The sequence below is a fragment of the Hemiscyllium ocellatum genome, chromosome 19 (genome assembly GCF_020745735.1).
Source record: "Hemiscyllium ocellatum isolate sHemOce1 chromosome 19, sHemOce1.pat.X.cur, whole genome shotgun sequence".
Classification (NCBI taxonomy): Eukaryota; Metazoa; Chordata; class Chondrichthyes; order Orectolobiformes; family Hemiscylliidae; genus Hemiscyllium; species Hemiscyllium ocellatum.
The window spans coordinates 28,547,526-28,609,524 of record NC_083419.1 but is presented as its reverse complement, the minus strand read 5'-3'; the positions used below and the strand labels follow the sequence as shown (position 1 = coordinate 28,609,524).

Genomic DNA, 61,999 nt, shown 5'->3' with positions numbered 1-61,999 from the left:
CTCATTCTAGAAGAAAATATCCCATGGTAGGATGGAGAAAGCCAAAAGACAGGGTGTAAAGTACCTGAAATTTATTTACTCACCCTCTATGAGGAGAGCATCCTTGCCCGAATGAGAGAGGACCATGACCATTCATTTGGTGACGCTGAGACTTCCATGTCCCAGCAACCAAGTAATATTCATTGTCAAGTGCTGTGCTGGTTTCCCATTACTGCCACTGTGATTAAATTCTTAATTTGCCCAAACTTCTATACTATTTTGCAATTCATTCTCCTGTCTCCTGAAGGCACCAGTGGCATCTACATGGAAGAAGATTAGATTAGCTTACTTAGTGTGGAAACAGGCCTTTCGGCCCAACAAGTCCACACTGACCCTCCGAAGAGCAACCCACCCAGCCACTGATCGCTTGGAGGAAATACCAGCAAAATGTGCCGCCCATCAGCTCAGATACTGAAACCTTGGTGAGTACTTAGATTAGAGTTGGAAAGACATTCTAGTGAGCACATCCCTGACACATCTTTGCAACTGACCTAGCAAGAAACACCCAAGGTCATTGGCTCTCAGAGGACTGCCAGAGGCCAGCCATCTGCTCAGCCCAACAGGAGAGGACCCTGTGGTGTTAGCCATTAATAACTTCATTCAAAAGCACAAGCAGGCACAGGAACAATAGGTGAGGGGAAATAGACTTTAAAGTTGGAGGAGTCCACCAACAACACCTTTACCTCCATCAACCTCCATCATGCGGCCATCTGGCTGCCTCCATGGACAAGTTAGTTTTCATGAAGACCCAGGATCAGCATATCTGTCAGTCAGATCTATGCACAGACCTGCACACCACCACTCCAGTCATCAGAACCAACCTCAAGCTGAACGGGAGATGAGGAACTTTAATCAAGAGAGGAGGGTGAACATGCATCTAGCCAGGACACTCTCGATACATCTGCCCACTCGACCCACAAAAGCCCTTGGGGTATCCTACCCAAAACTTCAAGGGCAAAATTGTCATCACAGGGTAGACTCCTTCCAGCCCAGCCACAGATCCTGACTGCACAACCTTTAAAAGGTAGGTTGATGAGCACTTGAAATGTCATAATGTTGGGACAACTGCTGGAAAATAGGATTCATGGAGATGGGTTGATATAGATTTGACGGGGTAAAGGGCTGCTTCTGTACTGTACAGCTCATAATAGGAAGGAAAGGAGAAAGAAACTTTATGAAGGCACATAAGTGCTATGGGGAGACTTCATTGTAAATTTTCATATTTGTAAATATAGTTATTCCTCTATATCAGCAAGGGTTCTGTTCCTGAGAATTCCCGTGAATGATGAAATTTATGTGTAAAGTTCGTTTAAAAGTAGACTAAAATTAAGTTAAAAATCAGATACACGAGTTTTGCATCTGGATACTGAATTTCGTTGTTAGTTACTTTTTAGTGTGGATGGGCAAATTTGTGATTCATGATTTCACGAAGCCAGAGGAGTTACTGTACAGACGAACCTTGATTTTCTGAATGAGATGAGCAGGCACTATTTCGTTTGGATAACTGATTATTCGGTTAAGTGGTTGAATGCCTCTCCTCTGGGATAACCCTGGGCAGCCAGACTGGACTCCAACAGTAAGACTGCTGCTGTCCTTGGGGGGTGAGTCTTCAAATAGCACACCCCTGTCTAGAACTCCAGGGAAAGTATTGCGGGGGAGAGAGAGAGAGAGAGAGAGAGAGAGAGAAGGTTATTTGGAGATGGTGCCTAGGCTCCCATCGATGTCCAGGACTGTCCTTGGTAGCATTTCAGTAAGACAAGTTTGTTTTTAATCATCGTAAATAAAAGGTGCGATCAGTGTTGGAAACATCTCTTTGAAGTAATGTTTCTAACAGGACCTCGAGCTCACTTTTGAATAATCCGATATTTGGATAATCAAGATTCCTCTGTATATGTTTACTTTTCACCATCAGCTGTGTGAGTGACCCTTATTTTAGCTGCAAATATACACTGCAGATAGAGAGGCTTACTATCATTAGTGTCACATGATGTTCTAATCCTGTCTGAATGAAATCTACTCTTTCTGTAGCACCCATACTAGCATGGAAAATTATTGAGGAAACATCAGGTATTGTGAAAGCTTCTACTAATTTGTAACATGCATTTTTTATTAAACTAGAGAAAAAATCATTGAAAGATAAAACTAGTAAGCTGCACTTGCAGTTGGGATTACACAGTGGATGCTGGCCATTGCACCATCAATGAAAGATAACTTCATGCTGTCCTGCCTGCTTGCTTTGGCTGATGCAGCTGTGCTGTATGATGTGAAAGAACTTGTTCTTTCAGATGAAATATCTCTTTTTCCTACTTGGTGCAATGCTGCAGCTCTCCTTGATGTCCAGAGAAAAAATCCAAGGATTAAGCTCTGTTTGCATGGTCACTGCGATGAACCTCAGACATGATCTGCATGGAACTCTGATGTGTAGGAGACATCTTATGGTCCCAGCGGAAAGTGTTCACTGTAAATGTGCTGGATATCATGACCTGGTAATCTCACTACCTTCTCTCAGCAGAGTATGGCATCTGTAAGGCATTACGTCAAAGCCAAGTAACTGCAGCTTTCCTACATCTTTGTTTCATTGTGAGGGTATCCATGGCTGGAAACTCCACATCAAGAGGCTGTCTCCCTATCAACATTATACATTATTGATCTGATTCAGATGTATGTTCTGCAAACCTTTTGGCACACATACAGTTGGAGATTGTTCATGTGGTAGTAATAATGGGAACTCCTCCCTCCAACCCCAACTCCCAATGTTGCCAAGAAAGGCAACATTGCAAACAGCATAACAGTGTGTGGACATTTTATAGCTCAAATTGTTAAGTGAGTAGCTTATGCAGATAGCACATTGGGAGGTGATTGTGGCTTTTGCATCTAAAGTGAGCCTTCGCAGTTAGCCTGACTTTACTTGTGCCTCACAGCTATTATCAGGATTAATTTTAATATTGAATGATACGGTCAAGATTTCTGTGGCCAAGATTTTTAGTCAACACAGTTGGTCAATGAATGAGGTTCAGATCCAAAATGTTTTGAAATAAAAGATATCTTTACCCTGTTATTGTGAGTGTCTGTTCATCCTTTCAAGGATCTTACAATGCAAAAAAGACCACCCTCAGAGAAAAACAAGTTACTCCACTTATTGCAGTATAGTCTTAGCCAATTTTCATTTCAATTGCGTACTTTGGATTGAGATGAGGTTAGAAGGCCACACAGATAGCATTTCATGGAGTGAGTCACAAACTCAGCTGCTTAATCTTAGTGATCCCGCCTTAAAGTGCTCATGTTCCTTTCTGCCTTTCCCTCCCTTTCATGATGGGCTGAAGGACCTCTTTCTTACCATAAAACTCTCTTGCTCTTTGACTCTAACCTATGGGTTTTGATCCACAATCCACCCAACTCTTTTACTGAACTGCCGATCTCCCCACTTTACTCACTTGACCTTCAGGCATACAGCTTAGTCATATATTGTCACACTCATCGAAGCCAGGGTGGTGGTGACCATTGATGAACCTTCTGGAATACTCTTTGCCCTCTCACCATATCATCTCCTTCCCTTATGTAGGCAAAAGTGAGGACTGCAGATGCTGGAAACCAGAGTCTAGATTAGAGTGGTGCTGGAAAAGCAGGAAAATCGATGTTTTGGGCAAAAGCCCTTCATCAGGAATAGATGAAGGACTTTTGCCCGAAACATCGATTTTCGTGCTCCTCGGCTCCTTCCCTTATGTGTTGAGTTGTCCCCTGAACAACTGTTAATCCTTCTGCATTCCAGCATGCTGCCTTCAATTCAGCAATTTATTTTCTCGGGTTTCCCATCATAGCACTGGCCTCTGGTAACTGCTGAACTTTCAGTGAACAGATCCCCTGGACTGATCCTGACCCATTGCCTTAACTGACTTGGAAAGACAATCCTAACAGATGAGTGACTAGACCCCTGACTGACTCACAATTATGTGCAGACCAGTTGAATGGATCTGCATGACTGACCGAGCAGTACTCCACTGTAGTGATCCAGACTGTTTGACTCCGATTGGCCTCAAAAACCAAAGCTTCCTGTCCAAGTCCTTGAACTGATATCTGATGATGTCCTGTGCTCATAAATCCTGAATAATGACAGACCCCTTGACTTGTCTAAGCACCATACGTGACATCACTTCTGCCTCCCTCACATCAGTGCTGACATCGCACACTCAGCGATTTCCGCCCCCACTGCCATGTTCGCCACTACTTCCGCCCCACCAACGCCACTCACCTGCATTCTGATGACATGCCCCCCACAGATCCCACTGTTACCATCCCCGCTCCCCAGAAACCTGAGGGGAACATCACCCCTGCTCATGACGCCACCCCCATTCCCCCTACCACCACACCCACTCCAGTTACAGGTTCTGCCCCCACTCCCAGCTCCACACCCACACTAGGTCCTAGCTCCCAGTCCTGCTGAGGTTTCACCATCCCCCAGACCTCCCCCTCACTGAGGATGAACAATCAGTCCTCAGCAAAGTCCTTACCTTTATCCCCGTCCGTCCACGCATCAATGAATTTAATACGCACTGTGACGTCGAACACTTTTTCTGCCTCCTCCGAGCTTACATTTACAATCAAGACTCCCGCTCACCTTCCGGGGACCCCTTCACTCACTTCCAACACACTCCATCCTCCTGGACACTCCGCGCTGGCCTATTACCCACCCCTGAGCTCTTCATTTCCCACTGCTTCCGATACATTAAATGCCTCAACCTGTCTACCCCCCTCCCCTACTCCAACCTCTCACCCTCAACGCACAGCCCTCCACTCCCTCTGCTCCAATCCCAATTTCACCATCAAACCAGCGGATAAAGGGGGTGCAGTGGTAGTTTGGCGCACTGACCTCTTCACCACTGAAACCAGACACCAACTCGAAGACACGTCCTCCTACCACCTCCTCAACCATAACCTCACCCCCCCACCCCCGATCACCAAACCATCATCTCCCAGACCATACACAATCTCATCGCCTCAGGAAATCTCTCACTCATAGCTTCCAACCTCATAGTCCAGGAACCCTGCACCGCCCGATTATACCTCCTTCCCAAGATCCACAGGCCTGACCACCCTCGCCGACCCATTGTCTCAGCATGCTCCTGCCCCACCAAACTCATCTCCATCTACCTAAAAACTGTCTTATTCCCCCCCCCCCGGTCCAGGAACACCCCACGTAATTTCGAGACTCCGCCCATGCCCACCACTTCCTCCAAGACTTCCGTTTCCCTGGCCCCCAACGACTCATCTTCACCATGGGCATCCAATCCCACTACACCTCCATCCGCCATGACCAGGGCCTCCAAGTCCTCCTTTTCTTCCCTTCCCGACATCCCCAACAGTACCCTTCCACTGACACTCTCATTCGTTTGGCTGAACTGGTCCTTACCTTCAACAATTTCTCCTTCGAATCCTCCCACTTCCTCCAGACCAAAGGGGTAGCGATGGGCACTCACATGGGCCCCAGCTATGCCTGTCTCTTTGTCGGCTACATAGAACAGTCCATCCTCTGTAGTTACACTAGCACCACTCTCCACCTCTTCCTCCGCTACATTGATGACTGGATCGGCGTCACCTTGTGCTCCCGCAAGGAGGTTGAGCAGTTCATCAACTTCACCAACACATTCCACCTGGACCATCTCTGACACGTCCGTCCCCTTCCTGGACCTCTCCATCTCCATTAATTATGACCGACTTGACATTGACATTTTTTACAAACCCACCAACTCCCACAGCTACCTGGATTACACCTCTTCCCACCCTACCACCTGCGAAAATGCCATCCCGTATTCCCAAGTCCTCCACCTCCACCGTATCTGCTCCCAGGAGGACCAGTTCCACCAAAGAACACACCAGATGGCCTCCTTCTTTAGAGACCGCAATTTCCCTTCCCACGTGGTTGAAGATGCTCTCCGATGCATCTCATCCACATCCTGCACCTCTGCCCTCAAACCCCACCCCTCCAACACTTCAACCCCAGGGCATCAATGTAGACTTCACCAGTTTTCTCATTTCCTCTCCCCCCACCTTACGCCAGTTCCTAATTTCCAGCTCAGCACTGTCCTCATGACCTGTCCTACCTGCCAATCTCCCTTCCCACCTATCCGCTCCACTCTCCCCTCTGACCTGTCACCTCCATCCCCCATTCATCCTATTGTACTCTTTGCTACCTTCTCCCCAGCCCCACCGACCCCCATTTATCTCTCCACCCTGGAGGCTCCCTGTCTCCATTCCTGGTGAAGGGCGTTTGCCCAAAATGTCGATTTTCCTGGTCCTCAGATGCTGCCTGACCTGCTGTGCTTTTCCAGCACCACTCTAATCTAGATTCTGGTTTCCAGTATCTGCAGTCATCACTTTTGCCTTGTCTAAGGACTACTGTATTTTGACTTTGAGACATGACCATGAGGCTGAAGCACATGCATTGTGTTTGCCATGTGAGTTGTTGGCACATTGGTATAGCACAGTGCCATACAGAATATGTCCATGCCCTTGACTGGTGATTGCTGACAACCATGAGGAGCTGCCTGGCGTTGTGTCAATGACAAGGCAGAAGTACCATGAACCTTAAAAGTTCTGGTTGAGGGGGCAATGTATAAAAAGGCAAGGAAAAGAAAGGCAGCAATACTTGAGCATTAAAGTAGGTTCAAAATCAAAGTACAATAAGAGGGCAAGCTAGGGGTCATGAGGTGCACATTGCTCTGATGCACAGGATGGGTGTCTGATCCTCTGTGCAAGGGGACTTGTTAGCAGCATTACAACCCAAGGTCTTAGTGCCCTCCAAGACGCAGTACTGAAGTGGTAACCTTTATTCTAAGTGAACTGGAAATATACCACAATGTGATGAAGCTGGTACATGTCCGATGCCAAGTTCCATGAATGAACGATGGTGATGATCACCACCTACGGAGTGTACTCTGACATATTGTTGACTGCTAGCCAAAATGGAGGCCTGGGGGAGAAAATGGAGCTGCCAATTACCCGCTCTGACTTTTATGTTGCCACCCACTTTCTTTCTGCCCTCTGAGAGAATAGCGAATGATTATAAATAAGGAAAGAAATGGTAATAATCGAACGTTAATGCCTGCATAGATAACATATGGATGCAAACAGACTGCTTGGTTACTTATTTGTGAGATTCAAGCCTTCGGTGAAAAATTAGTCTTTTTCTCCTCAACATTAAAAATGTTATTTCTCTGATCTTGCCATATTTTCCTAATCAACTTGCCATTTTGCCCATGCCGTTCAGGGGCTTGAAGAATTCTGCTAATAGAAACTGTAATGCAGGTACACAATGTTAAGCAACACAACTTGTTGAGAAAAGCTAGGGTACATTTCATGTATATAAGATAAATTTTCAATACTATTTCACCCAACATTACACAGTTTCAAATCAAATCATGTATTGTGCAATTCTTAACGCTGAATGCTGCATTAGGCCAGTTGTTTGTTGTCCAAGTCCTTAATCTGATTAGAATATTAGCTTAGTTACAGCAGAATGAGGCAGCTATTAGTTTCTATGCAGAAGAAAGGAGGAAAACAAACTCATTTAAAATGCATTGAATCATGAAATTAACACAGCTGATTTACCTTTTTGAAGTGCTCTTTGTATATAGATGCATTTCCATTTTGTGCAAAGCAAGCACAAGTGTTGCCATTAGTGATCATCAATAGCATTGGAATTACCATAGTCTTGTTCTTTACTGAATATTACAGAGGTTTTTCTTTCATATCACTGTCAAACATTGGGATGCAAGCCAGTGATGGGGAGTGGAATATGCTGTTTGAGGAATATAGCATAGTGCATAACGACTTCTTGATGGAGTTTCTTTTATTGCTTTAGAGATTTGGGATAGGACAGTCACAAACTGGAGTAATGTTGAACATACACATATCAGCAATTAGGTTGTAATTTCAATATTTTATAGAACCTTAGGTGCTGAGCCAGAAGGCCCAGATTCATAGATGTGTAATAACCTCTCTGACAGACTAATTAGAAATATCTACAACTTTGGCTCTTTGCTTTTGTAAATGTGTCTTGGCGAAAGAATACACAACAAAACATTTACCAGAATGATTCCAGTGATGAAAGGATTTAACTATGAAGGGAAATTTGTATAGAATGTTCAAAATTATTATATGTTTTGGATAATACAATTAGGAAGGAATCATTTCCATTTATCACTTGACTAGATACTTGAGATCATTACCAAAAGCATATGGGGAGAAGTTAAAAGGAATATCTTACCTGTACCAGAATTTAAGTCAATATTAGCTTTAAAATGGGAAATGGATAAGTATTTGGGCTAGAAGTTTAGAATTTATACTAGAATCTGTTTCAAATGCAATTGGCCATGGTCGGTGTTACTTCTTGATTCAATCTGAATTCCAAATGATCTTGTCAGAGGCAGGGCTCTGATCAGCATCAGCTATGTGTCAGGTTTTTAATTACACTCAATAAATGCCCACTTGCTGTCAAACTGGTGATGTGCCAGGCTCTTCCTAATAACAGATAAGCATCTAACTGAAGCTGAAGCCTGGTTGTTGTCATGTGAGAGATTCAGTTATGCCTGCTTCAAATGCCCTGTGATCTTGTTGTTGTAAATGTCGGGCATCTTTCACACTGATGGTCCAGCAGTAGGAGGGCTACCATTTTTTTTTATATTTTAATAATTCTGCAATGATTGCCTCAGAATTGAGGGATCCCTGTGTCTTCTGATATGCATCAGCCACACCCACCTCTTTGGGTAGAACTGCCAGCAATACTGGACTGTGGCCCCACTTTTTGGCCTGTGCTTCCCTAGTTTGCTGACCATCCTTAATTGACCAATTCTAGAAAGATCACAACAGTCTTCCTGCCACTACCACTTCCAAATTCCAGGCGCAGAATTGTGCTCAACACTATGGCCCTGATAATCTCGGCTAAGTTATACCAATACTTGCACTTCAATTAATATTTCAAAACCTTTTTTGGTATAGGAAAGGAAATCTTAACCAGGAGTGGAGAAAAGGAGACCAATAAAGGGAATAAATTATCTTAGTGAAAGAGTGTGGTTTGTGAAATTTCCAGACCAGGAAGTGTTTGGTTAGAACTCTACAGACTACTGGAAGACTGAGAAAGTCTAAGCTGTCAGCTTAGATATGTGAATTATCAATAAATAAGGCTCCATAACTCACAAGATAAAAACTGTGAAGACACATTTAAATCAAATATACAATTCTGATGGAGAAGGAAGACTCCTTTGGATTTTGATTACCTGTAAAGTGACAATGTCGGAGAGTAAATGGATTTTATTTTGTCATATGTTTAGCATTCATTCAAACTGTATTAGTCTTAGAAAACCTGGTTTATTTTTATTTATTTTGTGTAATAAAACTTTGTTTAATTGTTGAAACCAAATCTGGAGCTTTGTGTGTTTACATTTCAGTGAAAGGCTGAACATTAAATTAAAAAAAACATAATATGGTCTATCAAGCCAGATTTCATATGGGCATCTCACTTGTCCAATAGTAATGTTAGCTGGAATCACAACATAGCCAGAGAAGTATTACGAGTTAAAAATTCTTAGCTCTAAATTAGATTTGATTACTCACAGAGTGGAAACAGGCCCTTCAGCCCAACAAGTCCACACCGACCCGCCAAAGCGCTCTCACCCAGACCCATTCCCCTACATATACCCCTGCACCTAACACTATGGGCAATTTATCATGGCCAATTCACCTAACCTGCACATCTTTGGACTGTGGGAGGAAACCAGAGCACCTGGAGGAAACCCACGCAGACACAGGGAGAATGTGCAAACTCCACACAGTCAGTCACCTGAGGCGGGAATTGAACCCAGGTCTCTGGCGCTGTGAGGCAGCAGTGCTAACCTCTGTGCCACCGTGCCACCTAGTTTTTTCAAAAGATACAAATTAAATAATAAAAGAGGAGAAGTTATATTATAAAGGACGAATATTGTCTAAGATACTATTCAGACACGTGTTTCAGAAATGAGTTCTGTAATTAGCTGCTGAAAATATGGTTGGGTGAGATTCCATACTCAAGCTGCTAACCTCCTGAAATGTCATGGGATTAATTCACTTTAATGTTTCTGCAAAGGACAAATGCATGAGTGAGAAGTGCCTAGTAAATATGTCAGGAAATGGGTGGGGGAACAAAAGGATTCTTTTTTTGATTCAACAAAAATCAGCAGTTAAAGCAGAATCTGCATGCAGCATGGCTCTAGCTTGATAAAAGGAAAAGCTAAACTTTGTAGAAAATGTTATTAATATTTATCATACTGAAATTAGACACGAGAGGGCAATCCATCAGTTGGAGTGGTAGCTAAAGACCTGTAAGCATTCTGGCTGCCGTTAATGGATATTAATGTTTATTAATGTATATTAGGAGGGGAATTCTGGCACAAAATAAGCAGAACAACTGGGCAGACAGCCAAAGATATTGATCTGAGATCTGATCAAAATTAAGCAGGAGCCTCATTTGCATTAAACAGACAAGCTGTGGGTGCAAACTGTGCCTTGATACAGCTTATCAATTAGGACCTGACCAATTTCAGCTAAAAATTACAGGTAAATAATTATGCTGGGGGTAAAAATACAAACTCAATGTAGTCAAGTTTCAGTATACATAGTCTAAGTAAATTAATGTAAACAATTACTGAATATCACACCACATATAATGTTTTTGGGGATTTTCACAAATATTGACAACTGTACCCAGGAAGTATCACAGCCAAGATATATACAGAATTGAATTTCTCATTATCTTTCATTAGGACAAGTTAGCATTTTCTTAGCTTGTGAAAGCATCCTTAACATTCTAAAAGAATGTGGCATAATATTAACCACGGAACATTAAATCATAACTATTATTTTCACATGGAAATAGTTTTTCTTAATTATCTGCAAATCTCAGGGTATTTGCCCCTTTTGTTTGTAAGAATTTAAGTTGGATTTGGATTTTTTGGAATATTAAATGCCAACTAATGTGTCTCCTAGTCTCTAAGAGTAATATTTTCTTTGAAAACAATAAGAGGGCCTTTTAATATTTTGATTGTGGCTGTGATATGCTCATAGTATGATTTAGTTTCAAATTTGAGACATTCTGTTACCATCCAAGGTCATAATATCACCAGACTAGTAATCTTGGTCTAATGCTCTAGGAAACGTTGATTAGAATCTCACTATGTGGTTAATTCAATTTGAATTCATTTAATAGATCTAGAATATGAAACTCATCTCAATATTAGTGAACATGACAATTACCACTGATTGCTGTAAAATTCCACTAGTTCACTTTAGAGATGGAACTCTGCTATCCTAATCAGGTCTTGCCTACGCGTGAATCCAAAACTGAACAGCCCTCTGAAATGGCCTACCATGCCACCAGGCTGAAGGGAAAATAGAAATTTGTAACAAATGCTGGCCTTGCTAATAATGTTTACATCCCACAAAGGAATCAAGTTAATATACAACAAAGTTGCAAATTGTGCATTTTTAAAAATAAATATACTGATCCTTTGACTACAATTTAAAATTCATAAAATTCATTACAATTATATCCTTCATGTATGCAGTTTTAATCCGTAACAGATTAAAATTTGCCAGTGTGCTTTTTAGGTGGTAATTGGACCCAAACAAAGGTTGGGACTGAAATTATGAGGTGGCTGAAAAAGATTTCTGGAGGCTTCACAGAGGAGAAAAATTAATTGAATATGTTGAAATTAATTAAACAGAGAAAAAGAAATCATTGGGATATGAATCATGGGAATATACCATAACCGGTACAACAAATTAGCGTAGGTCAACACAAGTGACACTTTACATATTTTACATATGTGTAGTAATCTTGGTAAATTAATACAGCAACTATAAAATGTTGAATCATACAAACAGATATTAGGCCAGCAAAACAGAAGCTTGGTAAAAAGGTAGGCTTTAAAAATTGAATTAAAAGATGAAAGAGTAAAGATGCAGGGAATTGCAGTGCTTGGGGCCTAGGCAATAGAAGGCATGGTGTCCAATGTGGAGCAGTTACATGTGGGAATGTACAACAGGTCAGAATTAGAGGAATATCTCGAGGATTGTCAGTCTTGATATCAAAGATAGGGAAGTACAAGGTCATTGAAAGACTTGAAAGTAAGGATGAGAATTTTAAAGTCAAATTGTAGCTTGATTTGGAGGGAAGAAAATGGGACATCAGCAAGCAGTGTGTTTGAATAGTCATGTTTAGAGATCACAAAGGTATGAATGAGAATTTCAGTAGAAGATGAGCTATGATGGCTGAAGTTGAGATGTTATGAAGGTGTTAGTGATCAAATCACCAATCAATAATTTTCACATAGTCCACCACTGGACATTTCGAGTGGAAGTATAAAAACATTAAAATGGAAAAATACAGTTCACCAGGAAGGAAACAGATCCCCGGAATCCTACATACCTGGAATCCTGGAATCCTAATTTTTTTCAGAAAATTTTAAGAAGATAAAATAATAGGAATGTTAGATAATTAAGCCCTCTGGTTTAAATGAGTTTCTTCATTTTGCTGGTTGTAGGGACCTATATGAGAATTCAGTTTCATTAGCCCCAGTTTATAGATTTCACGAACTTCCACTAATTCAGCACTGAGCCAACTTCCTTTATGAAGTGGTTGGAAAGTGTAAATTACAAAGGGACCTAAATATCCTTGTCAATAAGTCATTGACAGCAAAAAGGCAGATGCAACAAACTATTAGGAAAGATAATGGAATTTTATCCTTTATCTCAAGATAATATGAGTACTGGATTAATGAAGTCTTGTTTCAATCGTACAGAAGTTTGCTTAGACTGCACCTGGATCATTGTGCGCAGGTTTGGTTTTTTATACCTCAGGATGTATATTATGGCCATAGAAGGCGAGCAATGACGATTCACCAGATTCGTTTCTGGGATGGCAAGACTGTCCTATGAAGAGAGATTAGGAAAACTGAGCTTGTATTCCCTACATTTTCAAAGAATGAGATGTGTTCTCATTGAAACCAACAAAATACTTGAAGGGATAGACACAGCTAAGATATTTCCCCTGGTTATGGAGACTAGAACCAGGAGACACATTTCAAAAATAAAGAGGATGCCACTTAGGACTGATGAGGAGATTTTACTTTTACTCGGAGAGTTTGTGAATCTTTGGAATTCTCTATGCTAGAGGGCTGCAGAATCTCAGTATCTGAGTATATTTAAAACAGATATTGATAGATTTCTGATTACCATTGACATAAAAAATGTTATGAGGATATTATGGAAAAATACATTAAAGTATTCAACTAACCTTTTAAATGATAGAGCAGGCTTGACAGGCGTCATGTTCCCATGTAAATATGCATGTTGTGGAAACTGGGAGACTATTACACTGCTGCAGCAAAGGACCAATTTCCAGTCTGGGCTGAGGAGATGGAACTTTCTGATGCAGGTGTAGCTGTCTTGATACTGTGAACAATCTGTGCATAAAGGGATTGCATGTAAATTAAAAAAATACTTTTAACCATTATACATTTTTGTTTTTCTCACACTTCTAATACTTATTGGAATTGAAAACAACAGTGTTTTACCATTATTTAAAAAATGCATGTTCTTACTGTACAATTCAACATAGCCTCAGATTTCAGTAGTTCAGGGATTGCTATTCTCTTGAGCCTATTAAGTCTGTCACAACATAAATGGGGTCAGGTTACAACTGGGTATGAGTTCACTGTTGTAGTGTCCTCAATTGTTGAGCCTACATTAAAGCTGATTGTCCTGGAGCAGTGCCAGGTGAGCTCCTGATATTATTCATTTTAATTAAAGCTGCTTTTAAAAATAAATATAGTTCCACTCAGAACTGCAGTGTAAACCGCTAATGCTAAAAGTTCCAAAATTTGATACTCATGATCATTACAAACCAACTAAATTCAATGACGCTGCAACAGGATGAGGTTCAGCTGAGCAAAAATGTAATTAGAAGAGAGAAGTACTATTAATACTGAGTGTTTGGTCTTTCAATCCAGCTTTTAATCATTGCTTGCACACAGTAATTATAATTACAAATGCAGAAAATCTGTTTTGAACTCCATATCTAGTGTAGTTCTGTTAAGGAGCCTCACTATTACCTAAATGGCTATAAATGTATGTTGTGAGCAGCCACCTGAATAAAACATCCATATTATTAAGTATCTTAAAATTAATTTTGATGTTATTTCAATACCAGTATCTTTTCAATAGCTTTGGACATTATTAAATGCAAGAATTCTCAGGAAGTGAGAACCATTAGGTTCAATCGCTGTGTTACATTTCAGGTTGCTTGGCCTATGCATGTTACCACTGAAACACAGTTAGAATGCAAATGAGACCATCTACTATAAATTAATTTACATTTAGTAACTATGATTCTATGAACTGACAGGAAAAATAACAGTGAGAAGTAAACTCATCAATTGGATTTAAATATAATAGTTTCTGAGCAGAATATTCATATTTTTAGCTTCTGTACATAATAGACCAAAATTATATAACTCTTATTAAAAATAGAGGAAATTAAATTATGTAATTGAAAAATAAACAAACTAAATTATACTGAGTCCCAGAAGTATAGCTACTAAATATTTTAATAGTTGTACAAACAAAACTATAAAATAATGCTCCCGACTGCAAAGAAAACTGTGCTATATGTATATGGCCCTTAATTTGATCTTGCCCAGAAGTAGAAGCATTTTCTCTATGTTTGCCTTATCAAAGCCTCTCATAAGCTGAAAGACTTCCATTAGATCACTTTTCCATCTTCTCCTTTCTAGAGATAATATTGATTTGTAAATAACCACAATGCTGAATATTTAAAATACATTCACACCATTTATGATAGCCTGATACTTATTTTCAAATGGATTTAATCTTAAATGTAGAATTATTCTAAAGGAAATAGCTGATTTTAGATTCTTAATTTAAACCTGAGTTAACAGTCTACTTCTGTCTATATGTTCGGCTGTCCTAATAGTATCTAACCTTAAAGCTGACTTCTAGGCATTTTGAGGGTTATTTTGGTAAAAAGGTGAAAATACATGCTGAATGGAATCTCTGTTATGAAGAGATACCTGTCTGAAGATTTGACTTTAATATAGAATTTTGGTAGTAATCATTGATTACCATTGTTGAAGTTGCCTGAGGGTGCAAAAATATAGATGTCTGCAGTATACGTTGGGCTCCATCCATCCAATTTTACTGAAGATGTTTTACCTGCTGCAGCTGCAACTGGAATCTTGAACCAAGAGAAGAAGAGTATTAACTGTAGCTGTTCTGGTCTCATGGTCCTTAACTTTTACATTACAGGGATATTTCACACAATGGCTCAGTGGTTAGCACTGCTGCCTTACAGTATCCGGGACCCAGATTTAATTCCAAACTTGGGTGACTGTGTGGAGTTTTCATGTTCTTCCCAACTCTACAATGGTTTCCTTTGGGTGCTCTGGTTTCCTCCCACGGTCCGAAGGTTTGTAGGCTAGATAGATTAGCCATGGTAAATGTGGGGTTATGGGGATAAAGTAGGGGGCTGGATGTGGTTGGGCTATTCTTTGGAGGATTGCTGCACATGATGGACCTCTTTCTGCATTATAGGGATTCCATGAGTACCTTCTATGATTTCAGACTGCAGCAGGTGACATCGACAATTTCCTGTCAGTTGTACATCGCTATATCCTAGTTTACTATGTACCAACTAATCAGTGAAGTCTCAGAGGGTCTCTATGCCAGAAGGAAAAGCCGCATTACTTTCCTAATAAACAGAATATGAAACAAGACCAGAGAGCAATGGACTTCATCCAGTCAAGTACACAGTATGTCATGACCACCAGTATTCTGGTATTATTGAAGAGAAAGAAAATCCACACTCTGAACATCCAATCTGCTTTCCAACTTAACCAGCTTATCATGCATCTCTATGGCTGGTGTTCATATCATGCTCTGGTTAATGCTATCGTCTTCATTTCAACCAGCCTGCCATGTTCCCGGCTGGCTACTAGGTGACCAGAACTACCATCTTCTGACATGGCTCATAACTCATTGTTGGGGCCATGGCACAGCTGTGATAGAATGAGAAGCCCGTTACCAACAGAAAATTTATTGAGCATTTCTTTACCACAGTTATGACTGTGTTTCCAGGGTTATGTTGTGTACTGCAAAATTTGGTGATAATGAAAGACAGGCTAAACTGTCAGCACATTCAGGAATATAGGAGGAGTAAGAACAGCAGAAATAAAAGGAAGAATTTCCACTGTGAGATGCTATGAAAGTTCCAAAAGATATCAGCATAAGTCCCATCTCTGAGGGCACCTTAATTATGTTCAAGCAGCTGGCACTTGCTTCATATTAAACAAAATGGTCTTCAGACTTTTCTCATTGTAGTTAGGTTTACCATAATAACATAATATGTCCCATAAGGTAAATATTGTAGTTCTAATCTGCTCAAAGAGAGGTCCTTGGCTCATTGTCTGCTGATGCTTCATCCAGGGCCATTTTTCTTCGCAGTTTTGTTTTCAGTAGTGATTTGACAAGCTGTAATGCATTTTGCAAATAATGGAAGAAAAATATATTTGTGGTTATAACCATTACTTCTTAATGACAAAACACAAACATCAAATAGTTTTAGACTATTTTCTATTGCTATAATATTATTTTCCAAAGAGGTATCCTCATCCTGAAAAATTGTGGAAAATATTTTCATCCCCCAATGGTCAGCAGAATACAAAAGTTTCATTTTACAAAGTCTCACTGTAAATGTGAAAGGTGTCAACATGGTCCTGCTGAATAATTCAACTTATTTATATCCACAGGTGAGTGTAACAAATTAGAAAAACCATATCAGGAAATCTTGCACTGCAATAGATATGCAAACATGTCAGTGACCAGTATTGAGATTTTAATTATAGGCTTTGATATTTGCAGTTTTGGAAAGCGTATTTGTATGAGAATTACCTAACATAAGGACACCACATCTTTCACATATCAACCAAATCAAACTAGTAATAGAATTAATTCAAGGATACTAATTTTATGATAAAATTGAACACATACAATTAAACAAACAAAAACACTTTTTGAATTACTTGTGGATTGTTCTAAAAATGTGTAACTTATTGACAATCTTGAAGACTTATTACAGAATGATGCACAGCACGGTCTTTGCAACTAACATGATCTGTTTTACTTCATTTAGATCCTTTGTATGCATTTACTTTGCATACTTCTTTGATAACATTCACCATTGCCTGTAGGAATGATTCTGATTGAATAAATGTTCGAATTAATTCTAGTAATAAAGCTTTATGTGATAAGAGAAAATATCAAAGGTAAGTAACCCAACTTTCACATTAGTAATACAGTTTTCTTGCAGTTCACAAACATTATGAATATTGTGTTGTAGACATTTTTTTATCAACCTGTTGGGTGGGACTTTCCTGGCCACTGTGCCACAAAAGCTCCTAGAACCTTAACCTGGTGTTTGGGATTACCAATCCAGTGACATTATCAATATGCTATCAACTCTCTTTTTATTTTTAACCAACCTGCCCCATGTCAAGGGCAGCTGGGAATTGAAGCTAGATTTTATGGAACCTGCCAGAAGGAAACACACTACCATTGTACCACAAAAGTTCCCAATACGTTATTTTAATCTATCTGTTCGGATATGTCTCTGAGGCAGATGGAACTTGAACCCAGATGTCCTGGCCCAGAGGGAGGGACCATATCACTGTACCCCTCAATATCTTAGTCTAAACAGATCTTGATCATTAAATATCTAGAAACACACTCATAGTTGAATTGGAGGAAAGAAGATAGTTTTGTTAATTTGTTTATACATCTAACAACATTTTATTAATTTCCAATATTGAATAGTAAATTTGTCCTGTTGCTGAAAATAGGCTTAGCACAGTAACCCGAGGAAACAAAAAACTTTTTCCATCAAATAAAATTGTCATAAAATTCTAATTAAGAAATCTACATCAAACATCAGATATTAATGACCAATTTCAAAGCTCTATTACTTCATTAACCATGTGACATAGCAGCATAGTAACCTGACATATGGTTTATTAATTTCATAGGACAGAACCTTATGGGTTTTGCAGAGATAGAGCTGGAAGTTGGACCAAGAGGAAAATCTGAGAGCCACCACAAACATGATGAGCCAAATGGCCACCTTCTTAGCAGTAGTCATTCTATGACTCTACACAAGAGTCTTTCATAGGATGGAGGCTCATGGAAGTATATGCCTTAGAAGCAGAAGTGGACCATTCAGTCCGTCAAACATGCTTTACCATTCAGTGAGATCATGGCTGGTCTGATTGTGTCCTCTTCCCTTAATACCTGCCTAATCTAACAACCTTTCAGTTCCTTGATAGTCAAGAATCTGTCTACATTCACCTTAAATATATTACATGATCTTGCTTCCAATGATCCAATGACAACTCTCTGGGAAACAGAATTCTAAAGATCCATGAGACTTACAAAGAATTCTGAGAGAAAGGTTTTCTCATCATCTGTCTTTCATGGAAGATTACTAACTCCTTAATTTGAATTCAGAACTAACATCATGGATTGTGGACTGTTTTAATGAGACAGAAAAGAGAGTGGCAACATATGGCTAATTTCTGGTATTTAGGATGCTCATCTGATCCACTACAGAAGTGCATCTGTAATTAATGTTCAATTGAAATGCAAAGCCCACCCAATCCCCATTATTGCTTCACTACGTTTATGGTCAAATGCAATTGCTAGAAGGAGGCCCATAGTACAGTGAGTAGTGCCCCGGCCTCTGAAGCAGAAGTTCAGCTATTGCGTTCCACTCCAGGACTCGATGCCAAAGGAAGTTACATAAATTACATGACAAAAAGGCTGAGAATCAACCTGCATATCCTTCCAACATGTACATCCATGACAGGGAAATAAGAACAAGTCCTTAGCAGGCCACGCTATTGAAAGGAAGCTGGAGCCTCTACCGTCAGTACAGATATCCCCAGACCACAGCACGCATGTAAAATTGCGATCTGTCACAGCACAGTTCTCCCCGAGTCGACTGTGAGTCATGACCACGGCCACAAGGAGCGCTGCTGAGACGGGCCGGTGGGCCCTTTAAGAGAGAGGCTCTGCTTTCTGATTGGTTCAAAATTAGGTTCGCGTGTCCAGTGCGCCTGCGCGTGGCGAAGGACGCGGTATTCGCCAAGGAAACGGAGAAAGCAACAGAGTCAGGAGACGGACAGCGGGGGGTTACCGGGGACAGTGAGGGAGATATCGGGGACAGTGAGGGGGGGCGGGGGAGGGAGATATCGGGGACAGTGAGGGGGGGGGCGGGGGAGGGAGATATCGGGGACAGTGAGGGGGGGGCGGGGGAGGGAGATATCGGGGACAGTGAGGGGGGGGGCGGGGGAGGGAGATATCGGGGACAGTGAGGGGGGGGGCGGGGGAGGGAGATACCGGGGACAGTGAGGGGGAGAGAGAGGTACCGGGGACAGTGAGGGAGAGAGAGGTACCGGGGACAGTGAGGGGGGAGAGAGAGGTACCGGGGACAGTGAGGGGGGGGCGGGGGAGGGAGAGGTACCGGGGACAGTGAGGGGGGGGCGGGGGAGGGAGATACCGGGGACAGTGAGGGGGAGAGAGAGGTACCGGGGACAGTGAGGGGGAGAGAGAGGTACCGGGGACAGTGAGGGGGGGCGGGGGAGGGAGATACCGGGGACAGTGAGGGGGAGGGAGAGGTACAGGGGACAGTGAGGGGGGGCGGGGGAGGGAGATACCGGGGACAGTGAGGGGGAGAGAGAGGTACCGGGGACAGTGAGGGGGAGAGAGAGGTACCGGGGACAGTGAGGGGGGGCGGGGGAGGGAGATACCGGGGACAGTGAGGGGGAGGGAGAGGTACAGGGGACAGTGAGGGGGGGGGGCGGGGGGGGGAGAGGTACAGGGGACAGTGAGGGGGGGGGCGGGGGAGGGAGAGGTACAGGGGACAGTGAGGGGGGGGGGCGGGGGAGGGAGAGGTACAGGGGACAGTGAGGGGGGGCGGGGGAGGGAGAGGTACAGGGGACAGTGAGGGGGGGGGCGGGGGAGAGAGATACCGGGGACAGTGAGGGGGAGAGAGAGGTACCGGGGACAGTGAGGGGGAGAGAGAGGTACCGGGGACAGTGAGGGGGGGGCGGGGGAGGGAGATACCGGGGACAGTGAGGGGGAGAGAGAGGTACCGGGGACAGTGAGGGGGGGGGGGCGGGGGAGGGAGAGGTACCGGGGACAGTGAGGGGGGGGGGGCGGGGGAGGGAGAGGTACCGGGGACAGTGAGGGGGGGGCGGGGGAGAGAGAGGTACCGGGGACAGTGAGGGGGGGGCGGCGGGGGAGGGAGAGGTACCGGGGACAGTGAGGGGGGGGCGGGGGAGAGAGAGGTACCGGGGACAGTGAGGGGGGGGCGGGGGAGGGAGATACCGGGGACAGTGAGGGAGAGCGGGGGAGGGAGATACCGGGGACAGTGAGGGGGGGCGGGGGAGGGAGATACCGGGGACAGTGAGGGGGGGGCGGGGGAGAGAGAGGTACCGGGGACAGTGAGGGGGGGGGCGGGGGAGAGAGAGGTACAGGGGACAGTGAGGGGGGGGCGGGGGAGAGAGAGGTACCGGGGACAGTGAGGGGGGGGCGGGGGAGAGAGAGGTACCGGGGACAGTGAGGGGGGGGCGGGGGAGAGAGAGGTACAGGGGACAGTGAGGGGGGGGCGGGGGAGAGAGAGGTACAGGGGACAGTGAGGGGGGGGCGGGGGAGGGAGATACCGGGGACAGTGAGGGGGAGAGAGAGGTACAGGGGACAGTGAGGGGGGGGGGGGGAGGGAGAGGTACAGGGGACAGTGAGGGGGGGGCGGGGGAGGGAGAGGTACAGGGGACAGTGAGGGGGGGGCGGGGGAGGGAGAGGTACAGGGGACAGTGAGGGGGGGGCGGGGGAGGGAGAGGTACAGGGGACAGTGAGGGGGGGGCGGGGGAGGGAGAGGTACAGGGGACAGTGAGGGGGGGGGCGGGGGAGGGAGAGGTACAGGGGACAGTGAGGGGGGGGCGGGGGAGGGAGAGGTACAGGGGACAGTGAGGGGGGCGGGGGAGGGAGAGGTACCGGCGATATTGGGGACAAGGCACCAAGCATCTCAGTCTCGGGGGGTGGGGTGTGGAACAGAGGGGTTAGTGGACTGGGTGGGGGCCTGGTGGTATTGAGCATCTCAGGCAGGAGGGATACGGGGGGGGGGGGGGTGGCGGCATGGGGATCTCAGTAAGGGGGAGGTGCCACTAGGTTCTGAGAAACTCTTGGGGGGTCAAGAGGCCGGATTGCCGGGAACATGCCCTTGCACTTCAAGGTGAGTTCTCTCACTGATCTTTAATGTAAAACAGTCGAATTTTAATAACATGCAGTCTGCCAAAATTGTTGCCTGTGGCTTCCTCACCTCCCCTCTTCCTCACTCACCCCTTTTCCCCTCTTCCTCACTCACCCCTTTTCCCCTCTTTCTTTCCCTGTCACTCTCCCCTTCCACTATCTCCTTCCCAGCTACCTTCACCCCACCGCACCCTCCTATTTATGTCTCAGCTCCCCACCCACCCCAACATTCCTGATGAACTGCTTATGCCCAAAATATTAACTCTTCTGTTCCTCGGATGCTGCCTGACCTGCTGTGCTTTTCCAGTGCCACGCTTTGATCTCCAGCATCTGCAGTCCTCACTTTCTCCATTTCCTCCGTTATGCGGTTTCCTCTCACTCACAGCCCTCCCGCCATAAACCTCAATATCCCTCATCTCCTTCGTTCAACCCCTGCCTGCCCTCACCCCATTACTTAACCTCTGACTCACTCACTCCCCTTCGTACCCCATCTTTCACCCTACTCATTCCATCTTTGAAATATTTTCTTCCCGTCCAGGCTCAGTTATTTAACAGGTATTAAGGAAAATTCAACCTTTTGTAAAAATGATTACAAAATCAGCTAAAAGATGTGACCAAATAAAAATACAGTTCCAGTTCCCCTTTAAAACAAATTAAAATCAGTTCCTATAATCTGGCAATAACCACCCCTCAGGAGATGAATGTGATTAAAACCACTCGGATTAGGTAAGGATTCAAAGCTACATGCATTATTGCTGCAGCACAGTACCTATAAATAAACACACCATCTGGCTGTGATTGCGCACTATTTGATGTTGGGTTGGATTAATTTTTCAAAGGCAATTGATAAAAGGTTACATCTGAATATTTTGCCTATAATTTTGTTTAATTTCTATTCCACCAAATGAAGTAGTTGAGTCAGTTATATGGACAGAAAGTGAAAGTATCCTCCACAATTTATTCTTATTACTGCCTAAACTGGAACCAGGAATATGAATGGATCAGGTGTATTTAAATAGAAATTGTAATTTAAAAAAAAATAGCATTGTGATGAGTATGATTTATAATTTGTTGGTAGAGCTTGAATCAGTAGGATGGCTGGCCAAACTTAAGGATTTAAATAAATCATTACACACTCCAGTATAGTTCTGAAAGAGGTTGTATTGTCTGATTTCTTGCCATTTGCACGTCAAGCTGTGGCCCTCCCACCTCTACCTACTCTGTGCATGTATGAGTTTCCCCGGCACAATATAAAGAGTAGTAGTGTTCTCCCTACAATTTTCTGGGCGTCTTCAGGAATAGAATTCTTTGCCTGAGCATCCTTGGAATGCAAGCAGCCTTGGGGAAAAAGTAGGATTGATAAACAGCACTAATGTATCATTTGAGAGAAGACTGAGTTTTGATGAGCATTGTGCAGTGGACAGTATTTGGTAGCACTACTTTAGTACATGTGTGAACCAGTAAACTGAGTGAATATGACAGTTATCAAGCAAAATAATAACAACTGTAAGGAAGTGGCCTTATTTTCATCTCTTGGGATCAGAGAGCACAGTCCTCGGATGATAGAAAGACTGCGGTTTATACTTTGTGAAGACATCATAGTGCATCTTTTGCAGATATAGAGAACACTTTTTATGGTGCCATTGGGGGGGAAAGTAAAATCCTGTTTTTTCTCCCTAATTTTGGTACTGCAGTTAGTTACTGAAAAAGGAGTAAACGTGCTCCTTTCGGGAACCAAACTTTTATTTAAAAAATGCAATAATGTTTGAAAATCCTAAATCTTTGATAAAAGTTTTGTGATCACTCCTTCAGGAATGCGAAGAGTATTGGTAACCATAGATATTCTATCCAGACCAGCTTACACAGCTTAAACGCCACCATCAAATAGAATCTAATCAATAATTTCTTACAGTGAGCAAGTTGATTGTGATGTTAACTTACATTACAATATTGACTACATTTCAAAAGTAATTATTTAAGTGTGATTGTAGTTTGAGATATGCTGATGTGAAAGAAACAAAATTTTTTTTTCCTTGCATCTCTTATAATTATTTTTCAGTCAACCAAGAAGATGTATCCTTTTAAAGTTTGTTTTTGACATATATTATGTATTGAATAGTTTTATGTTTCTTGAAAGAAAATGTTTGACTTTTCAGTAATTGACATTGAATTCAAATTATTTTGTCTACCTTACTACTTAGGGTTTAAGTGAATACAAACGAAATTTCAAATGGAACGACTCTCAGAGATCAAATTCTTCTAGTCCCCTTTCTAAGCAAAAAGTACCTTGGGCAGGTTTGCCCTCAGACCAGCTGGGTAAGCCTATTATACGCAAGTGATAATTTTCAATAAACATTTAACTGTAGGCGCTGCTTTTGTAACCAAAATAAATTCACAATTGTCCAACTGAGAGTGTTAGATAGTAAAAACAAAGTGCTAACAATACTGATTGAACCAAGTAGTATCTATGATGAGAGAAAAAGAGTTAACACTTCATTAATAAGGTATTAAGTAATTAAGTGATTCTTCCCTCTTTTTATCCCATGCTCCCTATAAATTTGATATTGATTTGGGATGAATTATATTGATGTTTGCTAATACCAAATAAAGGAGTACAACAAATTATCAGATAAAAGTGCAGGAGTTCAGAGACAGGTTGCCAGATCATTGCAGGCAAACATGAGCCTATAGTTTTTGTAGGGAATCAGCAGTGAGAAAAGTGGAAACTGAAACAGCAATAAATTAGAGAAAGAGAAATATCAAAGGGTACCAGGATGCATTGATTTTAGAGGTGGGAATTTAAATTGAAAGACCATATGAAAGCTACAGATGGTTATAGATTGAAGTGTTCAGTACAGTGGCAAACAAATGATACTCGCTGCAGAGTGATTGTTTTGATGAAATTGAAATGTTGCATGCAATTATGGGCATCCAACTAGAGGCAGGATATGATGCTGTAAAGATTAATCAGAATAAAAGATTTTTTTTTAAGAAAAGGTTGAGTGTTATTTCTTCCTTGTATCACACTCCAACCATATCGATGCTGGAACAGAGGAAGTTACAATGGATCTAATGCAGGATTTTGAACATGTGCAGAAAAGTACATTTCAAAAGATAAAAAGCTAAATTGGAAAACAACAAAATATTATTTTAATCTTATTTCATGTAGGTATCCCAAGGCACATTGCTGAAGTATCTCCAAAAATAAATTGTGTACTGGGGAATGTGAGGCTTGTTGGAAATATCATGTAAAGCTTTAAAACTAAATTTTGTCATGAATATTTCATTTCAAAAAGGAGTTGATATTTTAAATTTTCTATTCAACCTGTTTAGAGTTACTATTACGCACCTCTCAAACAAGTAGGACTCAAATCTGAGTCTTCTGGTCTAGAGGTCAGGACAGTACCATTCCGCCACAAGAGACCTAAAACAGATTGACATGCAGGAATCAGTTCTAACAGAACATGAACCTGCAGTGTCACAAATAGTCCTTGAAACATAACAATCAGCTGGTGGAACACAGTTGGCAGCACAATCACTTTTGAATTACATTCGGGAACAAAAATCAAAGGTGATACTTCAGTTCAATACCACGGAGCCCTACACGTTTGGAGATGCCATTTTCCATATGAGACAATATTTGTCACTCAATTAACATTAGAAAAGCTGATACCTGGTCGTTATCATTTTGCTATTTATGGGAGTTTGCTGAGATTGCACAAGCTGTCATATTTTTTACATTAGAAGGATGATTCTCTAGCTTGTTCAAATATATTTAGCCATGACTGTAAGACAACTTGAGTCCAGTGGATATGGAATCTGCCATATAAATGCAGTTTGTTTACTGGGGAAAAATCTGAAATCTGATTTTACAATTTAATTGATTATGATAAGGATTTTAAAAAATATCTTTTTGTATTATAGGGAATACAAAGGAGCCAAATTTTATCTCTAAGAAACGTGTGCCATACTACAGACCTCAAGCTTCAAAATCTTTTCAGTGGGACTGGAGTAGTGATTCAAATAGTAGATCTCATGAACCAGAACCCAAAATGTCTGAACTAACTAAACCACAATCTTCTGTTTTAAATGAAAGAGGAACTGAGAAGGATCAAGATAACCAGGAAGAATCCAAAACTCCCAATGCTCCTCGAGAGCCTAAAGTTGCCAGATCACGGTCTGTGGACTGTCATTTGCATTCAGAATTAGAACCATCACTGGCTAGAGACAGGCAATTGGCTGCAGTTGTTCAGAAAGGAAAAGAAGCCAACATGTCTTCTGGAAAAAAGAGTGGGGATAAGGCAGTTCATAATGGTGTAAGTAGGAATGACAATTAAAATTTTATGCCACTTGTTTTTTAGTCTTCTGTAGACTATATTAAATAACTGCCAAAATTAAATGTTTATATTTACAACTATCTTCTGAAAATATCAAAATGTTTAATTATTTTGTATTAATCCTTCGATTTTGTTTTTAAGATCTATGAGAATGTCTATGTGGGACCTTGTTACATTTAACACCTTATTAAGAAGTCGAAGTCTTTTAAGCAATTGCACATCTTTTATAGAGGAATCATAGTACTAGTAGTTAGTGGATTACAACAGTCATTTAGAACATATTATATTTTATTCCCTGCTGTTATCATACTTTTGAATGGTTCTCTTAATGTTAATGTTTATTTCTCTCTCAGCATCTTCTCCTCTACTGCAATACTGGATTCTGCACTCTATTCTGCTCCCTGATGCACTTTGTATGATACAATCTACCTGCATAGCAGATAAAACAACAGTTTTCACTGTATCTATGTCCATGTAACAACAATAAATCAAAAGTCAAAAAAATCTTAACCTGACCTATTTCTCTGGAAGATATTTAGCCCTGGATGCAAACATATGCTTGTGCAGAAAAAGACGATATTGTGCAGAATGATTTTACTATTCTCAGAAATATATAGCTATAGAACAGTCATTTCTGGAATATGTAAAGAGAACAATTGATGCGAACAGAGCAACAAAGTTGCTAGCATGGTAGTTTATGATCGGTTAGTAACTGTGAACTGAGAATTATATTTTAAATCTTCAGTAACAATTGTTTTGTTTCCTTATGTGACAAAGTGCAATATGAATTATTTAAAAATACATCATCATACTGTTAGCAAGCAGCTCTAAAGCGACTGAAAGTTAAATGTCTTCTCTAATATTCACCCACTCTCAAACTAATTTTAAGGGGCTATGGGTATTGGTATTGCAAAATACTTTTTACAATTGCAAAACAATAAAACTGTGTTTTGAAATTAATATAGACAGCACAGTTAGCACCTGTTACATTTATCCTGAATGATCCTAGCAGTCAGGTTAATTGCTGATTGTTATTGTTGTTTTGCTCTTATTATGCAATTAATGATTTAATGAGTCTTTAGAAAAACCAAAATAATATTTCGTAATTTATTTCTGTTCTGATAACCGTGAATAAATTACCTTGGGAATTAGAATATTTGTGGCAATACCTCAGATACTGAGGTTGAACTTTTCAGCCCACCGCATGTGCGTTTGGTGCTAGGCAGTCCATTTAATCAGGTAAATTCCTTTAAATAATAGGATGCATATAACTGTATGAAATATCTTGATTTGATCTGGTCAATCTCCCCTCAAGATCACCATTGCTTCTTTGTTACGTTGAATGTTGCTTTCCATTTACTAGCTGCCTTTACACATTCTTTCTCTCACCACATTTTCCACTCAACTAGCTCTCAAGTAATGGCATGTTATGACTGCTCCAATTTCATTTTGCTGTTGTACCTTCTTATTGCATAATATTTCCCAGCGAAGGAATTTCCTCAGCATTGCATAGGGCTTTGTCAAGACAGTTATAGTTCATGCGTTAACAACAATTAATTTGCTAAATATACTCCTTTTGCCCATACTCTAGCTGAAAATCATAGCTTAATCATTTCTTGGTGACTGCTGTTTATTTTTGGCTTGCTGCTAGAAATGATCAAATATAGGATCCCTTTTGGTTGTGACTGCATTAACTCCCAGCCATGCTTCTTGTTTTCCCTGTTAGCTGTTGAAACACTTTCCAGTTCAACGGAAGGAAAACTGTCATGTACACCCTGCATAGATGCAAGTCCTCTGTGACTGGTCTTCTAAAATGGGTGGAAATAGGGAGTAATGTTCGCTTAAGATTGATGTTGAAGTTGTGTAAAAGTATACTTAAAAATTATGAAAGAAAATTCAGTGTTGGAAGAGGAGTATTGTTAATGTTTGAGATCAGAAATAAAAAGAAAATTTAATTCCATCATAACATAACAAAAAATAACTTTTATCTTCCGTACTGGTAGGTTCCGTGAGTGGCTTGAATTCCCCATTTTTATAAATTAACTTTCATATAGTATGCTTTAAAATGAGAAAAGTCAGCACTAGGATTAAAGATGTTCTGCTTGTTATTGGTAGATGAGCTATGCATTTAAGGAAACAGCACCATTGAAAATTATACCACAGAAGAGTTTAAAAAAAAACTCCGAGTACCAGAGACAATTTGCTTGGAAAAGCCGGATGGACAATTCCCCATTGCTGACTGCAGAGCAGGTATAGTTTATCATTCTGTTTTCTGCTTCACAGAAAATTCTTGTTAGTAAGTACCCAAGTATGGAAGTAATAAGTGAAAGTGCAAACGTTGCTGAGGAAACTAAATTGTTCTCATAATATAATCTCCATTAGAAACATGTGTAATTTATCAAATGTTAAATAACTGCAAATGTGTACATTACAACAAGTAATTATTTAAGCGTGGGGAGAATAAAATCTGAGAACTGAATGTGGGCAGCTGCAGGATTGTGTGGGGGAGAATGGGTTTTGATTCATTAGGCACCGACATCAATACCGAGAGGAGCAAAGGAAGCTGTACCATTGGCATAGTCTTCATCTGAACCACACTATGATCAGTGTTCTGGCAAATCATTAAATTGGGACTGTGGCGAGGACTTTAAGTAAAAAAAGTATGGGAAGGGGGTGGAGAAGGGAAATGGTTCACATCAGGAGAGGTTTGGAAACTTAAATGAGGTTGAGCACAATATGTAAATATGAATAAGAGTAAATAGGATGTGGCAGGAAGGGACTTAACACACTCTTATGTTTATATGCTAGTACATATTGTTTAAATTGACAGGTGAGGAAGAGGGTTTAATCAAAGACAGATTTGGAAAACCAAAGACAAACAAAAGTAAAAGTTGAGGTAGTAGAAAAGTATATTGATGTAGGACAGAGTGTTTACAGTGTTGGGCTGTGCAGATTACATTTAGTGTCTCTCCTTGTCCTTGAGAAAATGCCAATGAGCTGCCACTTTAAACTGCTGCAGTACACTTGAAGGAAGTGTTCCCATGGTGTTTGACAGTGAGTTTCAAAATGTTAACCTAGTGACAGCGAGGAAGTGGAATTGTAGTTGGTGTGTGGCTGTGAAGGAAATTTACAGGTCCCATCTCCTTATCCTCTAGATGGTAGAATGTATGCAAAGCTGCTACAGTGCATCAGTGGTGGAGTGAATGGATGTTTAAGCTGGAGCATTAATCAAGTTAGTTGTTGTGTGATGAATGGTATTGAGCTTCATGAGTATTGTTGGAGCTGTCCTCATCCAGGCATGTGGATTGTATTCATAATCACAACCCTGATTTGTGGACTTAATGGTAGACAGGTTTTGGGGAGTTGACAGATGAATGACTCTCTCTGACTTGTTGTTATAGTCACAGTATTTATGTAGCTGTCTAGATCAGTTTCTGGTCAATAGTAACTTCCAGGATATTGATAGTGGGATATTCAGCAATGGTAATGCCGTTTAATGTCATGAAGATAAGGTAATATTCTCTCTCATTGGAGATGGTCATTGTCTGACACTTGTACGGTGTGAATATTACTTGCCACTTATCAGCTCGAGCTTGGATTTTGTCTGGTCACAAGTCACATGACACCAAGTTGTAGTTCAGCGAGCTTATTTGAAATCACAAGCTTTTGGAGCACTTCAGGTGAAGTGACAAAGAAGCAGCATTCTGAAATCTTGTGATTTCAGATAAATCTGGACTAAAACCTGGTGTTGTGTGACTTCTGACTTTGTCCACCCCATTCCAACACCAGCACCTCCACATCATGGATTTTGTCCAGATCTTGCTGCATGCGAATACGGCAACACACATTGAGAAAAGTGGTTTAGAGATGCTCATCCTATAAACCATGATGATTAAAGATGGAAAATAAATCTTCTAAATATACAATATTTAGAGAAGGCAGGAAAAATGGAAAAGAGGCAGCCCTGAAAGTAAAATTATGCATTTGGAGAAAAGGATTTTAACTCAGAAAATCAAGAAACAGAATCAGTATGGGTGGAAATTAGCAATAACAATGGTTGCAAAACACTAGTGGGAGTGTTTTCTGGACCCAGTAATAATAGGTATACTACTGAACATGACATTAAGCAAGAAAATATTGGAGCTTGTCACAAAAATTGTGGCAAGTTTAATTTTTGTATATTGAACAAAGATATTTTTAGTCTACTTGGTAGAAGACATGCATTATATACCTGAAACAGAGAATAATTCAGGGAATAAGAAGAGTAATGAAATCAAATAATTTAAAATCAGCAGAGAGGTAGTAAGAGAATTCAAGGGACTAAAATCTGACAAATCACCAGGACCTGATGGCATGCATTCCAGAGTTTTAAAAGAAATTGCTGCAAAGGTGGCTACATCTTCCAATGTTTCCTAGATTCTGGAATGGTCCTAACCAACTAGAAGCCAGTAAATGTACCACTGCTATCACAAGGAAGGAGTGAGGGAAAATGAGGATCTCGAGGTCAGTTAGCTTTCCATCAGTCACATAATAGGTGCTGGAACCTAACATTAAAGAAATCTTAACAATTCTCTTAGAAAAGCTTCATTTGATTAGAATACGTCAACTTGGTTTTAAAAATGGTAATCCTTTACGACAAAATTCTGAGACATTTTTAAAAAATATAATTAGTATATATCAATTATGTTTGTCTTTTCCAAAAATAATCATAAAGTGCTACACCAAACCTTGCTCACAAATAAGGGTTCACTGTGGACGATGCCATCTGTTAGCATGGATAAAGGATTGGTTAATGGACAGGGAGTAAATGTGTCATCCCGTTCCAGTATCAATCGGAGCAAATACTCAGATATACAGTCTGTACCTTCTGGCTCAGACACAGTATAGCTCTACCTTCCTCACCTTTCATTCCGAGCCCGAGAGAGAGTGCAATCGCCCATGTACACAAGGACGAGAGTTCTCTGCCTTCTCTCAAACAGCAGATTCTTAAGAAATGATATAATCACTTACAGGGAGCAGCATACAAATAAAACAACATTTACATTGATTGGGTGACTGATTCTCCTGCTCCTTGGATTGAAACAATGTTTTGGGCATGAGCCCTTCTTCAGGAATGAGGAAAGTGTGCCAAGCAGGCTAAGATAAAAGGTAGGGAGGAGGGACTTGGGGAAGGGACATTGGAAATGCGATAGGTGGAAGGAGATTAAAGTGAGGGTGATAGGCCGGAGTGGGGGTGGGGGTGGGGGCAGAGAGGTCAGGAAGAAGATTGCAGGATAGGGAGGTGGTGCTGAGTTCGAGGGTTGGGACTGAGACAAGGTGGGGGGAGGGGAAATGAGGAAACTGGAGAAGTCTGAGTTCATCCCTTGTGGTTGGAGGGTTCCTCAGGGAAGATGAGGCGCTCTTCCACCAGCCGTCGTGTTGCTATGGTCTGGCGATGGAGGAGTCCATGGACCTGCATGTCCTCGCTGGAGTGGGAGGGGAGTTGAAGTGTTGAGCCATGGGGTGGTTGTGTTGTATGGTCCGGGTGTCCCAGAGGTGTTCTCTGAAACATTCCACAAGTAGGTGGCCTGTCTCCCCAATGTAGACGAGGCCACATCGGGTGCAGCGGAGGCAGTAAATGATGTGTGTGAAGGTGCAGGTGAACTTGTGGCGGATATGGAAGGATCCCTTAGGGCCTTGGAGGGAAGTAAGGGGGGAGGTGTGGGCGCAAGGTTTGCATTTCTTGCGGTTGCAGGGGAAGGTGCCGGGAGTGGAGGTTGGGTTGGTGGGGGGTGTGGACCTGACGAGGGAGTCACGGAGGGAGTGGTCTTTTTGGAATGCTGATAGGGGAGGGGAGGGAAATATATCCCTGGTGGTGGGGTCTGTTTGGAGGTGGCGGAAATGACGGCGGATGATACGATGTATATGGAGGTTGGTGGGGTGGTAGGCGAGGACCAGTGGGGTTCTGTCCTGGTAACGATTGAGGTGCAGGGCTCAAGGGTGGAGGAGCGGGAAGTGGCGGAGATGCGGTGAAGGAATTGGAAATATGGGATGGCGTTTTTACAGGGGGCAGGGTGGGAGGAGGTGTAGTCTAGGTAGCTGTGGGAGTCGGTCGGTTTATAGTAAATGTACGTGTTGATTCGGTCGCCCATGATAGAAATGGAGAGGTCTAGGAAGGGAAGGGAGGAATCTGAGATGGTCCAGGTAAATTTGAGGTCGGGGTGGAAGGCGTTAGTAAAGTGGGTGAACTGTTCAACCTCCTCGTGGGAGCACGAGGTAGTGCCGATACAGTCATTGATGTAGTGGAGGAAAAGGTGAGGGGTGGTGCTAATGTAGCTGTGGAAGATGGACGGTTCCATATATCCTATGAAGAGGCAGGCATAGCTGTGGTCCATGCGGGTACCCAAGGCTACTCTTTTGGTTTGGAGGAAGTAGGAGGATTGGAAAGAGAAGTTGTTCAGAGTGAGGACCAGTTCAGTCAATCGAAGGAGGGTGTCCGTGGAAGGGTACTGGTTTGTACGGCGGGAAAGGAAAAAGCGGAGGGCTTTAAGTCCTTCGTGATGGGGGATGGAGGTGTACAGGGACTGGATGTCCATGGTGAAGATAAGGAGTTGGGGACCGGGGAAGCGAAAATCATGGAGGAGGTGGAGGTGGTGTCCCGAACGTAGGTGGGGAGTTCTTGGACTAAGGGGGATAGGACCTGTTGAGGTATGCAGAGATGAGTTCGGTGGGGCAGGAGCAGGCTGAGACAATGGGTCGGCTGGGGCAGTCAGGTTTGTGGATTTTGGGCAGGAGGTAGAAATGGGCGGTGCAGGGTTGTGGGACTATGAGGTTGGAGGCGGCCGATGGGAGATCCCTTGAGGAGATGAGGTTATGGATGGTCTGGGAGATGATGTTTGGTGGTGGAAGGTGGGGTCATGGTCAAGGGGGCAGTATGAGGAGGTGTCCGTGAGCTGGCATTTAGGCTCAGCGGTGTAAAGATTGGTGCCCCAAACTACCACCGCGCCTCCCTTGTCTGCCAGTTTGATAGTGAGGTTGGGATGGAGGGAGTGGAGGGCTGCATGTTCCAAGGGTGAGAGGTTGGAGTGGGTGAGATGGGTGGAGAAGTTGAGGTGCCCACACCTCCTCCCTTACTTCCCCTCAAGGGATCCTTCCATATCCGTCACAAATTCACCTGCACCTCCACACACATCATTTACTGCATCAGCTGCACCCGATGTGGCCTCCTCGATATTGGGGAGACAGGCCGCCTACTTGCAGAACGTTTCAGACAACACCTCTGGGACACCCAGACCAACCAACTCAACCAGCCCATGGCTTGACACTTCAACTCCCCCCTCCACTCCACCAAGGACATGCAGGTCCTTGGACTCCTCCATCGCCAGACCATAGCAACACGACGGCTGGTGGAAGAGCGCCTCATCTTCCGCCTAGGAACCCTCCAACCACAAGGGATGAACTCAAACTTCTCCAGTTTCCTCATTTTCCCCCCCCCCCCCCAACCTCGTCTCAGTCCCAACCCTCGAACTCAGCACCACCTTCCTAACCTGCAATCTTCTTCTTGACCTCTCCGCTCCCACCCCCACTCCGGCCTATCACCCTCACCTTAACCTCCTTCCACCTATCGCATTTCCAATGCCCCTCCCCCAAGTCCCTCCTCCCCGCCTTTTATCTTAGCCTGCTTGGCACACTCTCCTCATTCCTGAAGAAGCTCATGCCTGAAACTTCGATTCTCGTGCTCCTTGGATGCTGCCTGACCTGCTGTGCATTTTCAGCTCTGATCTCTAGCATCTGCAGTCCTCACTTTCTCCTGACTGTTTCAATCAGCAAGCATCAACAATAAAGATTAAGCCACCCAGCATTACACAATAGATGTTCTTCACCTCGTTTAAACCACTACCCTTGCTTTCAGCACCTCACTGTTTACTGCAAATTCTTATCTAGTCAAAGTCATGCTAGCTGAGCCTTTGTCAAGCAATCCTAAACTTAACTCTTTCCCTACCTGCTTATACACTTTCTCATTCCCTCCTTTGTCATTCCATGATAACCACCTAGATGACACTACCTCCTTCTTCATAAGAATCTTACTGCCAGTACTTAAACAGGTTATTGACACACAACATGCAATGATTATAACAACTTAAAAATGTGTTGCTGGAAAAGTGCAGCAGGTCAGGCAGCATCAAAGGGACAGGAGAATCGACATTTCGGGCATAAGCCCTTCTTCAGGAATGAGGAGGGTGTGCCAAGCAGGCTCAGATAAAAGGTAAGGGGGAGGGACTTGGGGGAGGGGCGCTGGGAATACAATAGGTGGAAGGAGGTCAAGGTGAGGGTGATAGACCGGAGAGGGGGTGGGGGTGGAGAGGTCAGGAAGAAGATTGCAGGTCAAGAAGGTGGTGCTGAGTCTGAGGGTTGGGACTGAGAAAAGGTGGGGGGAGGGGAAATGAGAAAGCTGGAGAGATCTGCGTTAATCTCTTGTGGTCCTATTACCCTCATCTTAACCTCCTTCCACCTATCGTATTCCCAGCGCCCCTCCTCCCTACCTTTTATCTTAGCCTGCTTGGCACACCCTCCTCATTCCTGAAGAAGGGCTTATGCCCGAAACGTTGATTCTCCTGTTCCTTTGATGCTGCCTGACCTGTTGCGCTTTTCCAGCAACACATTTTTTAAGCTCTGATCTCCAGCATCTGCAGTCCTCACTTTCTCCTAGCTGATTATAACAGCAACAATTACCAGTCCATGCAGCAAATAGAATCTGCAGGATCCTCCCATATGGAAGAAACTTCACCAGTAGAATTCTTAAACCCACAGTCGTCAGTGATCACTCCACCCTCTCCAAGTCGAGTGGAAATGAGCTAGTTATCCAAAATCTCCTTCAGTGAAGTCCAACCTGGAAACAAAATCCAGTCTGTCCTTCTGCATCACTCCAAGGAGAAATCTGAATTCTTGGATTAGGGCAGTTAAAAACTTAACAAAATTGACAAGACAGTCATCCTTCCCGAGATGCTTCAGATGGGGGATACCAGCGCATCTGATCATGAAGTGCGGCAGGTGCAGCTGCAGGCTAGATGAAGGCAGCATTCTTTGCTGCTTTTGCTCACACTCTGCTGTCAAATGTAACAAAGCCAACTGGCTGTTTTGATGTCAGTTTGATCAGTGAACCTTCATATCCCTTAAATGGTCAAAAGAGAAGGTAAAGCTCACTTGGCTTAATGTCCATAGGAAGGCCACTGACAAAAAGCGTACAGAACTCCTCTTCACTGTTGTTAGCTTCACTTTTTGTGCTCATGACTGGGGAATTCATAGAGTCATAGAGATGTACAGCATGGAAACAGACCCTTCGGTCCAATCTGTCCATGCCGACCAGATATCCCAACCCAATCTAGTCCCACCTGTCAGTACCTGGCCCATATCCCTACAAACCCTTCCTATTCATTTACCCATCCAAATGCCTCTTAAATGTTGCAATTGTACCAGCCTCCACCACATCCTTTAACAGCTCATTCCATATACTTATCACTCTCTTCGTGAAAACATTGCCCCTTAGGTCCCTTTTATATCTTTCCCCTCTCACCCTAAACCTATGCCCTCTGGTTCTGGACTCCCTGACCCCAGGGAAAAGACTTTGTCTATTTATCCCATCAATGCCCCTCATAATTTTGTAAACCTCTATAAGGTCACCCCTCAGCCTCCGATGCTCCACGGAAAACAGCCCCAGCCTGTTCAGCCTCTCCCTGTAGCTCAGATCCTCCAACCCTGGCCACATCCTTTTAAATCTTTTCTGAACCCTTTAAGTTTCACAACATCTGTCCGACAGGAAGGAGACCAGAATTGCATGCAATATTCAAACAGTGGCCTAACCACTATCCTGTACAGCCGCAACATGACCTCCCAACTCCTGTACTCGATACTCTGCCCAATAAAGGAAAGCATACCAAACTCCTCCTTCACTGTCCTATCTACCTGCGACTCCACTTTCAAGGAGCTATGAACCTGCACTCCAAGATCTTTGTTTAGCAACACTCCCTAGGACCTTACCATTAAATCTGTTGAATCAGGTTGTAGAGGGTTGGGTGGTGGTCCGAAGGCGCGCCTTACCTGTGGATGGAGAAACTCCAGAGACGATGTTAGCTGCTGAAAGTATCTTTGCATTTCCCCTCGTTCCTTCCTTGCCAAGGTGGTTATTAGTATGAAGACAGCCACACATTTAACCACATTAAATTGTGCCTGCCTACTTCAACATTTTCAGTTGTCTTGAAATCTGTTCACTATTTATGACATTATCAAGTTTTGTACAGTCCATAAGCTTCTAAATTGTACTGCTGAAACAATTCAGTCACTTAATAAACAATAATCAATGGTCCTAAAATCAAACCCGCGGGGGACCTCATTCAGCTTATTCAAAGATTATTTTCCTTTGACAAATTAATACTTGGCTAACGTGAAAGCTGTCAGGAAAAGTATTTCAAAAACTAGAACAGCAAGAAAATAACAAAATGTCTCCTGTGCGTTAGCCATTGAAGTGCAGTTTCAGTTCAGATTTAAATCTCAAATATTCATTGAAAACAAATGCAGAATATATTAAAATATGTTCTCCAAATGAAACTTCACAAATAAAATAGTCAGAATTAAAGTGGCAACTTTGGTAGGAATTAACATTCTTTGAATTTGCAATATGAAGGGGGGCAATGAAGTCTTAAGAATAATTGACAGAACTTAAACAGCTCAGCCTTGAGTTCTAATATCCTCTAAAATCTTAACAAAACATCAAAATTAAAATGCACTCTTTGTGAAAAGTCTACATTAAAAAACAGCAGAAACATCTTAATACAATACTCTCATCTGGCTAAAGCATGACCAGTGACACACTAGTTTTTTGAAACAGGCATTGTAGGTTTTCAAACAAATCAGGGCTCAAGGTCCTCGATCAGTTTGTTTTAAAGTTACAAGTTTGATAATTTTTAAAAAGACATAATGTTGTATAATAATATAAAAACAAAATCTGCCCTATTACATCGTCCACAAAACACATTGAATTGAGATCCTAATTCAAATAAAGCAAGACAGTTACTTAAAAGGATTTTCTGAACCAATATTTTAACAAACCAAAATATTTAAATATCAAACACTTTCAGTATGGCATAATTTATATTGAAACTTCATTTTTCAATCCAAGTATTAGTGCAACCATAATTTCAGCATATCTAATTTTTTTTTCTCGCATCCTCTTGATGAAATTACACTTAAAAAATAAAACATTCGCAGTGGACCACATGGCGCTGCAGTACAAGCCACTCCCCTTCCCCAGAAAAAAGACTCGCCAAGTCAAGTCCACAGCCCAGAAACTGAGACTCCCACAATAAAAACCCGGACAAAGCTTCCCTGGCAGTCAATGCACTTCAGTGTCGGGATCCGAGCAGACGGGTTCCACTTTTGTTTTTCCTTTTCCCATGTTGTCCTAAAGGTACTTCTAAGGGGAGTGCGGGGGATAGAGGCAATAACTTTAAGGAGTACCAAATTTTGTTTAGAAGTTTTTCTTTGAAGTTCCTGATTTCTAAATTTTTTTTTCAGAGCGTCAAACCTCACCATTAGAGGACTTTAACCCCCTTTTACCTCAGAGACTTTAATCCCTTTCTACCTTGGGGACTCGAACCCCTTTCTCACTTTACTTCTCATGGTGACTGAAACCCCTTTTCTTACTCTATATGTCCAGGAACTCGAACCCTTATTAAGCCCAGGGGACCAGAACCCCTATTTGTCAGTGCGTTTACGAAACTGTGTCTCTCGACTGAACTAATTACCATTCGAGGAGTCCGTAGAATATAAAGTGATTGAATGAGGAGACAGTATCCAACACAAAGGAATATCGAGAGGGACTGAGGTTTACCTTGTGGGCCTGTCCGTCTTGAGATCCTGATGTTCTGGGCAATCACTGGATACAATCTGATTGTAACTATTCGTTTGGACTCCTACCTGGCACCCCAATCTTGTCGTCACATTTCCGTATCAGTTGAAGCAAACCATTAGACACAGTATGGCTCCTCTTCACCTTTATTCCGAGTCCTGGAGAGAGAGAGATTGCCCATGTACACAAGGACATGAGTTCTCTGTCTTCTCTCGAGCAGCAGATTCTTAAGGAATTATATCGTTACTTACAGGGAGCAACATCCAAATAAGGCGACATCTACATTGATTGGGTGACCGTTACAATCAGCGAGCATCAACAATAAAGAATAAGCCATCTGGTATGATACAATAGACGTTCTTCACCTTGTTAAACCACTCCCTTGCCTCCAGCACCTGCATTGTTTACTGCAAGTTCACATCTAGTCAAAGTCATGCTAGCTGAGTCTTTGTCAAGCAACTCTAAACTGAACTCTTTCCCTACCTGCTCATACATTATATACTTTCTGAGATGTTGGGGATAAATGAGGCATTTTCAAGTTGACAGGCTGATGTCAGTGTAAGAAATGCAAGTTCTGTGTCCCAATTGCTCGAAACAAATATGTAACAACATTGATTAGAAAATACAAAGACCTATTATTAAAATGTTGAAGGAAAATCTGGATTCTCTCCATATCCTCTGAGAGCAACACACTGTCCCCACTGCTAACCTTGAAGTCTTTTTGAGTAGGAGGTCACCATGGTGGCTACAGTGAATCAATTTTCCCCACTGACTCTAATTTGATTTTGTCCCCTGCCTTGTTTTGTCCGCTCTTCTTTCTTTGTTATTGCGATACTGCCCCTGGCGGGCAGAGAATGTAATTTGTTATTGGATTATTTAATTAGTGGGGTGATTTGTGGTGGGTACTGAAAATAAAATAGAAGCTGGTTTTTCTGTGTGCTTGGGGGGGACTGGGATGCATTATTTTCCCTTCCCTTGATATTTTGATTTAGCCCCCCTCAGTTTCTACCTTTTGGTGGTGAGTTTTGTCTAAGGTCATGGGACCCCAGGGGACAGGTTTTTTAATTTGTTAATTTATTTCTTTTAAAATAAAAGTTTGTTTCTTCTCCAGAAAGAAAAGGTGGAAATTGATGTTTTTGCTGAACTATGGATTTAATAAAATATCTGTAAATCTCTGAAAGTTTTTTGCTGCCTAATTCAACGTATGGATATTGATCTTTGGAACAGTGGAGTTTGGCAGGGGCTTCAGCTATTCATAAATTGTGTTAATAACTTAGGTGAAGAGGTAGTCAAACAAATCTACACTTGTTGATTCAAAGCTAGCAGGGAATGCAAGCACTGAGGGGTATACATTGCCTGTAAAGAAAGATACATATATGGATGAGTCGGTAACAATGTCTGAACTGAGTTTGGTATGGGTAATTGTGAGGTTACTGATTTTTGTAAGAATAGAAAACACTTTTTGAACGAATGGAACTTTAAATGTTGGTTTTCAGAGGTATACTTGTACAACAAGCACGGAAAGTTCGCATGTTGGTACAGCAAGCAATAAGGGAGTAAAATGCATATTGGCTTTTATTACAAAAGAAACGGAAAGAACTGCAGATGCTGTAAATCAGAGACAAAAATAGAAATTGCTAGAAAAGCTCAGCAGGTCTGGCAGCATTTGTGGAGAGAAATCAGAGTTAACGTTGTGAAGAAGGGTCACTTGACCCAAAACCCAAAACGTTGACTCCGATTTCTCTCTGCTGATGCTGCCAGACCTGCTGAGCTTTTCCAGCAATTTCTATTTTTGTCTTTTATTACAAAAGGATTGGATTACAAGAATAAAGAAGGCTTGCTACAATTGTACAGGGCTTTGATGAGACCACAATTCAAGACTGCCCAAATTGGAGAAAAGATGCAATGTCCAGATGGAAATCAATACAAACACTGGAAGATGCATACAAAAATCTGAGCATCACACTCCTACGTCTTCGAGCAACATCTGACGCAAGGGATACATATCCAGCATTGGACTATTTAGTCATCATAGGACCCACAACAAAGGAGCAGAAGAAAATCATCCACTATCCATGTGAATGCCTAGGAGGAGGACTTGCATAAGAGGCAGTACTGCAAAGATTGACTAGATTGATTTCTGGGAATGTGATGAATCTGCGGAACTCAGTTTCACAGAAGGCTGTGGAGGCCAAGTCATTGGGTGTATTTAAGACACAGATAGATAGGTTCTTGATTAATAAGGCGTTCAAAGGTTACAGGGAAAAGGCTGGAGAATGGGATTGACAGACATATCAGCCATGATCAAATGGGGGAGCTGATTCAGTGGGCTGAATGGATTAAATTCTGCTCCTACGTCGTATGGCCTTATGGGATGAGTTGGTTGTCCTGTGCTGAATTATGGGTCTATATTCCCTGACAGTTAGAATAATGAGAAGTGATCTCATTGAAACATTCAAAATTATTAAGGGCTTAACATTGTGAGTATTAAGACAAATTTTCCTGACGCTGAGAAATCTAGAACAAGGGAGCATGGTTTGATGACAAGCATCTGATCATTTAGGATCGGTATGGAGAAATTCTTCACTCGGAGGTTTGCAAATCTCTGGGATTTACTACCCCAAAGTGTTGTGGATGTGCCATCATTGAGTATATTTAGGGCTGGTTGAGAATTTGGAACTAAGGGTTGTGAGGAGTGGGTAGGAAAATGGAGTTGAGGCCCAAGATCAACCATGTTCATAGCAATGATGAAAAAGACTTGATGGGTTGTATGTCCCCTTCTCGCTCCTGTGTTCTTTTATGTGTTTCATCATTTTTATGTACGTTTATCTTTGCTTATTTGATTTAAGAAAATAGGAATTCTTAATAAGGCTGGATGTGAAGTTAGGTCCCTCTGTTCTACAATGCTACCCAAGGCCTACCATTAATTATATAATAAGAAATCATCCCCAGATACACAGGAATGCAATTAGTTTTTAAAAAAAACTGAGCCAGTTGAAGGGCTGGAAGTGGCAAATGCTTGGTCAAAGAGTTAGATTTTAAGCATATGTTAGAGGAGGGCTTTAAATGCGAACCAGGTACTAAGGATTGACCTTTGAGAACTGAATGTCTGGATGGTTCCATCATTTTCTAAAATGGCAATATCATGATTCCAGCATGTGCCAATGTGTGTCCCAAAATCTTAATGCCGTTCTGTGCATGCGGCAGTGTTCTTGCCGTGCTATGCATGCATGTGTGTCTGCACATATGTGCTGTCGACACCGGGCTTTGTGTCGTTTTGCACATGCGCCGAAGTCTGTGTGCTGTTCTGTGCATGCGCTAATGTCAGCTGCCGACAGAGCAACTTTCTGTAAGAGGTACTGTACAGAGAGCAGCTTTCTTACATTTTTTAAATGTGTTGTGTTAAATTTGCTTTTGTTTTGTTATGTTAAAAAAATGTGATTTTAACCTTCATTCAGGCTGTGCTATTCTTTGCATTAGTCTTTTGGTGATTTTTGATCAATCAATCAATTGTGATTTTTGTTTTTGCTGGTCTGCCCCTAACCTCACTTTTCCCATAGGCCCCATTATTTTTATTAAGTGATTTTCTGTTAAGCGAGGTTCCGCTGGGACGCAACGACGATGTTATTGCAGCAGTACCTGTAGTGAGAATGGGGGATAGTTTAGAAAATATTATTTTCAAATTGTAATTCCAATAAATATATCTGTGTAAACAAAAGACATTGAGTTTATTAACCTGCTATTTTATTTTGTATTCATTTATAGAATGAGAGGCTGGGCCAGTATTAATTGCCCAGAGGGTAGATAAGAGTCAACTGATTGCATGTAGGCCCACCTGGATAAGGATGCCAGATTTCCTTTTCTAAAGGATGTTAGTGATCCAGATGGTTTTAACAACGATTGAGTGGTCACGTGGTCACCACTGCACTTTATTCCAGAATTTCACCATCTGCCTTGGTGAGAATTGAACTCATGTGCTTAGAGCTTCTGTCTGGGGTTCAGGATTACTAGTCCAATTACATTACCACTATGCCACCGTCTCTCCTTAATTCATATTAGATGATCAAAATTAATACTTTGTTAATATTTCTGTCTCTAGCTCCTTGTTCAAGTTAGTATGGTCTATATCATACAACAAGGAGGGATTGCAGTAGGAAGTTTCCTTTAAAGGGTATCATCTTTATTATTCATAACATTAAGAAATATTGTCCCTTTCTCTAGATTTTTCACTCCAGAAATAAGCATGTGCATCCATTTAAATTCAGTAAGATGCTCAGTGAAACTGAATATTCAAGTCAGTTTAAAGGTATGCAGCCACCTAAAGGATTGCGTTTCCGTAAAGACTTTGAAGGAAAAGAAGCTTTAGCATTTGAGCAAGAAAATCTGTCTCCAGTAAAGGTAATTGGATGTTGTTTGCTCAGTTTTTCTGTTTATGGTCAAGGAAAAACGGTAGTTTAGTTGCGACCTGCTGAACATGTATCAAAATGTCTCACCCTCTTGTTGATGCTTTTTGTCAACCGTCTTCAGCAGAAAAGGTTGACAAGGAATCGGCTTTCAGATTTCTGTAGATGGTTTTAGATGATTCTGCAAGGATATCAATTCTCTTAACAGGTCATGAGTTCACGTTATCACAAGGTATTACACTCCCTGCTCTAGCATGTTGTTCATCAGTGCACAGTTCAGGCCAGATTAAATAGTCACCTGAAGTATCTAATCTTTGTACCTGTTTTCAAAATGATGTCAGAAATATATCAAATATAATTGAAAATTACCTTAAATATTGTTTCTTTCTATTCTTATTTTTATTCTTAAAGATTCAATTTTTGTTTTTTTTTCCATTTTATTGTATAAAATAATCATTTTATACAATAATGAAAGCAGTATCATAATTAAAGGAGTATAATTTTTCTTTGGCGAGAACTTGTGAAAAATGCATTCATTGTTACATTCATTGTGTTACATTCATTGTTGCATGCTGGGAGGGGGTTTTGAGTTTTAATTTATTCAATATAATAAGCTGAAGACTGTTCATCCTAAGTCAACAGAATCCACCTCAAAAGACCAGGGACAGGAGACTAAGGAACAACAACCTCAAGATAAACAGCTTCTAAAGCACCAGAATCCGCATAAACCCATCTGCTCACGCAAAGGGCTTAGGTACAATCTTTGTATGCTTAAAATGTGCAATTTAATTATGAGGTATGATTTGCCACATTCACATTTGCAAAAGTTACAATTTGCATCTTCTTTTTTCCAGAAAAATTAAGTCTGAATACAAGACTAAGTTTAGGCCTCCTTGTCAATATGACTACAGTAGAGGAGCATACCGATCTGAAGGGGTAGGTGAATAATGGATCACCGAACTAATGCCAATACTTGCTTTTAACACTCCTAAAGTTTATTGGGACCCCTTTAAACAGGATAGTTAATTTGAAAGTAGCCTAACTGAATCCAATACCTCAATGATATCTGTGGTAATTGAAATGATCTTCTTTTGAAGATTTGTATATTCATCCAGTTATATTTTTAAAACATTTTTATAGGACACTCCAGGGGGCGCTTTTGTACCATGATACAATTCCTCAGCCAATGCTTGCAGCAAATTATTGATGTTTCACTAATTTCAATTTAGAATACATTTAATGCTATTAGATTTTCAAAAGCAAACTATTTACAAATTATTTCTACCTTCTTTCTCTGTAGGGTACTGAAAATAACCTAAATTCTTATTGGTATGCTGAGGTTAGTTTTTAGATTGTACTTTCCATGCATGTTCTGGTTTTAATAAATGCATACTTAGCAAAGTGAACTTTTTCTTTAAGTAGTTATAATTAGCAACTACTTTACTATGCTAGTGTTGTTCTTTACCATTGTTTGCAGTTTTGAAGATGTAAGAACAGCAACTGTTTTATATATTTAGAGCAGAAAGATCTCTTATCTTTAACTAGCTTTTCAAATTACACAATGTTGACCATAACAGGAATTGAACAATTTTATGGAAAGACTGATCAAAGCTGCTGTAGGTTTATTTTTATCCTTCTGCTCTGCTGTCACAGGTGAAAGAACTTAGAGAAAAAGCAGAAGCATATAAAAGGAGAGCACTGGGCACTCACTTCTCCAGGGATCATCTCACCCAAATTTTGTCAGAACAAAATAGGTTGTGGGAGGTCTCCTCCTCATCTGATACTGAAGAAACAGTCAGTGACAATGTCGAAACTCTGGACCTTGCAAGGTATAGATTAATAACAAATAAACATGCATAAACTAATTGAACCAAAAGAACTGTGGATGGTGGAAATCAAACAAAAACAGAAACCGCTGGAAAAACTCAGCAGAACCTTCTGAGGAAGGGTCGCTCCACCCAAAACGTTAGCTCTGATTTCTTAATGGATGCTGCCAGCCCGGTGAGCCTTTCGAGCAGTTTCTGTATTTGATTGTGTGTATAAAATAATTGCAAGTATGAATCAGTAGATTAGTACATATTTTGGAACTTATTTTTAACATATGCTGTCGCAGCAGGAAGTAGTCGAAACCCTTTGGCAGCAGTCATATTTTCACTTACAATAGCAAGTGTGGATTAAAATTTATCCATCATATTTAGAGCCCCACAATGCTTTCTTCTGCAGCACTAAGAGTTTGCATATGTAATTTTGAATAATTTTCAAAATTGTCTAATGTTAAATGCTCTTATTTATACAATTAGTGGCTTTGTTGAATCTAATACATTTCATGAATCACATGTAAATATTGCTGTAAGTCTTTCCAGTTAAATGATGTACACATATCTCAATATTGCTGGCTTAGAGGATATTTGTTTAATATTTTTAGAACAACAGAAATACCAAATACTTCCAGCATAACAAAACAAGAACTGCAGTCTGATTCTGCAGCACAAGCATCACCAGAGAAAGCCAGAGCAAAATATAATGGTATAGGAGACAATAGTATGTTAGATGTTCCTACCCTTCCAGTCAGCAGGAAATTGGCATGGAATGATGAGGAAGAGAAGCCATGTGCACCAGAACTACCAGAAGGCAACCAAAGCCAAAATGATGAAGCTGAGAAGGAAGTTGAGGTTGAGAGAAATGCAGAAGTGGAAACAGTTATTGAAAGGTATTGATGTATTAACTGGAGAAGGGGTTATTTGGGAATGTGTATTAAAATGAGTCCCAAAACTTACAAATGAAATTTTATCACAGCCTTTTATATAGTCAATACTCATTTTGACCCCTTTCAAATGTATAGGTAATGAGCAGTCCTTAAATTTTGTCTTTATTTCCCCATGTTAGAACTATTTATAATAATTGTTAACTGCTCTTGGATAAGCACATGGAAATTAGTACAATGAAGGGTATGTTGGTTAGTTTAATCTTTAGAATAGGATATAAGATTGGGACAATATTAAGGGCTGAAGGGCCTGTACTGTGCTGTATTGTTGTACGTTCTATCTTCTCTGTACTGTGTTGTAACTGTACTGCTGATCTAGTGTAGACCTGTAATTTTCTATGTTTTCTACATGTACTTGAGGGGTGAATAAAAAGTTTATCTGTGGGATTTTGGATAAATCTCAAAGTGTGAATAGTCCCCATTTCACTTTAAATTTAAACTTTTACAGAAATAAAACTTAGCTGGCACAAGTGGTGCTTTAAATGAATTGTCTGCTCAATAGAAACTTTCTTTCGTAGCTGCTTTCTGCACCGTTGTTGTGGTTCTGTTCGCCGAGCTGGGAGTTTTTGTTGCAAACGTTTCGTCCCCTTTCTAGGTGACATCCTCAGTGCTTGGGAGCCTCCTGTGCAGCGCTTCTGTGCTGATTCCTCCGGCATTTATAGTGGTTTGAATCTGCTGCTTCCGGTTGTCAGTTACTGTCCGCTGCAGTGGCCTGTATATAGGGTCTAGGTCGATGTGTCTGTTGATAGAATTTGTGGATGAGTGCCATGCCTCTAGGAATTCCCTGGCTGTTCTCTGTTTGGCTTACCCTATAATAGTGGTGTCTTCCCAATCGAATTCATGTTGTTTGTCATCTGAGTGTATGGCTACTAAGGATAGCTGGTCGTGTCGTTTTGTGGCTAGTTGGTGTTCATGGATGCAGGTTGTTAGCTGTCTTCAGACATCATCAGAAATGTACACATAGACAAGGAAGAAACCATGGTCTCATTCGATGTAACAGCACTGTTCACCTCTATTGACAAAACCCTAGCCAGAGAAACAATATCCAACTGCTGGACATACATAATAGACAACAGGACGTTGAACCTATTTACAAAGACGGCATACTTAAACTACTGGACCTGTGCCTCACAACACACTTCACATTCAGATGGAGTTCAACCCTGTTAAGTGTGAGGTTGTCCATTTTGGAAGAACAAATAAGAATGCGGAATACAGGGTTAACGGTAGAGTTCTTAGTCAGGTGGAGGAACAGAGGGATCTTGGGGTCTATGTACATAGATCTTTGAAAGTTGCCACTCAGGTGGATAGAGCTTGTAAGAAGGCCTATGGTGTATTAGCGTTCATTAGCAGAGGGATTGAATTCAAGAGTCGTGAAGTGATGTTGCAGCTGTACAGGACTTTGGTTAGGCCACATTTGGAGTACTGTGTGCAGTTCTGGTCGCCTCACTTTAGGAAAGATGTGGAAGCTTTGGAGAGGGTGCAGAGAAGATTTACCAGGATGTTGCCTGGAATGGAGAATAGGTCGTACGAGGACAGGTTGAGAGTTCTCGGCCTTTTCTCGTTGGAACAGCGAAGGATGAGGGGTGACTTGGTAGAGGTTTATAAGATGATCAGAGGAATAGATAGAGTACAGTCAGAAACTTTTTCCCCGGGTACAACAGAGTATTACAAGGGGACATAAATTTAAGGTGAAGGGTGGAAGGTATAGGGGAGATGTCAGGGGTGGGTTCTTTATCCAGAGAGTGGTGGGGGCATGGAATGCGCTGCCCGTGGCAGTGGTAGAGTCAGAATCATTGACGACCTTTAAGTGGCAATTGGATAGGTACATGGATGGGTGCTTAATCTAGGATAGATGTTTGGCACAACATCGTGGGCCGAGGGCCTGTTCTGTGCTGTATTGTTCTATGTTCTATGTTCATTCAACAACCAGATATATGAACAAATCAACGGAACACCCATGGGCTCACCGATCTCCAGACCCATAGCAGGAGCAGTAGTGCAAAGGTTAGAAAAAACAGTTTTAACGCAAATACAACCCAAACTATGGGTCAGATACGTGGACGACACCTTTGTAATCATTAAAAACACAGAAATAGAGAACACACACCGGATAATCAATGCTACACTCACAGGAATCGATTCACGAGAGAGGATGAAAAGGACAACCAGCTCCCATTTCTAGACGTGATGGTATAGAGAACACCGAACGGAGAATTCACCACGAAGGTATACAGAAAAGCCACCCATACAGACCAAGTCCTGAACTATGAAAGCAATCATCCCAACACACACAAACGAAGTTGCATCAGGACATTATTCAAAAGGGCCACAACACACTGCAGCACACCAGAACTACAAAAAGAGGAAGAAGAACACCTATACAAGGTATTCACCAAAAACGGATACCCGCGCAATTTCATCAACAGATGCCTAAGGGAAAGACAACGAAATGAGGACATGCCACAACCCAAAGGACTGGCCACACTACCATACATCAGGAGTACTTCTGAACTGACAGCCAGACTGCTGCGACCACTAGGACTCATAACAGCACACAAACCAATAGCCACGCTCAGACAACAACTCACCAGGACAAAGGACCCGATACCCAGCATGAGCAAAACCAACGTAGTGTACAAAATCCCATGCGAGGACTGCACAAAACACTACATAGGACAAACACGAAGACAGCTAACAACCCGCATCCATGAACACCAACTAGCCACGAAACGACACGACCAGCTATCCTTAGTAGCCATACACTCAGATGACAAACAACATGAATTCGATTGGGACAACACCACTATTATAGGGCAAGCCAAATAGTGAACAGCCAGGGAATTCCTAGAGGCATGGCACTCATCCACAAATTCTATCAACAGACACATCGACCTAGACCCTATATACCAGCCACTGCAGCGGACAGCAACTGACAACCGGAAGCGGCAGATTCAAACCAGTATAAATGCCAGAGGAATCAGCACAGAAGCACTGCACAGGAGGCTCCCAAGCACTGAGGATGTCACCTAGAAAGGGGACGAAACGTTTGCAACAAAAACTCCCAGCTCGGCGAACAGAACCACAACAACGAGCACCCGAGCTACAAATCTTCTCACAAACTTTGCTTTCTGCACCATTTTAGAAAGCTGATTATTTGTACAGTTTAATTTTCTTCTGCACAAGATCCTTTTTTCTTCAACCGAATTAACTAATTGCTGTAAGAATGGAATAATATTAATTTAATTAAATTTCTAGTGATCCTGTCCCTGTAAAAGTACGAGGTGACGCAACAGTAAATTCAGAATCAAATGGACATTCTGAGCTTGATTCTGATGCAGGTGGGAGGCTGCCTACACCAAAACTTAAGTCAACGGGTGGAACGCTGAGAACACATCATGATCTGACCACACCAGCTATTGGTATAAGCATTTCTTAATTTGGTACAAATAGCATTTGTCTATAATAATTGTAGAGATTCAGCTTTTTTTTTTGTTACCCTTAAGTGCGATTTCAAAAGTTGTGGAAATTAATAATTGTAATAAGAGTTTTGACATGTACTTTTTACTAGATTAGAAGGCAGCTTTGTGTACTGTTTTGGAGAAATCCATTATAAAATATGTTCTAGCTTTCCCTGTTGCACCTTTTTTCTCCTGTTTACCCCAAATTGCTCCCCTCTTTGTTTATTCCAGCTGCACCATGTATGTGTTTCTTGCTGCTCAGCATTACGGTATGGAAAGTAAATATATTCATACTGACTGGCATTAATTAACCATGGCTCAGTTTAATGAATAAATTTAATTTTATTAGTGGGATTCTTAATTCCCACCATCTAGAGAATAAGCAGAAATTAAATCAAGATGTGGGAAGATGCCAGAATAATCAGAAATGTAGACCAGAAGGAGAGAAGGGCTGAGTGCTTCAAGAATAAATAAGTTTGCAAAGAAAAATTAATGTAATTATGAGTTATTAAAACCTGAACTCAAATGAAAATTTCCATACATTCTGTAACACATCAAGGTAATCAAAAAGGTTTAATTTTTTTTACGACTGTGGGTTGTATCAGTTATTCACAGTATGCAGAAAGCCAGCAATGTAGTAAACTGGAGATACGGAAAACAAGAATGTTTAAAATTGCAGCAAACCAACTGTTGCAGAACAATAACCAATTTTACATAGGTCTGGAAAAAGTGATCAGTTAATACAGCCTATGCAGCCTTCAAAAGGATTATATAATTTTTTTGAACAAAATGTATACTTCAAGGTAATTGTAATTTAAAAGTTTTGTGAGCTTTTACTGCTGAAATTGTAGGTGGTATGTGTAAGTGGAAGGACAGGGATGGTATACAACAGCCTGAATCTCCTCTACAAATCCATTTAGACTGGGCGGCACGGCGGCACGGTGGCACAGTGGTTAGCACTGCTGCCTCACAGCGCCTGTAGACCCGGGTTCAATTCCCAACTCAGGCGACTGACTGTGTGGAGTTTGTACGTTCTCCCCGTGTCTGCGTGGGTTTCCTCCGGGTGCTCCGGTTTCCTCCCACAGTCACAAAGATGTGCGGGTCAGGTGAATTGTCCAAGCTAAATTGCCCATAGTGTTAGGTAAGGGGTAAATGTAGGGGTATGGGTGGGTTGCGCTTCGGCGGGTCGGTGTGGACTTGTTGGGCCGAAGGGCCTGTTTCCACACTGTAAGTCTAAGTCTAAGTCTAACCACGTAATAATTGTTACATCCTAATCTTAATTTTTCTCCACCAGGGGGTGCTGTTTTAGTTTCTCCTTCTAAAGTCAGATTGCCACCATCCCATTGCAGAAGGAGAGAGCCTCCATTGGGAAAATCATATTCGCCCTATAAATATTTATCAGAATCACCAAGCAAAATACTGAAAAAGGTACAGAACTTTTATGAGAGATATCTTGGTTCCCATTAGCAAAGGTATTTCTTGACCAACTTGCGTTGTGCAATACAGCAGGCCTGAAATTCAATCTATTTCTGACCAATCAGCTGGTCTCGGGTGGCGTGCTAGTGAGTGAGATTGAATTGATTTGCCTGCACTTTGATTAGGGAAAATAGTTTTATTTAGAAAGTGGCACACTAGATTCGTGTAAATAAGTATGCTTTAACAAATAAATTAAAACACAAGCATCTTGGGATGCATTGGAGAGAAAAGAAACTAGCATCCTCAAGTTTGGGATATATAACTTGAGCGCCTATTTCCTAAATTGAGATACCATTATCTGTTCAGTTATTTGACTCCAGACTACGTCATAGCCAAGCTCAGTTTATTTTAAACATTTCTAAACTTTCCAACAAGGGTTCCAGAGTCTTTATAGGAATAAAGAAGGCTAATCAGTCTGTCGAGTCCATGTTGAGTCTCACTAGAGCAATATCGTAGAATTATTCAACTGTAATCAGAGTTGGAATCCTAGATGATTTCCCTCCTGCTTAGCCATTAAGTTATTATGGTACCCCCACTACTGCCTAGGCTGAATTCAGATAACTTAGTGCAGCCCTACACTGGAACCTGAAATTTTGTCTTACGTGGCTTCACTTACCCACTAAATCACTAGATGAAGCTGATTTACCAGATAGTTTTGTAATCTTTGCAGTATTGTACTTAAATTATTTGAGTAATGCATATTATTCTGTACTTTTTAGACTGAATCACTCCAGCAGTCCCCTACTGCAGGCGTTAAGACTTCTGATCCCATTCCTATGAGGGAAGAATACAGATCTGCAAATCTCAACAGCCCATCTCATGCAAAGTCTGAACCTTCTATTTTAACATCGTTGAAATTTCATCCCACTGTTAATGCAAAATCTGCTTCAGTCACTGTTTTGCCATCTCAGAACTGCCCTCATCGGATACAAGGAACTCTTAGACATCCGGAGTTCCAACATAATGGTAATCAACATATTAATCAGTGTTTAGGAGAACACAGACAGGTTGGTGAACTGGGCGACATGTGACAAATGACATTTAATACAAAATGGCATAATTTTAAACCACATGCAGGAACAGAGGTGCCATGGGGTACATGTATAGAAATCTTTAAAAGGCAGCAGGACAAGCTGATTAAAGATACATAATTTTATTGAAACATAGAAACAAAATTAGAAAAGTAAAATTATAGCTTTCTAGAGATATTTAAACCTTTCTAAACTACTATGGCCTTTTCCTTATGCTAGTTGGAATTTTCAGTTCCTTGGTTCAATGTAGGTAGCTATCTAATCATTCTTAACTTGTCAAATTTACACAGTGCCTGGTTAGTGAATTTTGATGCTAAATGTGATATGCGGGTTGCAGCTCCTGATACAGTAGTGAATTGAGTACAATTGTCCTGTATGGTTTTTCCATGTTAGAAATTTGTTTGGAATTGTAGTGTGTTAGCATTAAAATGTTTCAAGAAAGTGTAAAGAAGGATTATGGGGGTTTAACAAGCTTGGTACAACTGTATCTAATAATTCTGTATCACAACTAAGAATCAATAATAACTTATTTTACAACTTCCCATAAAGGCAATACCGGAGGACTAAGGGCAAGTCTGCTGAGGATACCACCAACAGACCCAGTTGCTGCTGATAATGGTAATTTGAAGATTTTAAAGTTAAAACAAAATTAAGTTGCCTCCTGTAAACCAGTACCATGCCGTCCCATCTTATTGAATTGTTAATTATAACTCAAAGAACAGTTTAATGTTATTTGAGCAAAGTTGTCATTGTCTAGCAGTTTAAGTTGTTTTATAACTTTTATTTCTGACTATTAACCATATTCAAATAAACTGGGGAGGAAATGGTTAATTACAGAAGTCAAGGTACAGGAAAGATGAAACATAAAGATGAGTTAACTTGATAAAGAGCAGTTTGAAAAACAAATAGCATTATACGTTTTGGTACACCCAACAAATATTTTTGCATTGTAAGGAATGATAGCTGTAGGTTAAACATTAGATAAATGCCTAATGTATAGTTTCATCTGCTCATTTAACCATTTATTGTTTAATAAATCTGATTGTCTTTAAACTGAATTCATGATCTAGTGAAGTGTTTATTCTTCTGCTGTCAACTGTTAAAGCAGATCAATTGACGTTACTATCATATTTAAGGAAGCTGAAATACAGTGAAGATATTTCCTGTTTGACCGACTGATGTCTATAAGAAAGCAGAAATGCATTCACTGCTGTAGATAGCAAGCACTGTCTTGCGAATGCAATCTAAATACATTTTGTCAATTTCTGCAACTCCAAAGTAAAAGCTCAAAATATTGATGTTTGTTCACTGTCATATTTAAACCACGTCTTTCTTCATATGTGTTTTTGATATTAGCTTTTGTTCAGATTGTATTTTGATTAGTCCAGTGGAATGACTCTAGCCTAAACCAATGCCACCTCAGAAAAAGGAGGAGGAATAAGTTTGAAAGAGATTAGATTTCTTGTAGACTAATAGATTTTTCAATTTGGGAAGATGGAAAAGAGCAGAGACCAAAGTTCCATAAAATGTACAGTACAAACGGGCCATTCAGCCCAAATGTTGTATCCTGTTTTTATATACCACATTAACCTGCTCCCATCCTCCTCCATATACTCTGTTAGCCTATTACATTCTGGATGTTTTTTATCCCAGATTATGATTCTAACCCACGTTCGAATAATTAAAATTAGTGCAGCCTGGTAACACAGAGTTAAGAGCAAAGTACTGCAAATGCTGAAGAGTTCAAACAAAACAAAGTGCTGGAAAAATCCAGCAAGTCTGACAGCCTTGTGAAGAGGGAAACTTAACATTTCTGCATGTTAATGTTCTAACCAGAATTGAAGAAGTCATTAGATTCGATGATCACTTTGTGTCTCCCTTAACAGGTGCTGCCAAACCTGCTGAGTTTCTCTGACACTGAGATACAGCACTTTAACTCAGGCTGAGTGCCAATTAAAATCCAGATTCTCCTATTTTGTACAAATATGTGATATGAATTGTTGTTACAAAACTTTTACAATAATTTAATAACTATGCTTCAATCCCATCTTATTCTCTCTTTCAGAAGACGATCGAATGTCACAGATTTCTGCACGATCAGCAGCATCCAGCTCACTTGCCACTCAAGTCCTTGAGCGTGCTCAGAAAAGAAGAGAGAATTTCTGGGGCAAAAATTCATGAACTAAACTTTTTTAAATTGTTCTTTTTCATGGAAGGACCTGTTAGGTTTTGTTAAGGTTTTAACATTTTTGAAATAAAACATGAGCTATCAATCCACTTCAACTTTGAATATGAATATCTCTTTGGTATAAAATAAATGTTGACTTTTCCCAATGTTTTTGTTATTTAAAATATGTTTGTTTTTATATTGGCCTATTCTTTTGAGCTGTGATCTAAGTCAAGTTGATTACCAGTATTTTGCTTTACATTACATTGATATTTAAAATAAGCTAATTTCTATGGAGAATATTAAATTACTGTTTGTAAATCTTGTCTGCAGCATTTTCAATGAATTCTTTTTAAAAAAAAATCATAAATGGGATGTGGAAGCTTCTAGTGAAGCCAACATTTATTACTCATTTCCAATTATTCTTTGGATGATGTTGGTGAAGCACCTTCTTGAATTACTGAAATCTATATTGTGAAAGTAACTATAGTTTTAAGGAAAGAGATTGAGGATTTTGATCCAGTTAAAATGAAGCAATTACAATATATGTCATGATTTGGAGATGCCAGTGTTGGACTGGGGTGATGACAATCACCTGATGAAGGAGCGTTGCTTCGAAAGCTAGTGTGCTTCCAATTAAACCTGTTGGACTATAACCTGGTGTTGTGTGATTTTTAACAATATATGTCAGTTGTGTTGGTGTGTGACTTGGATGGGACTTTGTAGGTCATTTTTTTTTCCATACTTTTGCTGCTGTTGTTTTTATAATGTTTTTGAGCCTTGGTGAATTGTTGCAATGCATCTTGTACCCAGGGTGCACTGTGGATGGAAGAATGATTGTTTAAAGTGATAGGCTTCTTTGTCTAAAGTGGGACTTTGTGTTGCTGGAACAGCACCTTCCAGGCAAGTGAAGTGCTTTCCATTCTAGTTCTGGCATGTCTTTCTACCATCTGCAAAAGATTTTGACAAATTAGGAGGTGGATCAACATAGAAAACCTCAGCATTGCTCTTGTAGCCATATTACTTATGCAGCGCTGAAAATGTGTTGCTGGAAAAGCGCAGCAGGTCAGGCAGCATCCAAGGAACAGGAAATACGACGTTTCAGGCATAAGCCCTTCACCAGGAATCAGCTTCCTGATGAAGGGCTTATGCCCGAAACATCGAATTTCCTGTTCCTTGGATGCTGCCTGACCTGCTGCGCTTTTCCAGCAACACATTTTCAGCTCTGATCTCCAGCATCTGCAGACCTCACTTTTTCCTCGAAGATATTACTTATGCAGTTAGTTAAGGTTCAGGTCAATGGTTGACTTCCTAAGATGTTGATAGTTGAGAATTTAATGATGACCATGCCACAGGATGCCAAAGAGAAGTGGTTAGACACTCTTTCCTTGGGGTTGGTTATTGCATGGCCGCTATTGAACTTGCATATTTTCAACACAAAGCAGAATATCGCTATTTGTGGTCCTTAGCCTGAACAGTTTCTGGCAGTTGTAATCATTTTCTTTTGTGGTAGATATAACTGCAACTAGTGGAATATTCTGCTTAATACCTATTTACTTCACTTTTACTTCAGTTCTTTGATGTCACATTCACCCAAACACACTTTTTATGTGAAGTATAGTCAAGCATCACGGTGGCTCAGTGGTTAGCACTGCTGTCTCACAGCACCAGGGTCTCAGGTTTGATTCCAACCTTGGGCAACTGCCTGTGTAGAGTTTGCACAGTCCCACGATCCAAAGATGTGCAGGTTAGGTGAGTTGACCATGCTAAATTTCCCATAGTGCTAGGTGCATTAGTCAGAGGGAAATGAGTATGGGTGGGTTACTCTTTGGAGGGTCAGTGTGGACTTGTTGGGTCAAAGGACTTGTTTCCACACTGTAGGGAATCTAATCTAATCTGCTAAAGTGTTTGAGTATTCAGCTTTCTACACCACCATTTAAGATTGTGAATGAATGCATTGAATAGTTGTGGTCTTAACACAGATTCTTGTAGGGCACCGTTAGTCACATACTGTCTCAGTATCAAAATAACTATTAAAATTCATGTTTGATGTAAGGTTAACTTCAGCGCTATGAGACAGAATTTCCATTGTAAATGTTGCACAACTGTTGATGAGTAAATTTTTTTTAAAGCTGTGGCAGTACAGTTATCAAAAGATCATAATGTTGAATATGTTTATGTCCTAAAGGCCAAGGGATCTACTTGCCATCAAAGATAGTCATACACAGCTAAGGAGATGAGTGATAATATAAAATAAATTAAAATGTGAGAACAGCACAGCTCCTGATAAATGATGCAAAGAATGACCAATATAAGCTACAAAAGGGAAAATGAAAGGCTTGTGATGCATATTAAAACCAACAACAAGTTTTACAATTGCATTAGTAAAAAGTGGGTGATTGTAAGCAAGCTGTATTTCTTGAAAGCATGTTGTATTATTAATGATAAGTGAATGGTGGACATGCTGAAATACAACCTTGAATAAGTATTTATAATAATAGCACCCCTCAATCTAATGTTGAATAAGGGACACTATTCGTTTTGAGTCAATGTAAACAAAGTAATTGTATTGAAGAAATTAATTGCATATAACAGTGATAAATACGCAAGACCAGATGGTTTCCATTTCAAGATTTCAAATGAAAAAGCATTGAAAATATTCTCACCAAATAACCCAACATTTAATAAGATTATGGCTGATCTGATTGTACCTCAAATTTACATTCCCAACTACCTCTGATTTTCTTTCAGCTCCTTGCTTAATGAGAATCTATCTACCTCTGCTGTCAAAATATTCAAACTCTCTTTCCACCATCTTTTCAGGAGGATGATTCCAAAGACTCCATATTTGATTTGGTTTATTATTGTAACGTACCTAAGAACCAGTGAGAAGTTTTGTTTTGCATGCTGTACAGGCAGATCATATCATACAAAGATCATTGGGTGACTGAACTGAGCGAGGAATACAAAGTTACAGCTGCAAAGAAGGTGCACCAAAATTCATATCAACATTGGTTTTGAAATTTGAGAGGTCCATTCAGAAGTCTAATAACAGCGAGGAAGAAGCTATTCTTAAACCTGTTGGTATGTGCATTTAAGTTTTTGTATCTTCTGCCTGACAGAAGAAGTCGCAAGAGATTATAACTGGAGTGGGAGGAGTCTTTGTTGGCTACGTGTAGATGGAGTCAATAGATGGAAGGTTGGCTTGCGTCATGGACTGGGCTGTGTTCGCAACTCTGTGTAGTTTCTTAGTTCTGGGCAGAGCAGTTACTGTACCAAACCATGATGCATTCAGATAATGCTTTCCATAGTGCATCTGTGAGAGATAGTGAGTGCGCTTTTTGACGTGCTGAATGTACTTAGCACTCTGATGAAGAAGAAGAGGTGTTGTGCCTTCTTGCCTATTGCATCAGTGTGGGTGGTCCAGGACAGGTTATTGATGATTGTCACTCCTAAGAACTTGACACTTTCAACTATCTCTACCTCAGTTCCATTAATCTGATAGGGGCTTGCCCTCCTCGTTTCCTGAAGTCAATGATCAGCTCTTTAGTTTTGCTGACATTGAGGGAGAGATTGTTATCTTTCCACCACACCACCAAGAACTCTACCTCTTTCCTGTATTCTGTCACCTCATTGTTTGCTATCCGCCTACAACAGGGGTGTCGTCAGCTAAAAATGATTCAGCTAATCTCTTTTAACCTAGTACTGGATTCTCCCATAACAAGAAATATCCTCTCTTGTATCTACTCTGTCAAGACCCTTACGTTTTGATCAAGTATTCTCTTCTAAATTCCAATGGATACAAGCTAAACCTGTCCAACCTTTCCTCAAAAATCCACCTACTCATTCCAAGTAAACCTTCTCTGAACTGCCTCCAATGTGTTTAAGTAAGTTCACGAGTACTGTGCAGTGAACTCCCCAGCTGCATAATTGAAGCACAATTACTTTTGTATTCAATTTCTCTTGCAATAAATGGTAACATTTTATTAACTTTCCTAATTATTTGCATACTAAACTTTTATGATTCGTGTACAAAGGTGCTCAGATTCTTTTGCATCTGAGCTCTGCAACTTCTCACCATTCATAAGAAGTGCTTCTTCCTCATTCTTCTTGCCAAAATGGGCATTTTCACATTTTTCCATGTTACACTCAATTTCCTACATCTTTGCTCACTTAAGAATTTGTTCACTCACTTAACCTATTAATACCTTTTTGTACCCTCCTTTTCACAAGTTAAGATCCTACCCATCTTTGTGTCAATAACAAATTTGACAAAAATGCCTTCTGTCCCTTCATCTAAGTCATAGAGATATGCAGCAGAGAAACAGACCCTTCGGTCCAACTCGTCCATACCGACCAGATATCCTAACCTAATCTAGTCATTTGCCAGCACTTGGTCCATATCCCTCAAAACCCTTCCTATTCATATCTCCATTCTTTTAAATGTTGTATTTGTACCAGCCTCTATCACTTCCTTGGCAGCTGTGCATTTCACTGTTTTGTTAATTTTTCCTGGACACACTCTGACATCCAGGAATACATGAACTCAAACAGCAGAGGCAGTAATTGTGCAGGTTCACTGCTGTGTCAGCAGTGTAGCTCCCTCTCTCTCTCTTCCTCACTGACCATGTGGTTGCTACTCTTTGTCTGTCTTCCTCCTTTTATTGGAAACTTTGATGTCCCAAAATTGATCCCTGTGGTTTACCATGCATGATATCTTACCAATATAGAAAAACTCAACCTATCACAATTCTCTGCTTCCTGTTAGCCAGCCAATCTTCTAATCATGCCAATATGTTTCCCCCTACACGAGGAGATTTTGTTTTTTGCATTAACCTTTGATGTGGCAACATATCAAATGTCTTCTGAAAACTAAAGCACTGTACATCCAATTGGTCCCCTTTATTCACAGCACACTTTACCTCCTCAAAATTATCCAGTAGATTGGTCAAACATGATTCCCTTTAATAAAATCCAATCTCTACCCAATTATTTCATACTTACCTAAGTGCTCTGCTGTAACTTATTTAATAAATGCTTCTAGCGTTTTCCCTATGATAGATATTAAGATAACTGGCCTGTAGGTTCTTGCTTTCTGTCTCTTTTTTTGAATAAAGGAGTTGCATTCACCATCATCTAATCTAGATGATTGTCCCTAAATCAATGAGTTTTTGCAAAATGAAAACCAAGGCAGCGATTACATCACTATCCACTTATTTCAAAACCCTAGGATGAAGTCCATCAGCCTGCAAATCCAACAATTTGTTTGGTATCGCTTCTCTGGTGATTGTGATTTTCCTGACTTCAGATCACACTTCGATTTCCTGATTTATCATTGGTTCTGGGATGTTACTTGTATCCTTTTTAGAGAAGACTGATGCAAAATGCTTGTTCAAAATATCTGCCGTTGCTTATTTTCCATGTTTACTTCTCTCGTCTCATTTTCTATCAGGCTAACACTTGCTTTACTAACTTTTCTTTTAATATCTGTTGAAGCCATTACTATCTGCTTCTATGTTTCTGACCAGCTTTCTCTCATACTTTAATTGTTCACTTTTTTGGGTCATTCTTTGCTGTCCAATCTTCTAAACTGCCCCTATCTTTGCAGAATGATATGCTTTTTCTTTAAGCATGATACTATCTTTATCATTTCTCAATAACCACGGATGGTTAGAATTAGATTTTTTTTTCCTACTCAGTGGAATGTATCTATTCTGAGTATCATGAAATATTCTTTTAAATGTCTATCTCTGCATCTCTATTGACCTATTTTTTTATGCCAATTTGCTTTAGCCAGTTTTGCTTTCATGCTCTCATTGCAGCCCTTATTTAATTTTTAGAACATCCTTCTGGATTTGCTCCTTTCTCCCTCAAACTATCATTTGCTAACCCAGTCATCTCTCCCCTTTTTGCTACCATCCTGTCCTTCCTAAATGCCATGTAGTCTTCAACAGTCAGATATCAATTCATGTCACCCTGCAACCGTGGATTTGTAACTATGCCAGATTGTGCTTGTTCATTGTTATTTGCACTCTCAGTTCATCTTTCGTTTTGAATGCTACATGCATTCAGATACAGGGTTTTTAGTTTCATACTCTTAATCTCTTTGTAGATTTTAGTCTTATCTGTTGGTTGACTTTTTGATTTATAGATTCTATCTCTTCTTGCCACTATCTCTTGATCACTTCTCTTTGACATTGACTTTACTCTTTGATCCCTGCCCCACTATTCAATTTAAAGCCATCTCTACTATCCTGGTTATGTAGTTGACAAGAATACTGTCCTCAGATCAAGTCAAATGGAGACCATCTGATTTCCCTCGTTATGATGCAGTGATGCTATGAACTAGAACCACCTTTTCCCAAGCAGTCTTTTGGATGTGGATTCAGCTCTCTCATTTGATTTGCCCCATGCTAATTTGGATGTGGCACATGTGATAATGCAGAGATTGTGACCTTTGAGATTCTGCTTCTTAATTTGGTACCTACTCCCTCATTCTGACTAATCTAAAGTTCTTTCGATTTGAGAATTGTTCCTTTAGATTAGAAAATTGATCATATTGTCTGTTTAAGAAGGTTGAGGGAAATTAGAGGATTACAATCTAATGTTTTTGGATAATTTAAAATCTTTAATTAAAGATAGAGTGATTGAACACTGAAATTTTTCAGTTCATCAGAGTGAGAGTGTAAATTTGTAAAAGGTAAGACATGTCTTATGAACTTGAATTTTTTGAAGAAATAATTAAAACAGTGGAGAGTGAAATGACTATGTATGTTATTTACGTGAACTTCCATAAATTGTTGGCTAAAGTTCCTCCAAGGCTATCAACTAACGTTGAAGCTGATAGAATTGAAGGCAAATTATGATAGAGTTTTGGAATTGGCTGAGCAGAAGGAGACAGAGGGTAGGGATAATGGGCAGTTACTCCAATTGGCATCATGCAATTAATGTACTGTAATTATTCAATATATTAATTGATAAGTTAATGATGGGGTAGAAAGCCTCATGTCCAGATTTTGTAATGATACTGTAAACCGTGTAATAGAAATAAAACAAAGAGGTATGGATAAACTAAGAGAATATACAGAAATGTGACAAATGGATTTCAATGTAAGTAGCCATGAGGTCATCCACTTTGAATTTATAAAAAGTAGGAGAGTGCTTTCTAGATGGTGAGAAGTTATGAACAGTGATGATCCAATGGGAATTTAGTACATTAAAATGCTGTCAACAGCTTCAGAAAATATCAAAAAAGTCTTAGCGACTGTTAAGCTTTATATCCAGAGGATCAAAATATAAGGGGATTGAACTCATATTTCAGGTGTAGTCTAAGAGACTTTGCAGAGCTGCAGTACTATGAGGACCAGACCAACACATTGGCCTTGGAGGAAGAACAACATGGATTTACTAAAATCACTCCTGGATTCCAAGGGTAAGCCACAAAAGAAGAATAAATTAATTGTGGTTAATAGACAATTTGTTTGAAGTTATCAAGAGGAACTGTTAGGATAGGTAAGAACTTATTTCTGCTGCATACAGAGGTTCAGACTAGGGGGCATTGTCTCAAAGATTAGAACCAGACCTTTCACCAATTGAATGAGGAAGGTGTGTACGTATAAGGTGGTAATAGTTTGAAGCTCTCTTCAACAAACAAATCAGTTGTAAATTCTTTATTTGAGGTTGATAGCTTTGAAGATTTTAAGCAATATGAGAAAAAGGCAGTATGTGGAGTTAGGTCGCTGGTCAGCCCTGATCTCATTGAAAGGAAATCAGTCTCAAGTGACAAAAGAACTTTCTCCTGTTCCTGTGTACATATGTAACATCTGAAATTTGATCTTTTTTATACAGGATTCCTGATGAAGGGCTTTTGTCCAAAACATTGATTTTACTGCTCCTTGGATGCTGTTTGACCTGCTGTGCTTTTCCAGCACCATTCTAATCTTGACTCTAATCTCCAGCATCTGCACTACCCATCTCCACCTCCATTCTTCCACCCTATCACAGATATTCCTTTTGTCTTTGTTCCATTAATCTTTCGCTTAAAACTTATTACACATTTAATTTTTCCCAGTTCTAATGAAATGTCATGATTTAGAGATGCCGGTGTTGGACTGGGGTGTACAAAGTTAAAAATCACACAACACCAAGTTATAGTCCAACAGGTTCAATTGGAAACACTAGCTTTCAGAGCACTGCTCCTTCATCAGATGGTTGTGGAGTACACAATTGTAACACAGAATTTATAGCAAAACTAATGAAAGGTCACAGGCCTGAAGCATGAACTATTTTCTCTCTATATAGATGCTGGCCACTCTGTTGTTTTGCACACTCCTGCCTCCCAGCATTTTCATAATTCGGACATCAGCAGCAATCTGCTTTTTGATCAGCCGTAGCATTTTCCTGCTTTTGCAGGACATAGGTCACATGGCCTCTTAAAATGGTATAACTAATCAAGCCCATTCCAGCTCTCTGTGGAACATTCCAGTCAGTCACATTGATCCACTCTATGGCTGTCATCTTGTAAGTTTATTCCCAACAAAAGCCCATTCAATTTCCTTTTCCTTTCATCACTGATGTCTCCTGTTTGACTACTGGTGGAGAAAAAAAAATTTTTTTTGACTACTTTATCTAAAGTTGTCATAGTCTTAGACAACTCATCATCAAATCCCCCTTAATCTCCTTTCCAGCCAGAACAACTTCAGCTTTGTTGACCTCACCTTGTAGCTCATCCTGGGAACCACGTGAGTTGAGAGAAGCTGTTCTAAGTGCTGGAGGGGGTCAGAATTGATCGGTGAGATTAAAAACAAATGACTGTAGCCATGTCCATGAAACTGCTGTAATCAGTGCAGTATTTGATGACGGACCTTGTGTAATCCTGCGAGGATGTGACAAGACTGTCTACAATCACTGTGGTTCTTTGTGGAAATCATGTTAAAAGAAAAAGAGGGTCACTTTTTTTAATGTTTCATACCTGAGAGACTGATTTGCTGATATGGTTCTGTGAGTTTCAAAATAATGTTAACAGTCCAGGT

General features: G+C 40.7%; 1 protein-coding gene across 5 annotated transcripts; it reads left to right on the top strand.

Annotated features, from left to right (window-relative positions):
- Positions 1-21,346: 21,346 nt before the first annotated feature.
- Positions 21,347-53,612, top strand: mdm1 (Mdm1 nuclear protein). 5 transcript variants are annotated; one of them, XM_060839325.1, is made up of 15 exons: positions 21,347-21,427; positions 23,646-23,760; positions 25,369-25,760; positions 27,897-28,031; positions 41,887-42,063; positions 42,704-42,822; positions 42,923-43,004; positions 43,369-43,407; positions 43,722-43,897; positions 44,494-44,778; positions 48,091-48,254; positions 49,588-49,721; positions 50,489-50,735; positions 51,350-51,418; positions 52,869-53,612. In XM_060839325.1, exons 1-15 carry the CDS (start codon positions 21,410-21,412, stop codon positions 52,979-52,981), a joined length of 2,265 nt encoding a protein of 754 aa, XP_060695308.1. In that variant the 5' UTR covers positions 21,347-21,409; the 3' UTR covers positions 52,982-53,612. The 5 variants fall into 5 exon arrangements, with proteins under 5 accessions (XP_060695308.1, XP_060695307.1, XP_060695311.1 ...); XM_060839324.1 differs by having other exon boundaries at positions 52,866-53,612; XM_060839328.1 differs by lacking the exon at positions 41,887-42,063 and having other exon boundaries at positions 52,866-53,612.
- Positions 53,613-61,999: the final 8,387 nt, after the last annotated feature.

Bases quoted from the DNA above. Each gene is read 5' to 3' on its own strand.
- mdm1 (XM_060839324.1), top strand. The intron at 42,823-42,922 runs GTACAATCTTTG...TCTTTTTTCCAG, and splicing joins TGCTCACGCAAAGGGCTTAG to AAAAATTAAGTCTGAATACA. The intron at 51,419-52,865 runs GTAATTTGAAGA...TCTCTCTTTCAG, and splicing joins CCCAGTTGCTGCTGATAATG to AAGACGATCGAATGTCACAG.